General features: G+C 43.3%; 1 protein-coding gene across 1 annotated transcript; it reads left to right on the forward strand.

Moving 5' to 3' along the window:
* Positions 1 to 1,247: 1,247 nt before the first annotated feature.
* MINDY4 (MINDY lysine 48 deubiquitinase 4) lies at positions 1,248 to 59,147 on the forward strand (the record flags this gene model as incomplete). The annotated part of the gene is made up of 8 exons (XM_081970679.1): positions 1,248 to 1,433; positions 1,526 to 1,591; positions 5,334 to 5,401; positions 23,633 to 23,696; positions 28,211 to 28,372; positions 37,270 to 37,450; positions 43,275 to 43,347; positions 57,515 to 59,147. The coding sequence occupies 8 exons, from the start codon at positions 1,248 to 1,250 to the stop codon at positions 57,561 to 57,563; spliced, it is 849 nt and encodes a 282-aa protein (XP_081826805.1). The 3' UTR covers positions 57,564 to 59,147.
* Positions 59,148 to 71,611: the final 12,464 nt, after the last annotated feature.

The following is a 71,611-nucleotide window of genomic DNA, read 5'->3' on the forward strand; positions in this document are numbered from 1 at the left end:
GAGGGAGAGAGAAAGAGAGAAATGGGGAGAGGAAGAGAGGGAGAAAGAGGGGGGGAAGAAGAGAGAGAAAGAGAGAGAGGGGGAGAGGGAGAGAAAGAAGCGGAGGGGAGAGAAAGAGAAATAGGGAGAGGAAGAGAGGGGGAGAGAGAAAGAGGAAGGGAAAGAGAGGGGGGAGGAGAGGGAAAGAGAAATAGGAAGAGAAAGAGGGAGAAGGAGAGAGAGAAAGAGAGAGGAGGGGGAGAGAGAGAGACGGAAGGGGAGGGGAGAGAGAAAGAGAGAAATAGAGAGAGGAAGAGAGGGGGAGAGAGAAAGAGGAAGGGAAAGAGAGGGGGGAGGAGAGGGAAAGAGAAATAGGGAAAGAAAAAGAGGGAGAAGGAGAGAGAAAGAGATAGGAGGGGGAGAGAGAGACGGAAGGGGAGGGGAGAGAGAAAGAGAGAAATGGGGAGAGGAAGAGAGGGAGAAAGAGGGGGGGAAGAAGAGAGAGAAAGAGAGAGGAGGGGGAGAGGGAGAGAAAGAAGCGGAGGGGGGAGAGAAAGAGAAATAGGGAGAGGAAGAGAGGGGGAGAGAGAAAGAGGAAGGGAGAGAGAAACTAAATGAAAAAAATAATGTCCAATGTCTGGAAGTCAGTGAGAATCCAGAGAAGCATAAATAAATCTTTAGGCTTATCCTCTTAGTAACTTAAACCCTTTGGGACTGGCGGTTTGGAGTTGGTACGTGTGTGTGAGAAACGCTCCCTGTTTCCCTTCATCCCCCCAGTTTTCCGGGGGGGGGGAGGGGGAGACCCTTTCAGATGCTCTGAATTTTTCCTTCTCTTTACTCCTGGATGTTAAGTCCAGATGCCCTGACAGACGGGTAACCTAAAGAAGCAGACACGGCCAGTGCAATGTGGCTGTTTCACTTATTTTAAAGAGAAAAACAAATTATATATCTGAACACTAGTGAGAAAGGAAAAAGCCACTGCCCTCCTGGATTCAGAAACCTGGTTTGCAGTACATGCCTCTGTAATCCAGTGTGTATGCCAGTTTTGGCCACTTTAAGATAGGTCTGTGATGGAGAACCTATCTCCACATGTGCTGGAAGTGGCACACAGAGCCAGCTCTCAGGGCACGCCAGCCCTGCTGCTCTTCCTGGTTCTGGAGCACATATGCGTGCTGCCCAGCTGATCTTTGCATGTGCAAGTGCATCAAAAACCAGAAGACGAGGTATGTGGCTGCTAGAAACCAGAAGCTCAGCTTCCCAGTGCGCGCATGAGTTCCAACGAGCTGCCCTTCCAGCTTCTGTTGTTCCCCCGCATGTGCGCTCTCCCTTTTTGGCACTCAGTGCTGGAAAGGTTCACCAAGACTAAGAGAGGTGGACTTCAACTCCCAGAATTCCCAAGCCAGCCCCATATTTCTCTTCCAACCCAGCAGAATTTGGGACTTGCTGCTTCAAAAGTCTGTCATTTGGCTGATTTGTCGCCTAGATATCAACATCTTCTATTTGCTTGCCGGATCTCATTTTTCCTCCCTTTCTTGCTTTGCTGCAGCTCCTGTTGCACACAATCACACACTACGAAGACCTGCTGATCTTCCTACAACAGAATATCCATCAGGTAACGAGGCTGGGAAGGGAGCGGTCACTTCTGGGCAGGGCCCTCCAATTATACTTCCCTTCTTATCGCCGTTTTTGCTTGTGCATTTAAAAGCACTCCTGCCATGTTGTGTAGGAAAGACACAACAGGGAGGGGATGTGTGGATTAGATGTGGCTCTTAACTGCCCTCCGTCTTGCTTTATTTTATTTAGATTTTTTTTAAAAAACAACAACCCTGCCTTTATTACAGTTAAGATTTAACATTAGGTAATATAATGGAAAGGTAACTCAGTGGCTAAGATCCTGAGCTTGTTGATCAGAAAGGTTGGCAGTTTGGCGGTTCAAATCCCTAGTACCGCATAACGGAGTGAGCTCCCGTGACTTGTCCCAGCTTCTGCCAACTTAGCAGTTCGAAAGCACGTAAAAAATGCAAGTAGAAAAATAGGAACCACCTTTGGTGGGAAGGGAACAGCGCTCCATGCGCCTTCGGTGTTTAGTCATGCTGGCCACATGACCACGGAGACGTCTTTGGACAGCGCTGGCTCTTCGGCTTTGAAACAAAGATGAGCACCGCCCCCTAGAGTCGGGAATGACTAGCACACACGTGCGAGGGAGAATATTTATTTAAAATAATAAAGAAAAACTAAGGCAAACGAAGAAGTCAGGAAAGTGGAAAAAAAGTGGAAAAAAGAAGGAAAGCAGAAAATTATGCCTTCCTCCCTTCATTCTGCTAAATAATGGAATAACAGAACCGAACACTTGACATCTCATTTTTTCCATTTCCCCCAGAAATTGTTTTTTTTTAAAAATTCCAAATGCATAAATCACCAAAACAATCTTTTTCTTCATCAAAAAAAAAGTCCATCTAAGGTTTCTATAACCTTTTTTTTTTGGTAAGTCTTTTTTTCTCCCTAACTGAGAATTTGTTTCGAGTGGTTCTTAAAGAATGATGTTTGTTAAACAGGATGAATGAGTTTCTAATGGCTTTTCCTGATCTGAACGGCATTCGCCGACCTTATTTTGATTTGAAAATTAAGGAAGGGCAGGCTAATTAGGACTGAGGGTGGGTGGGAAGGGGGAAGATTTCCCGGTTGGCTCCCGATGTAGGTCAGAAAGAGGCTGGACCGTTGCGATTGCAATCTCTTTTGAGGCCAACCTGCTTATTTGCTTTTAAAAAGTGGAGAGCAAAGTTGGACAGACTTCGTCTCCAGCACAAAAACACACACAAGTTGCAGTGCAAAGAAACAAGTTGTCCTCAAAAAATACAGTCACAATGGAGCCCAAAATTTAAATTTATAAACTTGGTAAATGTGGTAGAGATTATTAACAATGTTAGCGTAAACTGGATCGATATAAATGAAACTTAGTTAAATTTGTTTACATATAATAGAGAAATGTTTAGATAGAACAAAAAAGATATTGATGAAGGTAGAGATAAAGATGAGGAGATAGGCATTTTTTGAATATACGTATATGTTTGAACAATATAATAAGGATTACTTATATTTTAGAAATATGGTAGAGATTACTAATATTGTTATTGTGAATTGGATTAATATGAATGATACCCAGAACCAACTCTGTTCACACACAATATAAATGTGTAACTTAAAAATAATAATAATAATAAATATATTTTAAAAAATATACAATCACAATGGAGCCCAAAATTTATTATCTGTCTAAGTAAAGACAGTTGTTAAAAGTGAGTTTTACCAAGTGAATCCCTCCAGTTGTTAAATTAGTAACATGGTTATTAAGTGAATCCGGCTGGACTTTGCTAGTCAGAAGTCACAAAAAGGGACATAGCAACCATCATAAATATGAACCAGTTGCAAAGCACCTGAATTTTGATCACATGACCCCGGGAAAGCTGCAACAGTCGTAAGTGTGAAAAATAGTCGTAAGTCCCTTTTTTCCAGGGATGTTATAACTTTGAACGGTCACTAAATGAACTGCAGTAAGTCAAGAGTTACCTGTAAATGAACAGCAATCATCTATTACCGTATTTTTCAGAGTATAAGACGCACCTTTCTTTTCCTAAAAAAAGAGGCTGAAAATCTGGCTGCGTCTTATACACCGAATACAGCATTTTTTGCCTCCCGAAGCCCCACCCCTTCACCAAAATGGCCCTACATAGCCTTATGGAGGTTTTCAAAGTATTCCTGGGGGCTGAGGAGTGCAGAAATGAGCAAAAATGGGCTATTTTGTTGACCCCCCCAGCCCTCAGCAGCTCTCTATAAGCCTCCATAAAGCTATGCGTGCAATTTTTTTGACAAAAAAATGGGCCAGTTTTCGTAAAAAACGGGCTGTTTTTGCTTGTTTCCCCCCCCCAGCACTCTGCAAGCCCCCCCATGGTTTTTCGTGCCTCTTTAAAAAAATGGCCCGTTTTTGTGAAAAACGGCATTTTTGGGAGGTTTGCAGAGTGCAAAAACTTTTTTTCCCCCTTTGGGAAAGCTTTTTAGTTAGAGTTATTGATGAGAATTAGATTGATCAAGTGCTGTGCCAGCAGAAACAAAGTCTTAGGTGCAGCAGATTGTCAGCGATTTCCTTCTCCAGCATATGGATAAATACACCTGGAAGCATCTACCTACCTACCTACTCTCTCTCCTTATCTACCTACTGTATTTATCTCTCTCTCCCTCTATCTACTTACGTATCTACCTACCTACCTACTCTCTCTCTCTCTCCCTACCTATCTACTGTATTTTTTTCTCTCTCTCCCTCTCTCTCTCCCCCCCCTCTCTCCATCTACCTACCTACCTACTCTCTCTCCCTACCTACCTACTGTATTTCTCTCTCTCTATTCCTCTACCTATCTACCTACTCTATTTCTCTCTCTCTCCCTCCCTCCCTACTATATTTCTCCCTCTCTCCCTCTCCCTCTCTCTATCTACCTATCTACTTTTTTTAAAATTTGCCTCTTCAAAACCTTGGTACGTCTTATACTCCAAAAAATACGCTAATTTCTGAACAGTGTCTAAGAATTAAGAATAAAACCACAGCATTCTCATTAAATGCGTTGAACAGGTAATTCTTGACTTAAGACCGGTTGCTTAGCAACTGTTCAAAGTTGCGGCCGACTTTCCTGCAGACACTTAGGACCTGGATTCAAAGTTCTGATAATCACACACACACAATTGCAGTTGTGCGATCACAACTCGGGAACTCAACAACCAGGCAACACTTGTGGCTGTTTGTAGCATCCTGCAATCAACATGACCTCATTTTTACGACACATTTGCCTGAAAACCAGCAACTGTATCTGTAATGAACTATTGGTTTGCTTAAAAACCGTGGCCTTCTATTAATAGGTGCTGAAAAAAAGATTGTAAAATCAGTCTGGTCCCAAAATGACCCAATTTAGTCATAAGGGCCTAAACTGTCATAAATTACAACCATGCCTAAGGTGGGATTAGAATTCAGTGCCTCCTGGTGATTGGTCCAAAGTCTCCCAGCCTGCTTTCATGCCAAGGGCAGGACTAGAACTCACTGTCTCCTGGTGACTGGCCGAAAGTCTTCCACCTGGCTTTCATGCCTAAGGTGGGACTAGAACTCACTGTCTCCTGCCTTAACCACTAGACCAAACTGCCTCTCTAAATAGCTGAAACATCTAAAATATTCCAGAAATGATGAACAACCAAAGCACACACATTTTTTTTTTTGTTCAACCAAAAACTTTTGGGGGAAACTTGGGGAAGTCCCTATTTTAGTTATGACTCCATTATTTTTTTTCCACCTTTCCCCTTGTCCTGCCTTCCAGTTTGAGGCTGGTCCCCATGGGTGCATTCTTCTGACTTTGTCAGTGATCTTGTCAAGATCCACCCACCGGTGAGTATGTTTGTATTTCTCTCAGAACGTTGTAAATTAGCGCTTAAGCCCACCCCCCACCCCCGGTTATACATTTGAAAGAAGGACCTGGAGGCCAAAGCTTCAAAGAATGTTTCTGCTTACGATAGATGGAATTCTTTGGGTTTCTCAGGAAAATATCCAGACTGATTCTTCGCCCTAAACACGTATGCATTCACGATGAGAGGAATGGATCTTCAGCAAAATTTCCATGCTGTGGAGCATGGGATCATACCAGGGGTGGGTTCTGGAGTCCCCGGAGTTACCCACATGCATGCTTGTGGCGCGTGCATGCATTCTAGCGTCAAATGACACTTCTGCCAGCCTCCGCAACGCTCCAGCTGCTCCGCAGAGCATCGCACAGGTGCTGTACGAGCGCCAACAGCATAAAGCACCGAAAAGGAGTGCGGGTGGAGCACCATACCAGGACGGTATCCGGTGCTCCAGGCAGGATCTGGTATGCGCGTACCGGGGCGTACCTCCTGCAACCCACCACTGGAGCATACTCTGTAAACCAGCGGTCACCAACTGGGGGACCTTGAGAAAATTCTGGTGTTCAGCAGAAAAATTATCTGCATTTTTTATATTGCACTAAATCAGGGGTCTTCAAACTATGCCCCCTGGGACAGATACGTGCAATGAACGCTTGTGTTGCTGCAGGGGGGTCTCCCCCTTTGGGGTCTTTCTGTGTGAGTCAGAGGGGAGCAGAAATTCCGACTTGGGGTCTGCTTCAGCCTCCTGGTGGGGGGCTTTGGGCAAAGACTGGAGGGAAGAAGTGCCGCTGGTGGTGAAGAGCCGGAGGGCCTCGTTCCAGTGGGACTGCACCATGGCCTGGAACTGGCTGACCATCTCAGTCCACTGAGCCTCCAGGTGCCGGTCCCTGGCCTTGCACTCCTGCAGGTCTTCCCTCTGCTTGGAAAGCCTATGCTCCTAGTCCTCAGTGAGGTGCTTCTGCTGAGCCTCCTTCTCGGCCAGATCCAATTTGAACTGAGCTGTTTTGCCAACTCTTTCTCTTGGTGGCAGCTTAGCTCCAGCAACGATTCCTCTTGGGGCCCTAAGGAACCTGGGTGGGCAGGCAAGGAGTGGCTGGGAGGGGAGGGGCAATAGAGTCCTGCAAGGCACCCCTTGATGTGAGTGACATCGAGTTGGCCACACCCACACAGTCACATGACCACCTAGGCACACACACACAGCTGGTCCTTAGGCAGATCATATTAGTGGTCCGCGGGATTTAAAATTATGAATTCAGTGGTCTCTGAGGTTCGAAAGGTTGGTGACCCCTGCTCTGGAAGCTGAGCTGATGACAAGAAGTTTTAGCATATTTTGTAATGTACTGTAGATAGGTGTTTTGGTGAATCCACACATCTTAAACTTGTTAAGGTTGAGAAAAACAGCTTGAATTCCAAGATTGTTGAGTGCCAATGGGGTACTTGTAGCCATTGTGATATCCTTTTGTGAAGAAAATTATGCAGATGGCATCTTGGCAAACATTGACATTATTCCAGTGTCTTCTGGTACCTGATTCTGGAGCATGTAAACTCCGAGACATCAAGCAAAAATCCATGGAGCTAAACCTTGAAGCCCATTTCATGTGCTGTTTTAAGGGTAGTCTGTCCCCAGATCTGCGCCCCACATTTTACAGCCTTCCTTGCCACGGTTGTTAAGTGAACCACTGCAGTTGCTAATAACACGGCTGCCAAAGTGAATTTGCTGGTCAGAAGGTCACAAAAGGGGATCATGTGACCCTCCCAGGACATTCAACCGTCGTAAATATGAGTCAGTTGCCAAGCGTCTGAATTTTAATCACATGACCATGAGGGATGCAAATCATAACTGTGAAAAAGGGTCATAAATCACTTTTTTAAAATGCCTCTGCAACTTTTAGGTAAAGGTTCCCTTCGCACATGCTTCCTAATCGTTCCTGACTCTAGGGGGCAGTGCTCATTTCCGTTCCAAAGCCAAAGAGCCAGCCCTGTCCAAAGATGTCTCCATGATCATGTGGCCGGCATGACTAAATGCCGAAGGCGCACAGAACGCTGTTGCCTTCCCACCAAAGTTGGTCCCTATTTTTCTACTTGCATTTCTACGTCCTTTCGAACTGCTAAGTTGGCAGAAGTTGGGAGAAGTAACAGGAGCTCACCCTGTTATGCGGCGCTAGGGATTCGAACCGCTGAACTGCCGTCCTTTCCGATCGACAAGCTCAGCGTCTTAGCCCCTGAGCCACTGCGTCCCTCTGTTGTAACTTTTAATGGTTGCTAAACAGACTGTTGTAAGTCAAGGATTACCTTCACTCCTGCTTTACTGGAATTACGACTAAAGGGACCAAGGAACCATATGCCAAGTGGATTATTATTATTTTGTTAGAGTAGCAAATTAAAAATAAAAAAAACCTGAACCTGTTAGCTCAAAACCCCGAGCCCTCAATAAGAGGGAACAAACACCGGAACTAATTTGGCCCCGTCCTTATCTTCTGTTTATGTTCAGCAGCAGCTTTGAATGTCTGTCTTATCGCTCAGGAGAAGGAAACGTCAGCAGAGGCACGGGAGAATAGGCTGTCCTTCCTTAAAGCCTCCAAGTTCCAAGTGTCAGGCTAACCTAACCTTTCCCGTCAGTCAAAAAAGGCCAAAAAAGGATGGATGGATTCCGCCATCTGCTCTGGGTGGGAAAATATTCCTGAAAGGCAAGTTGGAAACAACTCATCCTGGGTGAGAAAGTCTCTGGGTGCGATTTGCTAAAAAAAAACCAACACCAGATTGATGGCACATTAGTCAAGTCAGTTGCGGGAAGACTCAAAATAGTGGAGGGATCACACAGTACAGGTAGTCCTCGACTTACAACTGTTTGTTTAGTGTCATCTGGTCATTCGTAGCCTCTCTAAGAGTCGTTGAGGCCACTGTTACCCTCCACCCTTCCGTCAGAACCGAAGAAGCTTCTTGGGTAAGAAGCGAAACCTCTTCAAGGAAAAACAAGGAAAGTGCAATTGCCTCTTGAAAAAAATACCTGCAAGAAAGTTTCTATTGTACAAAGGTGCTTTCCCCCCCAAAAAGGAAACTGGATTTTGCTTTTCTTTGAAGACGTTTCGCTTCTCACCCAAGAAGCTTCTTAAGTTCTGATTGGATGATGGGGGACGGAAGGATTTATACTCCTTGCAGGCATCTTGGTCATTTGCCTCCTTTTAGAGAGTCATTGAGGCCACTTGGAAGCTTATTTGTGTCCTCAGACCCACATGGTGGAGGATGGAAGGACTTATATTCCTTGCAGTCATCTAGTCATTCGTAGTCTCTCTTGAGAGTTGTTGAAGCCACTGTCACCCTCCACCATTCCATTAGAACTGGAGAAGCTCCTTGGGTGAGAAGCGAAACCTCTTCAAGGAAAAACAAAGAAAGTTTAGTTGCCTCTTGAAAAAACCACCTTTGGGACAAATACAACCTGGACGACTGAGAATCTAACCATAGACATAGATACAGGGGTCCTTGACTTACAACCTTTAGTTTAGTGACTGTTCTAAGTAACAACGGTGCTGAAAAAAGTGACTTATGACCATTTCCCATAGTTACAACCTTTGAAGCATCCCCATGGTTATGGGATCAAAATTGCTGTCTCTTGGGGTCACACGATCCCCTTCTGCGACCTTCAGACAAGCAAAGTCAATGGGGAAGGGGGTTTCACAGAACAACTGAATTGGCAACTTATTAGCTGCAGTGATTCGCTTAACAACTGTGGCCAAAAAAAGGGTCTTAAGACGGGGCAAAGCTTGCTTAACAAATGTCTCTCTTAACAACAGGACTTTTGGGCTCAGTTGTGGCCTTGGGCCAAGGTTTGCTTGTAACTCTTTCCTGAGTAGCAGTGGTGGGTTGCTCCCAGTTTGGAACTGGTTCGGCTGAATTGGTGGTAGCGGTGGTGGGAGGCCCCGCCCAGATGCTTCTGCACACGCGCAGAAATGTTGCACGTCTGTGCAAGAGCGCGCCCAAGCCGGTAGTAAAAATATTTGCAACCCACCACTGCTGAGTAGGTATTTTGATATGACCTTGGAATGGAAAGAGCTGTAGGCAGCCCTTGAGTAATGGCTATTCACTCGCCTGAAAAATGCTTTTTCCAGAAAGGCAGATGGACTTGTTTTTTTCTTTTTCTTCGAAAACCTTTCGCTCCTCATCCAAGCCACTTCTTCAGTTCTAACTGAAGAATTTGGGAAATGAAGAATTGAGATTAGAACTGAGGAAGCTTCCTGGAGGAGAAGCGAAACGTTTTCAAAAGACAACCCAAGAAAGTCCAGTTGCCTCCAAAAGCATCTTTCAGGAAACCTTGACCTGGGCGATTGAGCATCTCCCCAAACACTCCGCCATTCGTTCAGCGACAAAGGGGCTATTCGACAAGAGACATCTTGGCTAAGGAATTCTGGGAGTTGAAGTCCACAATTCTAAAAGTTGCACGGTTGGGAAAACATTCTAAAACATTCTGTTCACCGTCCAAAAGGGACCACCACCAGCTAGTTGCACCTAGGTGTAGGATCCTAAACTCTAACCACCCTGGAGCAACCCAAAAGTATTTCTGGAGCAAAAAGTGCTCAGTATATAACAGCGAAGGTGACAATAATTTTCAGCTAGAAAATTGGCCGCCAGCAACCTCGGTGAATGTTTTAAATAAAGATATAGATCTCCGTTCAGTGTCTCAAAAACTCTCGAAGTTTTTAAACTTGTGGGGTTTTTTTGTTAATAGTTGAAGGAAACTGTGGGTTTTTTTAAAAAAAAAATTAAAAATCCCATTCCCCTCCTTCCCCCCCTTTTTTTTTGGAAAAGGGAAAAAAACAATAGTGCTGCAAAAACAGCCTACTAGTCTAGGGAACACCGAAGGTCAAAGAGGAGGCTGTTTGCGCCATTAAAATCAATCTATTCTAATTTATGGAAAAAGCGATTCAGCCTAATCAACCTCATTACCTTTAAGTCAAACGGCCCATCAGTCTCACTCAGCTGAAGAACAAACTTCAGCTTTGTCCCTCTTGCAAAGTCTTGTGGTGTCTTGTCCTTCCTTCTCTAACCAGGCATCGATTCTAGCCGAGCCCCATCCAACAAAATTCAATTCAGTGGTAAGAAAAGATGCAGTCCTAGGCTGCATTAACAGAGGGATAGCATTAAGATCACAATAGTATTGCTTTATGTTGCACTAACAACATAACTGGAAGCTAAAACAGATGAAGAATGGTTGCTGGAACTGGGTCTGTCTAGTTTAATGAAAAGAAGGACTAGGGGAGACATGGTAGTAGTCTTCCAATATCTCAGGGGTTGCCACAAAGAAGAGGGAGTCAAACTATTCTCCAAGGCACCTGAGGGTAGGACAAGAAGCAACGGGTGGAAACTAATCAAGGAGAGAAACAATCTGGAACTAAGGAGAAATTTCCTGAGAGTTAGAACAATTAATCAATGGAACAATTTGCCTCCAGAAGTTGTGAATGCCCCAACACTGGAAGTTTTTAAGAAGATGTTGGATATCCATTTGTTTGAAATGGTGTAGGGTTTCCTGCCTAGGCAGGGGGTTGGACTAGAAGATCTCCAAGGTCCCTTCCAACTCTGTTATTCTGTTCTATTCCAGCAAGGCTATCTTAGAATACCCGAATGTCAACATAATACAAAAAAATAATAATGTTGAGATTTTAGAAAGAGCAGAGAAGAGCAATAATGATGATTAGGGGACTGGAAACTAAAATATATGATGAAGGGTTGAGGGAACTAGATATGTCTAACTAAGAGAAGGGCTAGGAGGGATACAATAGTGGTCTTCCAATATTTGAAGGCTTGTCACAAAAAAGAAAGAGTCTTTCTCCAAAGCACCTAAAGGCAGGAGAAGGAGCAATGTATGGAAACTAATCAAGGAGAGAAGCAACCTAGAAATAAGGACAAATTTCCTAAGTTAGAACAATGAATGAGTGGAACAACTTGCCTCCAGAGGTTGTGAATGCTCTGTCATTGGAGGCTTTTAAGAAGAGATTGAACAGCTATTTCTCTGAAATGGTGTAGGATCTCCTGCTTGAGCAGGGGGTTGGACTAGAAGACCTCCAAGGTCCCTTCCAACCTTGTTATTCTGTGCCATTTCCTTGTCATCAACACCATCCTTCTGTGACCATTTTGCTATTTCAGAAATGTTAGATCTCTTTGCTACCTTTTTCTGAGAACTTTCCTGCAAAGTGTGAGGTTTTTATTGATTTATTCAAGTTTATTATACAAATAGAAACAAAGATGTAAGGGAATAGGGAAAAGTAAAGAAAAGAGAGGAAAAATAGTGACTTCCAATTGTTTTTTGGTGCAATAGAATACAAAACATAGTTATAACCTCAAACCTTTTGCTTTTTAGACATTTAGAGAGTACTATTCATTTCTATAACAACAAAGTTAACTTAATCGTCTAAACCTAAAATCAAAGTTTCATTTTTTTTCTGCTTCAAGTTTAAAGTCCAGAAGTGGTATCCAAGTGGAAACAAAACAGGATGAATTCTTTTTGTGAATTAAAGCAGGTCATTCATCACTTTTTCCATTTAATCTTCAAATTTGTCTTTCCCAAAGGTGCTTTTTTTTCAAGAGGCAACTGGACTTCCTTTGTTTTTTCTTGAAGACATTTCACTTCTCATCCAAGAAGCTTCTTCGGTTCTGATTGAACGGTGGAGGATGGAAGGATGTGTATTCCTTACAGTCATTTGGTCGTTAGTACTCTCTCTGAGATTCGTTGAGGAGACTTCCATCCTCCATCATTCAATTTTGAAAAAGCACTTTTGGGATAACCGTGACTGAGAATCTCCACAGACGATTTGTCTTTCCATTTTTGTGCATATATGATTCTCACTGCAGTCACTATAGATTTATTTTTTCTAGTTTGTCCATTGGTCCTAAAAGAAAAATATTCTGGTTTCAGTTTTATTTTTGTTTTAAGAATCTTTGGAATTAAAACAGAAATCTGGCCTCAGTATTTCTTTGCTTTATCACAAGTCTACCAAAGATGTGGGGTTGCATCTTGCAAATTTTGCAGAAAAGTGCAGTTATCATGCAGTAAAAATTTGGTGATAAAATAAACAGTGCCAGATCCAATTAAGCCTTGATTAAGTTCTTTAATCAATACTTAATGCAAATAGAAAACCAGCACAGGAAAGCATTATGTATTGGAATACAATTCCAACTCTCCTGAATAACTTGTTGATTTAAATAAAACTTTTAGAAAACTATTTTAACGGAGTTGTTTTTTTTTAAAAAAATCTTTTTTTCTCTCCCTTGAAATCTGTTCAACTTCGTCAAAGTCCTTCCCAGGTAAACCTCATGTGTTTATCAACATTATTATTATTTTTTTTGTAAAACTTCATTGCAGAACCTTTATGTAACTCAGGAGTTATATAAAGTCACACAATAACAGAAAAAAAAAATATTGAACTTTAAAAAAAAGTAACTTCTAAGCTGCCTAATAAAATAGAGGAGGAAATAGAAAGCCAGCCAGATGGACATTTGATTGCAGTCCTCCAAATAATCACACAGTAAAATTTAGAAAATTAAACTAACCCAGTAAAGAAAGGAGAATTATTGAGGATATTAAGACAGAAGTTTGAAAGGTTAAGGATCCGGAGATGGATTTTGAAAGGCTGCTCTGACCCTTTTATAAGAAGAAGGTGGGTGAAAATATATGACTAATAAGCTTTAGAATATATAGAGAGAGATGCCCAAATGCGAAGTCAGGGTCCTCCCCCCCCCCCATCTCTTCATATCCACTGTGGCTTTCTATTCAAAAAAAAAATCTTTTCTAATCAGTTGATATATTTGTTTCTTTCATTCCCAAGTTAGATTTAACTTCCGTTTCTGACTCACACTGCATTCTGCTAACATTCAGGGAAAAGTTCTATAGACTTTTCTTTTTTTGTTCATTCTTAACCCCTCTCCCTCTTCCCTCCCAAACCTTTGAGTCAGTCTGGATAAGGCCTTACCGTTTTCTCGGCAATATGTTTGGAAGTGGTTTGCTCTAGCTTTCTTCTCCCTAGGGCCGTGATGGAGAACCTATGGTATGCGTTCCACAGGTGGCACATAGAGCCATTTGTCAGGGCACATGAGGCGATGCCCTGTCGGCTGGCCAGCGCGCACCGTTTTTCGCTCTCCGGAGGCTTCCCTGAAGCCTCCAAAGCACAAAAAAAATGGCCCTATGGGCAAACCGTAACAAACTTCTGGTTTGCTCGTAGGACTGCTTATTTGCCCTCTGGAGCGTTCAGGGAAGCCTCCTGAAGGCCCCGGAAGGTTCCGGAGGTTGAAAATCGGCCCTACGGACAAACTGGAAGTCTCTTCCGGTTTGCTCATAGGGCCAGTTTTTGCCCTCCAGAGCCTTCAGGGAAGCCTCCTGAAGGCCCCCGAATGCTCCGGAGGTCAAAAATTCGCCCTACGGGGAACCTGGAAGTTCAGGAATGATGACTTCCAGTTTGTCCGTAGGGCCAATTTTTGACTTCCAGAGCCTTCAGGGAAGCCTCCTGAAGACCATGGAGGTCGAAAATCGGCCCTACGGACAAGCCGGAAGTCACCCTCCTCAGGTTCCTAGAAAGTCTCTGGAGCCTGGGCAAGGCAAAAAAAAATGCGGCAAAAGCAGGGGAGGGGTTGTTGCTGATCATGCGGATGCGCGCACACTGGGGGGGCACACATACATAGCATTATGGGTTTGGCACGCCCGCACACGACCCCCCCTGTGCTTCCCCCGCTATTGGCAAGGCAGCCAAAAAAGGTTTGCCATCGGTGCCCTAGGGGCTAAGAGAGAAGGACTGGCCCCAAGTCGATTTTGTGTGTAAGGCAGGACTAGAACTCACCATCTCCTGCTGATTGGCACAAAGTTAGTCAGCCAGTTTTCATGCCTAAGTTGGGACTAGAACTCATTGTCTCCCGGTGACTGGCCCAGAGTCACACAATCGTCTTTCATACCTAAGCTAGGACTAGAACTCACTGTCTTCTGGTGATTGGCCAAAAGTTACACAGTCAGCTTTCATGGCCAAGGTGGGACTAGAACTCACCATCTCCTGGTGATTGGCCCAAAGTCATCCAGCTGGCTTTCATGCCTGAGTCAGGACTAGAACTCACCGTCTCCTGGTGATTGGTCCAAAGTCACTCAGTTGGTTTTTATGCTTAAGGCGGGACTATCAGTGGAACTTTTCAAGAACACAGTAGATTAGAACCCTTTGACCTTGAGCAGGGGGCTGGACTAAAAGATCTCTGAGTTCCCCTCCTGCTTACGAATCTATGTTCTACGTCTCCTGGTAATTTGCCCAAGGTCAAATCCAGCAAGCTTTTGTGGCAAGGCAGGACTACAACTCACAGGTTCTTGGCTTCCCCTGGTGCCTTAACCACTGCACCCAGCTACCTCTTCGGCTGCAAAGGAGAGGCTGGCCCTAAGTCACTCCCACGGAGCTATCATTGTTGAGGAGAGACTAAAATCCAGATCTCCCAATTCCTGGTCAACTCTTGAGCCAGCAGATCATCACCTCTGGAACATCTGTGTCCTAAGGATGAAGGAGAACTCATGCTTTCCTGGCTTCTTACTCACCATCTCTAACCACTACGTTGCCTAGTTAAAGGCTAAGAGGAGGGACAAGTCCAAAGTCATCCAGCTGACATCCATGCTTAAGTTAGTACTAGAATTCAAAGGTCTCTTGGTCTCTGTGTCAGGGTTCCTACGGATGTCCTAATTAAATCATGAGCCTGGAGCCAAGCTTCAAAGGAAATCAAGTTATTTATTTGGAGCAACATGCCGGCAGGTACCCAAGTGAAGCTACCTCTGCCCCTAAGTAATTTATGGCCCAACTATGACCCTGTTTCCCCCCTCCTCCCATGGTGTGTCATAAATCACATTCTCCAATGGAGCACTTTCATGGTATGTAGAGATTACGCCCCTCTGACTATTGCAGGTATCCTGGGAGACAGCCTTGAGAAAGATATGCGTGGAATAATAATAATAATAATAATAATAATAATAATAATAATAATAATAATAATAATAATAATAATAATAAAAAAATATTTATTTCTTAGCCGCACCCTCTCCCGAAGGACTCGGGGCGGCGTATAACAAAACATATGAAATAAATATATAGACAAGACATACATATTACAAAAACATATACCAAGACATGTACAAGGAGGAGGTAGGCTAATGAATAAAAACAATAAAATACAATGTTTAGAAACCCCTAAGTAATTGAATGCAATTAAAATACCCAAATAAAAACCCGTCAGGAGCGATATAGTTAGATCAAAGTTGAGCCAGGCCAGCTACTTGGAATAGGTGGGTCTTGAGCTTTATACGAAAAGAGCGGAGGTCAGAGGTATTCCTAATATCCGGAGGGAGGTCATTCCACAGGGCTGGGCCCGCCACAGAGAAGGCTCTACTCCTAGGCGCCGCCCCTCGACACTGTCTGGTGGACGGCACCTGGAGGAGGCCCTCTCTGTGCGAGCGGATTGGTCGCAGGGATGTATGGGGCAGAATACGATCCCGCAAGTAACTAGGTCCTGAGCCATGGAGCGCTTTAAAGATTGTTATCAAAACCTTGAAACGCACCCGATAGACCACAGGAAGCCAGTGCAGCTCGCGCAGGAACGGTGTCACATGGGAGTACCTAGTACTCCCCATAATTACCCGCGCGGCTGCGTTCTGGACCAACTGTAGCCTCCGGGTGCATTTCAAGGGAAGCCCCATGTAGAGAGCGTTACAGTAGTCCAAGCGAGACGTCACCAGCGCATGAGTGACTGTGCGCAAGGCGTCCCGGTCCAGTAGGGGGCGCAATTGGCGCACCAGGCGAACCTGGTGGAACGCCCCCCTTGCCACGGCTGTCACATGGTCATCCATGGACAGCCGGGCATCCAGGAGGACGCCCAAATTGCGCGCCCGCTCCACGGGGGCAAGTTGAATGCCCCCGATGGCCAATGATGGAATTAATTGGCTGAACCGGGGAGCCGGTGCCCACAGCCACTCCGTCTTGGAGGGGTTGAGTTTGAGTCGGTTGTCATCCATCCAGATCCGTACGGCTTCCACACACCGGGACATCACTTCGATGGCCTCGTTGGGGTGGTTCGGGGTGGAAAAGTACAGCTGAGTATCATCAGCGTACAGATGGTATCCCACCCCGAAACCACGGATGATCTCACCCAGCAGCTTCATATATGTGTTGAACAGGATTGGCGAGAGGACCGACCCCTGTGGTACCCCACAAGTAAGGGGGCGTAGGGTCGACCTCTCCTCCCCTGCCAACACACGCTGCGTCCGGCCAGAAAGGTAGGAGCCGAACCACCGCAAAACGGTGCCCCGGACCCCCAACCCCTCCAGCCGGCGCAGCAGGATACCATGGTCGATGGTATCAAAAGCTGCCGAGAGGTCTAATAGGACCAGAATAGAGGAACAACCTCTATCTCTGGCCCTCCAGAGATCCCTCCAGAGATCATCCACCAACGCGACCAAGGCCGTCTCCGCGCTGTGACCGGGGCGGAAGCCGGACTGGCGCGGGTCTAGATAATCATTTTCCTCCAGATGCCGTGGAAACTGGTAGGCCACCACACTCTCTACAACCTTCGCCAAAAAGGGAAGGTTGGAGACAGGACGATAATTGGCCAGCTCCAAAGGATCCAGGGAAGGTTTCTTGAGCAAGGGTCTCACCACCGCCTCTTTCAAGGCGGCCGGGAGAGACCCCTCGCTCAGCGAAGCGTTCACTAGGTCCAGGAGCCAGTTTCGTGTAACCTTCCAGGATGCCAGTACAAGCCAGGAGGGGCACGGGTCCAATAAACATGTGGTGGGTCGCAGTCGTCCACGCATTCTGTCCAAATCCTCGATGGCAACCGAGTCAAACTCCTCCCAGGTCGATTCCTCAAGACTCGCCACGGACGTCTCCATTGGACCACTAACAGGGACCCAATCCTTCCGGATTTGAGCGATTTTATCCTGCAGATATTTCCCAAATTCCTCTGCTCTGCCCTGTAGAGGGGCCTCCCGCGGCCTCTGAAACAAGAGGGAGCGGCACACCCGAAACAGGGCGGCAGGGCAGTTCTCTGCGGATGCAATGAGAGTGGCACAATATTGGCGTTTGGCCACTCTCAATGCCACAAGGTACGTCCTTAAATGGGCTCGTGCCTGTGTTCGATCAAGTTCGGAACGAGAGGATCTCCAACGACTCTCTAGACGTCTCTTGCGGCATTTCATCACCCTCAGCTCCTCGGTAAACCAAGGGGCCAGGGTGGATCGTTGCCGCCGGAGAGGCCGCAAAGGCGCCACCCGGTTCAAGGCCCCGGTAGTCGCATTATTCCACGCGACCACCAGGTCCTCTACCCGGGGGCGTGTCAAGGTTACAGGAGGTGGCCCAAGCTCTGTCTGGAACCTGTCTGGTTCCATCAGGCGCCTGGGGCGGAACCATCTAGTGCTTTCCGGTTCCGCCTCCCCGCAGCGGGAGGTAGCACCAGGGAAGTCAAGACGAAGGAGTGAGTGATCTGACCATGACAGGGGAGTGATGGTTAAGTCCCCTCCTCCCAGATCACTCAACCACTGGCCAGAGACAAAAACGAGGTCCAGAGTGTGTCCTCCCTCGTGTGTCGGGCCCTGAATCATTTGAGTCAGGTCCATGGCTGTCATGGAAGCCATGAACTCCCGAACCCCCTCTGATGCTTCTCCCATCGATGGCAGGTTAAAATCCCCCATCACTAAAAGTTTGGGGGTCTCGACCGCCACCGATGCGATCAGCTCGAGGAGTTCAGGCAGGGCCGCTGATGTATAGCGAGGAGCCAGGTATACTATCAGCAGGCCCAACTGTCTCCCAGGGCCCCATTTCACAACAAGGGATTCACATCCGGACGTCTGTGGCACAGTAGACTCCCTCGGCTCTAAGTCCTCCCGAATAATTGCTGCCACCCCACCGCCCCTTCCCTGGGCCCGGGGCTGGTGAAATGCTCGGTAGCCTGGTGGGCACATTTCCACGAGGGGAAGACCTCCCTCGTGGCCCAACCAGGTCTCCGTTATTCCCGCGAGGTCCGGCTCCCCCTCTAAAATTAGATCGTGAATGAGGGGATCGTGAATGTGCTTCCTTGTTGTGGCTTCCCTGCTGCTCCGTCAGTTTTCCTCCCTCCTGCCTATTGTAACTCGAGAGCAGACCAGGGATGCTTTGTGAGTTGACACTCTGCCCCCTTGAACCGTGATACCAAATTGGCTGCTACTTTACAAATTGATTAATTAATTAGATTTGTTTGCTGCCCATCTCACTGCAAGGCAGTTCTGGGTGGCTTGCAACACCAACATCATTTATATCATAGCCTCAGATATTTATGGCTTCACCACAAATGAAAAAGCCACCTTCTCTAATACATTCCCCTGCTCCCCTTTTTAATCAGGGCTGAATAGATTTGGGGTTGGGTTTGAACTATAGGTGATGATAAGAAAAGGAACTTCCTGCCACAAGTGGTCATCCAGATTTTAAGAGGCCTCTTTGGTGAAGAGCCTGAGGTTCTCCTGTGAAGGTGGTGGCCAGCGTTTCAAGCAGCTCAAGAGACAGACGTAGTTCTCAGCCAGCTCCAAAATTTGTTTCTTTGGGAGAGTAATAATGTCTGGTTAAATCTCTCCACAGCTGGTGGCTTGAAAGTAGAACCATCTTGGATGAAAGACAAACCTGGAAATACGGCATCCAGTTTTGGTCACCACGTTAGGAAAAAAAAAAAAGGCATTGAGACTTTGGAAAAAGGGCAGAGAAGAGCAACTAAGATGATCAAAGGCCTGGAGACGAAAATATAGGAAGAGCAGTCGCAGTATTTGGGGGGCTGCCACAAAGAAGAGGAGGGTCAATCTGTTCTCCAAAGCAACACAAGGCAGGACACAAAACAATGGATGGAAATTAATCAAGGAGAGAAGCAACCTGAAATGAAGGAGAAATTTCTTAACAGTGGGGACAATTAACCAGTGGAACAACCTGTCTTCAGAAATTGGGGGTGCTCCATCTATGGGTTTTTTTTAGTAGAGTTGAGTAGGGTAGAATAGAATAGAATAGAATAGAATAGAATAGAATAGAATAGAATAGAATAGAATAGAATAGAATAGAATAGAATTCTTTATTGGCCAAGTGTGATTGGACACACAAGGAATTTGTCTTTGGTGCATAGGCTCTCGGTGTACATAAAAAGACAAAATACATTAGTCAAGAATCATAAGGTACAACATAGTCGTAGGGTACAAATAAGCAATCAGAAAACAATATCAATATAAACCGTAAGGATACAAGCAGAGTCACAGACCTGCAGTCATAAGTGGGAGGAGATGGATGATAGGAACAATGCGTCTTTAAGTAGAGACAGGACAGTCATTTGTCTGAAATGGTATAGGGCCTCCTGCTTGAGCTGGGGGTTGGACTAGAAGACCTCCAATGTCCCTTCCTGCTCTATTCTAATCAATCGATCGATTAGATAGTCACACCGAGCTTCTGCCAAGTTTCTGTAGCTCATGTGTTCCTCCATTTTCTCTACGTCTCTACGTCTTCTAACAACAATTCCCATTGGCCCCGCTCTGGTGAAAAACTCTTGAGGTCCTCTTCATTCAAATGCCCTGAGATGTTGGTTGACCTCCTTTGGAAAGAGGCTTTCTAACCTCTAGAAATGCAGGTTATTTCCTCTCTAGGAAAAATGATGGGAAACACAGATGTTGCTTCTCCTCCAATATCTTAGCCTCAACTCGGCGTTCCCAGAACGTTTTCAACCATGGATGGAATTAGAACTTCCTTCTATTGTCCACAGTGGATGTCCCTGAGCTCCTGTCTGACGTCTATTTCATCCGTGATTTGGCTTCAAGCAAAGCCATGGGAATTCCACAGTGCCGGTCATTTAGTGAAAAAAATGGCCAGTGGCCCACCGATACTCAATATTATCTCACTAACTTTCCATTTTCTTCTTCTTCCGGTTATGTTCGGGACTTGACATTCTTTGAAAGAGTCCCTAATATAAACCAACTTTTAGAATTGTTCTTTGATGATGGCAGTTTATTAATATAAAACCCTTTTTAGTGAGATCAACTTGCTTTTCACGGCCGCAGTTAAAAAGCTTTTTTTAGTCCAAATACTTCCTTGATATGCCGTTAAGCATTCCAGGGAACAATCACAATTATTCCTTGCTTTTATTTTTAGAATCAATTTTTTTTTTAAAGCAAGCAAATTATATATATATATATATATATATATATATATATATATTAGTATTTGACTTTATGGTGTTATTTTTCTCTCTCTCTCTTTTAGTTCAAATACTACTTAAACTCCTCCGATTTTAGGGGGAAACCGATATGGCCACTGAAAATGTATCCTGTGGTTTGGATTCATTTTTTCTTTTTCAGTTAAAAGGTTTAAATATTTAATTTCTTTTTTAAAAAAAAAATAACAAAAGGACTTGCAGCATGCAGAGGATCAAAATGTACTGGAAGCTTTCCGTAACGTTATTACAAGTAGTTCTTAGAACAGTTTGTTTAGGGATCATTCGAAGTTACAATGGGAATTGAAAAAACATATCGTTCTTTGCATTTTCAACCATTGCAGTATCAAATACCCCCCCCTCCCCATGTGGTCACATGATCAAAATTCAGACACTTGGCCACTGACTCATATTTATGACAATGCAGTGTCCCGGGTTATGTGATTCCTTTTTCTAACCTTCTGATGAGCAAAGTCAGTGGGGAAGCCAAATTCACTTAACAACTGTGTTATTAACTTAACAGTTCCAGTGATTCACTTAACAACTGTGGCAAGACAGGCCGTAAAATGGGGCAAACAACAAATGTCTCAATTAGCAACAGAAATCTTGGGCTCAATCGTGGTCCTAAGTTGAAGGCTATTTCATTTTGTGAACATGAGCTGTAGCGGGCCGAGGTCAAAATAATTGGATAAGATTTCACTGCATTGTGAGAATTATTCAGAAATTTGATGGGATTTGATGTGGGACTTGTGTGTATCAGGGATGCGTTGCTGCTGGCATTACTGCTGTTTCGGCGCGCAAAAAAATTTGGGTGCGTGCACACTTGCAATTAAAAAGGTTAGAAGAAGAGAAAAATTACATTTCTGTAGTGAAAATTGTTCTGTGAATGTGCAGAACCGAAAATCAAGATGCCGCCGCCGTAGGAGAACTGGTTGGGGGGGCGTGGCAGGTCTGCCAGGGTCGCTTCCGGTTCCATTGATCCAAGCCGCCAAGTTACTACCGGTTCGGCTGAACCGGTCCAAACCAGTAGGAACCTACCTCTGGTGTGTATGCGCACTCAACGCTGGTTGGAAATACTTTTATGCGATGTTTCCCAATCTTGGCAATTTTAAGACAGGTAGACTTCAACTCCCAGAATTCCCCAACCAGCAGTTGGAATGCATCCATTTTAAAGTTGCCAAATTTGAACAAAACTGCAGTCTACTCTGTTAGCCTCAAAGCTGCTTTTCAAAAGTTCAGCTGGACATTCTTGTTTTTATTTCTTGAAGACGTTTCACTGCTCATCCAAGAGGATTCTTCAGTTCTTGACTGAATGGTGGAGGGTGGGGGGGGAATTTATACTCCTTGCAGTCATCTGGTCATTAGCGCTCCCTCTGAGAGTTGTTGTGGCTTCAACTTCCACCATTCAGTCAGAACTGAAGAAGCTTCTCGGATGAGAAGAGAAATGTCTTCAGGGAAGAAAAAAAAACTTCCAGGAAGTCCAGTTGACTTTTGAAAATGGATCCTGTGGTTTGGGCTCATTTTTCTTTTTGAGTGAAAAGGTTTAAATATTTAATTTCTTTTTTTTAAAAAAAAGATAACAAAAGGGATTGCCGCATGGGGCAATCATAACTACAATAGTTGCTTACCATTAGAACATTCTTCCTGACATCCAAGCCAAAAAAACAAAATACTTCCTTGCAATTTAAGCAAGAATTGATTGTTTGATGTGATGGCAGAACTAACAAGATGCTGTTAACAGGAATCTGCCCTCTCACAAGTAAAACCCAAATCCCTAGGATTAAATATGTATATATCTCTAGCTCTACATCTGTCTGTCTGTCTGTCTGTCTGTCTGTCTGTCTGTCTGTCTGTCTGTCTGTCTGTCTGTCTGTCTGTCTGTCTGTCTGTCTGTCTGTCTATCTATCTATCTATCTATCTATCTATCTATCTATCTATCTATCTATCTATCTATCTAAATGGTTGTCTCTCTCTCTCTCCCTCCCTCCCCCTCCCCCCTCCCTTTCTGTGCGTGTGTTGTTCCAGCATAACTCTAGAACACCTGGAGCAATTTCAACCAAACTTGGTACACAGATGACTTACTCTCTGGAAAAAAAAATACTGTGGGGGTAAGACACCCCTAACATCCCTCGGGGTGTTTGTTCTGTTAAGATACAGCCTGTTGTGCCTTAAAATGGCTTCTACTGCACTGCCATAAAATGGCTTCTACTATGCAGCTCAGTGGAGTTGCCATGGTAACGGCTTCACAGTACTCCACCAGGGGGCTCTCTCTGGTAAGGGGGAAAATCCAACATTAGAAATTATGTTTGGTTCGGACATTTCTCCCCCTATAAATAAATATCCGAAGCAACCCTGGGTTATCGGCTGGTAATTTATAATAATCTGTTTCATTGCAAGGCTGCATTAACAAAATCTTGCAGGTCTGATAGTGCAAACTTCCCTCCTCCATTTTAACTGCTTGGGCTAAGATCTTCCAAGTTTTTTCCTCTCACGGTTTAGTGACTGCAGGCTCTTTATCTGATTGTTTTCTCTGCAGTATCTCCTTCCCACATCCCTCAAGGTCATCCATCATTACAGGTAGTCCTCGACTTACAACCATTCATTTATTGACCATTCGAAGTTACAATGGCACTGAAGAAAAGGGACTTAGGACTGTTTTCCCACTTACGACTGTTGCAGCATTTCCCGTGGTCAAGTTATAAAAATCTGATTGCTTGGTCGTGAAACAGGACAAAACTCACTTATCAGCTGGCTCGGTTATCAACAGAAATGTTGGACTCAATTGCGGTCATAAGTCGAGGACTCTCTATATTGATAAAGCATCTTTCTCCTTCTATCCTTCCCCTGTTTCGTTTTCACTGTTTCATTGTTCTGTGCTCTGTCCTGTACATTGTCCTGTGCTCTGTTCACCTTCCGAGGGAGATAACCAGATTTCAAGCAAGGAAAGGAGAAAGGCACACCAGTTTCGTAAATGTAATTTTGATGAGAATCTTGTTTTTCTCCCCAACAGAGTCCGTGGAGATGTGGACGTCACCACAAACACACTGATCGGGGCGCACGGATACTGCACGCAGGTACACAGCGGAGCAGGGACCATGAGTTGGAAGGTGCAACTAAAGAACTTGTCACTCCGGAGTTGTTACCCTGTTTCCCTGAAAATAAGACCTCCCCGAATAATAAGCCCAATCGAGCTTTTGAGCGCATGCGCTAAAATAATCCCCTCCCCCCCAAAAAATAAGCCCTCCCTGAAAATATTGCAACATAGCAGCCGCCATGAGGCGACCACATTCGCTGCCTCCTGCACCTCAAAAATAATAAGACCTCCCACAAAATAAGGCAAAAGCGCTTATTGTGGGGGGGGGGGGTCAAAAGAAAATAAGACCCTGTCTTATTTTTGGGGAAACACGATAGTTACCAAGGGGTCAAGTCAAGGTCCCAGGTCCCACATGAGGGTAAATTACCTTATCAGTCTTACTCTGGAAGGGTCATCAACTCGCTGAGCTCCTGTCCTAGAAGCGATTGAGCCCATAGGGGCCCATAATGCAGCCTTCTCGGTGGTGGCCCTTTTCTGTGGAACATCTCAGTCAGCTGCTTTTCAGTCAGCCAAAGTTTCAAATATGGCTTGTTTGTGGCACATTTTTAGGAAGTTAAGGTCTGACCTAGCTTTTATTTTATTTTACATTTTTTAAATTATTTTTATTATTTAAATTTTATTTTAATATTTAATATTTCCTTTTATAATTTATTTTATTTTTATTTATTTTGCATTTTACTTTATCTTCTCATTTTATTTTTTATTTTATTTTCCTCATTTAATATTTTATTTCATTTTGTTAGTTCATTTAATATTTTACATTATTTTCCATTTTGTTTTATTTTATTATTTTTCACATTAAACATTTTATATTCCACTTTAGCATTTTAGGAATAGTTTAAGGTGACAAACTTATCCAACACACTTTCCTCTTAATTTCCCCCACAACAACCAACCTTTAAGGTGGGTTAGGCTAAGGGAGAGTGATTGGCTTAAAGTCAGCTTTTCCCGTCCGGCAGTACAGATTGTTTTGTGACTTACAACGGTGACCGTTCAGAGTAAGAATGGCACTGAAAAAAAGTGGCTTATGGCTATTTTTCAGAGTTACATCCATTGCAGCACCCCTTGGTCACATGGTCAAAATTCAGCAGCTTGGCAGCTGACTCACTTTTGTGACAGTTGCAATGTCCTGAAATCATGTGATCCCCTTTTGCGACCCTCTGACAAGCCAAGTCAATGGGGAAGCCAGATTCAGATAGTAACCGGGTTATTTATTAATCAACCGCAGGGATTCACTCAGCAGCTGTGGCAAGAAAGGTCATAAAATGGGGCAAAATTCACTTAATAAATGTTTCACTTAGTAACAGAAATTTTGAAGGTCAATTGTGATCGTAAGTCAAGGACTACCTGTTATTCCACCTTCATTTTAATTTCTTCTATGCTTTTCTTCCATTTTATCAACCAAGATCTGGTCTTTTGTGTGTGTGTGTGTGCGTGTGTGTGTGCGTGTGTGTGTGTGTGTATAAACAAACAAGCACAGACAAACATAAAACATAAAACCATCTTCCAGTTACATACAGTGTGTCAATTGGTTACAAAACTTTTGTGCTTCCTCACCATAGTCTTCACTTACAATTTATATAGAATCTCATATTATCAATCTGATATATATTTATACAATTATTATCGTTGTTAAACATTTATTTGACTATAACTATTATTACTTCCTTTTATGTGAGATATTCTAAATTTGGAATAAATTTATATTATGGCATTTCATTACATCATCCTAAAACCATTCAGTAGTAGTACATCTTTATATTCTGTATAAAATTGTTTATCTTTGGTTACAAAACTTTTGTGCATCTTTTCCATAGTCCTCACAATTTATATAAAATCTCATATTATCAATCTAGTATATCTGTATACATTATTATCATTGTTAATCATTTATTTGACTATAACTATTATTATTTCATTTTATGCGTAATATTCTAAGTTTTAAGTAAATTTAAATAATTTTTTTATTATAGCATTTCATTACATCATCCTGTATCCATCCAGGAGTAGTACAATCTTTTATCTCTTGCCATTTGTAGTATTTGTGTTCTAATTGCTTTCTTGGGAGATACCCAAAATCTGGTCTTGATGCATCCACCCCCTGCAATCAGCCAATCAATCAATCAATTTTTCGCAGATTTGTAACTTTTCAGCACTCTTTTGTCTTTCGCTAATACCTTCTGTCTTTCACTCACCAACAATTACATCAATCATGCCTTTTGATGTATTTTATTTGTCACATGAATAGAAGCAGACATAACTTTTTTTTCTTTCAAAAGAATAATTCAATTGAATTAAAAACATTTTAAAAATACAACATGAAGTTAATTAAGAAGGAAAAGGGAGGTAGGGAGGAGGGAAAGGGAAAAAAAGAAAGAAAGAAAAGGGGAAGAGAAAAATAAAAAATGAGAAAGAGGAAAAGAAAAAATGTGTGGATTTTGATGTGGGGTGGATTATGGGAAGAAGGTGCTTGTAGCTTTTAGGAATATAGGATCACTAAGGGTTGGGTTTTTTTTTGTGTGTGTGTATCTGCTGTGATGAAAGTTGGATGTCACTATTTTTAATACTTCTTTTCTGAAGCAGAACCAGAGGTGAGCTTCAAAAATTTCAGCAACTCTTTCAGTTCTCTGCCCGGTGTTCAGGGTTCCAAATAGCATCCAAAAGTGAATCAGAGTCCAAGGCAAAATATTGCTCAAAGTTCCAATTTATTAAGAGAGCCATGTTGGCACATCTGGGAGAACCCGAATCTGAAAGCTTACTGGTCTTATGGTCCATCCCATGGTCCAATCTCCACGCTGGCAGTTCCACCCACCCAATTCCGGTCAACTGCAGAGGTTCAGAGACAAAGGATGACCTTGGCTTTCTAGAAAGGATTTTGTTATGGCTACATATCATCTAACTCCATACAATCCCCCCTCCCATTTTCCCACCATAGAAAATGCATAGCAGTGTGGCAGGCCAAATACCCCAAAGAAAAGATGGCTGCAGGCCTGACACCTGGTTGCTGGGTGGGCGTGGCCATGGTGGGCGTGGCCTAGTGTGACTCCTGCACCACGGCAGGGGAGGACGACAACAGTTTCACTCTCCCCAGGCTCCGGAGGCTTTCCTTGCATCTCTGGGAGGGCAAAACAGTCTCCCCTGGGCTCCAGAGGCTTGAAATGGGCCTATTTCCAGTCTTTTGGGACTTCCAGGAGACCCGTTTTTCCCCTCCCCCAGCAGGCCCTGCCCTTACCGGACATCCAAAATGGGGTCCATAGAGTCTCCTAGGAGGGGCAGGGTGTGGTGGGTGGGGCCAGCCATGGGTGGGATTTGGTGGGTCTCAGAATAGACCATAACTTTAGAAATACTCAACTTCAGACATATTCACCAAACATTCCCTGTTCATTTACCACGGGGCAAAAACTCACTTAACAACTGTCTCACTTAGCAATCAGAAATTTGGGGCCTAAATGTGATCATACGTCACAAGGACTACCTGTGTTGTCATCTATACAGATAGTCCTCGACTTACAGCCACAACTGAGCTCAACATTTCCGTTGCTAAACAGGAGAGGCGTGAGATGTCCCCAATTTTACGGCCTTCCTTGCCACCGTGATTAAGTGAATCACTGCAGGTAACGTGGTCGTTAAGTGAATCTGGCTTCCCCATTGACTTGGCTTGTCAGAAGGTCGCAAAAGGGGATCACGTGACCCCGGGACACTGCCGCCGTCATAAATACGAGTCAGTTACCAAGCGTCTGGATTTTGATCCCTTCCCATGGGGATGCTGCAATGGTTGTAAGTGTGGGGGGGAAAAAAATATCCTAAGTCACATTTTTCTCTGCCGTTGTAACTTTGAACGGTCATGAAACAAACAGTTGTAACTCGAGGATTACCTGTGATTAAGCTTCCCTATACCAAAAACTGGAAGAATGTTCCTCCTTTTCCTTAAAGCCATTTCAGGGAAAGGCTGATTTGGAGTTAAGTGAGCCTAACTCAGTCCGCCTAGTGCCTCACCCTGGGATGGTGAACCTATGACATACATGCCACAGGTGGCACATGGAGCCCTCTCTGTGGGTACGTGAGCTGCCACCCAGCTCAGCTCCGCCCTGCATGCACGTGCGTCCCGCCACCCAGCTGATTTTCGTGTCTCTGCCGTGCATGCAGGAGACACATGCGCTTGCGTGGGGGGGCCCGGGGAGCATGGCGGTGTGGCGCCCCCATGCCCATTTTTGGTTTCAGGAGACTTCAGGGAGGCCTGTTGGCCCAAAACGAAGCACCGGGGGGGGGGGGAATCACGAACATGCATGGGGGAACGAAGAGGTGGCATGCACATGCGCAGGGCGGGGGGGACATGGGGGGTCATGCACGCATATGCAGGGGCAGCACAAATTGCATTATGAGTGTGGGCACGTATGTGCTAGCCCATGTGCGTGCGTGATTTCAGCATGCGAGGACAAAAATGTTCGCCATCACTGACCTAACCCATCCATCCTTTTGTTCTCCTGAAACTAGGAACTGGTCAACTTGCTACTGACCGGCAAGGCCGCTTCCAACGTCTTCAACGATGTGATGGAGCTGGACTCAGGAAATGGCAACATCACCATCCTGAAAGGCATTGCTGGCCGCAGCGACCTGGGCTTGCTGTCACTCTTTGAGCATTATGACGTCTGCCAGGTACGGAGAAGGCTTGGGGAAAAAGTTGGTATTAACGCCCCTTTGTCAGCAATCTTGTGAAGGAATGGTACAGCTCTACAAGGCCTTGGTAACACCAAACCTGGGACACGGCAAGCAGTTTTGGTCGCCATGACATTAAAAAAAAAAGACTCTAGAAAGAGTGCAGGGAAGAGCAACAAAGATGATCAGGAGTTAAAGAACGGTTTCAGGAACTGGGTATGTCTAGTTTATAGGGATCTTGGAGTCCTAGTGGACAACCATTTAAATAGGAGCCAGCCGTGTGCAGCAGCTGCCAAAAAAGCCAACATAGTTCTAGGCTGCATCAACAGAGGGATAGAATCAAGATCACGTGAAATGTTAATACCACTTTATAATGCCTTGGTAATAATGCCACACTTGGAATACTGCATTCAGTTTTGGTCGCCACGATGTAAAAAAGATGTGGAGACTCTAGAAAGAGTGCAGAGAAGAGCAACAAAGATGATTAGGGGACTGGAGACTAAAACATATGAAGAACGGTTGCAGGAACTGGGTATGTCTAGTTTAATAGAAAGAAGGACTAGGAGAGACATGATAGCAGTGTTCCAATATCTCAGGGGCTGCCACGAAGAAGAGGGAGTCGAGCTATTATCTAAGGGTACGAAAAGAAAGGAGGACAAGAAGCAATGCATGGAAACTAATCAAGGAGAGAAGCAACCTAGAACCAAGGAGAAATTTCCTGACAGTTAGAACAATTAATCAGGGGAACAGAAGTTGCCTCCAGAAGTTGTGAATGCCCCAACACTGGAAGATTTTGAGAAGGAATTGGACTGCCATTTGTCTGGTATTGAATAAGGTCGTGATGGTGAACCTATAGCAGGCCAAAAAATAGGCATGTCCACACTGGCCAGTTCGTATTTGACTTTCTGGTGCTCCACAAGGACGAGCTGCCAGCGCACAAGTCCATGCCAGAAACTTGAAGACCAGTTGGCCCAGTGCGCACATGCACTCTGCCTGAGCAATGGGGTTGGACTAGAAGATCTCCAGGGTTCCTTCCAGCTCTGTTATTCTGTTATCCCAAGCTAATCAATCCATCAGGGAATTCAAAAGGAGGACTTTATTTGAGTTGAGCGAACAAGATTTCGGTTGCCGCTGAAGTCAACACAAACATCGATTCTTTCGGCCAACATTTCTCTCTGTCGTTTTACCTTGTTCTGTATGCCAGTTTTCCCCTTAATTCCATTTCAACTGACTTCCTATTTTCTAATACAGCTAATCCTCACTTTAACAACCATAACTGAGCCCAAAATTTATGTTGCTAAACAAGACACTTGTAAATGAGTTTTGCCTCATTTTACAACCTTCCTTGCCGCAGTTGCTAAGGAAATCACTGCAGTTATTAAGTTAGTAACACGGTTGTTAACTGAATCTGGCTTCCCCCATTGACTTTGCTTGCCAGAAAGTCGCAAAAGAGGATCACGTGACAAACTCCCCCCCCCCAAGACACTACAACCATCATAAATATGAGCCGAATGGTTAGCATTTGGATTTTGACCACGTGACCATGGAGATGGTGCAGCGGTCGTAAGTGTGAAAAAATGGTCATAAATCACTTTTTTTAGTGCTGTCATAGTTTCGAACAATCAAACGAATTGTTGGAAGTCGAAAACTACTTATAAATTGCAAATCAATCTGTATCTGACGGCAACGATTCCCAGCCTTTTTACCTTGGAGGTGTGTGGACTTCAATTCCCAGAATTCTCCAGCCAGCTTTACTGGGAATTCTGGGAATTGAAGTCCACACATCTTCCAGATATTTATTTATAAGGGGGAAATGTAATTTCTAATGTTGGATTTTCTTCCTTACCAGAGGGAGCCCCCTGGTGGAGTACTGTGAAGCCATTACCTTGGCAACTCCACTGCACTTGTACGGTAGAAGCCATTTTACGGCGGTACGGTAGAAGTCATTTTAAGGTACAACAGGCTGTATCTTAATAGAACACACACACCAAGGGGTGTCTTAGCCCCACAGTGTTTTTCTCCGCAGAGTAAGTCATCTGTGTACCAAGTTTGGTTGAAATTGCTTGAGGCATTCCAGAGTTATGCTGAGACAGACAGACAGACAGACAGACAGACAGACAGACAGACAGACAGACAGACAGACAGACAGACACACACACACACACACACACACACACATACACACACACAATGTAACTGAAAGAATACCAGTATTTCTAATAGGACTTAGTTTGAAATGTACCTCTGTACACAGAAGAGATAACAAAATAAAAAAAAATAAAAAAACTAAGGGCTTTGCCTGTATTTTGATGGGTTTGAGGGAGGGCAACTTTATTTGCTGGAGGAGCATGAAAAAAAATAATCTCAGAAATACCCTTTTTGAGCTGTTTTGTGTTGATGTTGGCCCGGCCAGAAGCCAAGGTGGAATCCAATCCCTCGCAATTATCCACCCAGAAATTCAGACATTCCTCTTGTCCAAAGCTAAAAGAGATTAAATCCCCAGAGAAATACTGCAGGTTCTAGAAAGTGAAAACTCCTGAGGTCGAAGAGGTGAATATTTTCTTCTCCACTTCGTGTGTTTCTTACTTCGTGCAACAATAGGCGGCCTCCGTAATGCTCCTCTTTTACTTTACTCTTTACTCTTTACTTTACATTACTTTACTCTTTACTTTTCTCTTTACTTTATGCTTTACATTACTTTAATCTTTGCTCCTTGCTTTACTCTTTACTCTTTATTTTACTTTATACTTTGCTTTTTACTTTATCTTACTCTTTGCTTTACTCTTTACTTCTTAATTTACTTTGCTTTTTTACTTTATTCTTTCCTCTATTCTTTACTTTTACTTTATACTTTGCTTTTTATTTTATTCTTTATTTCTTACTTTGCTTTTTTACTTTACTTTTACTTTATACTTTCTTTTTTACTTTACTGTTTATATTACTCTTTATTTTACTTTACTTTTTACCCTTTGCATTACTTTCCTTCACTGTTTATATTATTCTTTACCCTTTGCTGAGTTTTTACTTTTTACTTTAATTTATACTTTACAATTTACTTTACTCTAGTTTATATCTTAGTGTACATTTTGTCCTGCCATGATCTGATTTTCATCCGTATCCTATTTTTTCCCTCTTCTCGGCACCTGACACGTCCTTTGCTCTCTGGATCTTCTCTCCTAGAATTGTAACCTTCTGGGGATCAAAATGAAGGTTGGTTTTAGGGCCGTTTTCTCTAAAAAACAACAACAACAGCCTAAAGCTCAAGAAGCCCGCTGGGGAATACTAAGAGTTGAAGTCCACACATCTTAAAGTAACTGAGGTTGAGAAACACGATTATAAACCAATACCGCTATGGAAAACACCCCTGTTCTTACAATGATCAGTTTCTCTGAAAAACTCATACTGGGTTTGGGCTCCTTCCATCATCTTTTACTAGGGGAGACATGATAGCAGTGTTCCAATATCTCAGGGGTTGCCCCACAGAAGAGGGAGTCAAGCTATTCTCCAAAGCACCTGGCGGCAGGACAAGAAGCAATGGGTGGAAACTAAACAAGGAGAGAAGCAACCTAGAACTAAGGAGGAATTTCCTGACAGTTACAGCAATTAATCAATGGAACAACTTGCCTCCAGAAGTTGTGAATGCTACAACACTGGAAGTTTTTAAGAAGATGTTGGATAGCCATTTGTCTGAAGTGTTATATGGTTTCCTGCCTAAGCAGGGGGTTGGACTAGAAGACCTCCAAGGTCCCTTCCAACTCTGTTATTCTATTCTATTCAATTCTCTGGCAAAAGCAGATAATGGGATGTCTTTGTTGACCAAAGGAAACCCATATCAAGTTTTGTTGGCTTTCCCCCTGGCTCCATTACAACTGTCACAACTGCTGCTATTTTTTATAAAGTGACACACAAAGGCGAAAATCCAGCTCAACATTACTGTTTTGGATGGCAAAGTCATCACATCACGTGCGCTCACATTGCTACTGAACCGTTGGCAAAGATAAGTGGATTTCGCCCCCGGTGTATTTATGATAGTTTCAGGCGTCCCCAATGCCCTGAGAATGAATGCCATCTGCAAGTTTTCTAGGCTGCTTCTGACAAGCAAAGTCACAGTGGAAAAGCCAGATCCGCTTAACAACCACCTGATTCATTTAATGACTCACTTAACTACTAAAAGGATCGTGAAATGGGATAATACAACTCGCTTAATAACTGCTTTGCTTAGCATTGGAAACATTCGGCTCAGTTGTGGACGTAAGTTGAAGACTCACCTGTAAACACTTCCTGGAGGAAGATTTAGATGTTTGCAAGTGGTCCATATGTAACATACCATATTTTTCAGACTATAAGACGCACCGGATTATAAGACGCACCAAGATTTTGAAGAGGTAAATAAAATAAGAAAAGTTTTTGCACTCTGCAGCCTCCCAAACTCTCTGCATGTCCCTTTTTGTGAAGGGAGAGGGGTTTCGGGAAGCCAAAAATGCTGTATTCAATGTATAATGGTTATTGAATGTATATTCAATAACCCAAATTTTCACCCTCTTTTTTGGGGGGGGGGGTGTAGGTGCGTCTTATACTCTGAAAAATACGGTAAGTGGTTTTCGCCCCTGATGTATTTATGATTGTTTTCAGGCGTCCCGATGTCCTGAGAATGAATATCATTTGCAAGTCATTTGACAAGCAAAGTCCCTGTGGAAAGCCAGATCCGCTTAACAACCACCTGATTCATTTAATGACTTGCTTAACTACTATGGCAAAAAGGGATCGTGAAATGGGATAATGCAACTTGCTTAATAACTGCCTTGCTTAGCAATGGATACGTTCGGCTCAACTGTGGACATAAGTTGAGGACCCACCAGAAAAGACTTCCTGGAGGAAGATTTAGATGCTTGCAAGTGGCCCGTACGTAACATAATTTTCTAACTTACTTGGACAGAGCCACTGGTTGATGGGTTTCACTATTCAAGCCGTGTTTGGCATGATCTCACTGTGCAACCTCAGTCCTTTCCCAAAATCCTTTTAAACCCCCTGCAAAACTCATACAGAATAACAGAATAGCAGAGTTGGAAGGAACCATGGAGGTCTTCTAAACCACCCCCCCTGCTCACGCAGGAGACCCTACACCCGCGATGGTGAACCTATGGCATGCGTGCCTGAAGTGGCATACGGAGCCATGTCGCCTGGCACGCACGGTGTCACCGGTTCCTCTTCCGGGTTCCTGGCGCGCAAGCGCACACGACAATCAGCTGGCCTTTGTGCCAGAAAGTGGAAGAGCTGTTCTTCCATTTTCCAGCATGAGCATGTCTGCCGGCCAGCTGATCAGTGCGTGCAGTAACTGGAAGACTTGCTGGCGCGCCAGGAATCAGTAATTCATTTTCCGGTGCACGCATGTCCCCTGGGCACCTTCTCTTCCTGGTTGTGTCCAAGACGAGTGTGTGCAAAGTGCCGCATGCCATCACTGCTGTATACAATTTCAGACAAATGACTGTCCAACATCTTCTTAAAGACTTCCAGTGGCATTCACAATTTCTGGAGGCAACTTCTGTTCCACTGATTTATTGTTCTAACTGTCAGGAAATTTCTCCTCAGTTCTAAGTTGCTTCTCTCCTTGATTAGTTTCCACCCATTGCTTCTTGTTCTACCCTCAGGTGCCTCGGAGAATAGTTTGACTCCCTCTTCTTTGTGGCAACCCCTGAGATATTGGAAGACTGCTATCATGTCTCCCCTAGTCCTTCTTTCTCTTAAGCTAGACATAGCCAGTTCCTGCAACCGTTCTTCACATGTTTTAGCCTCCAGTCCCCTAATCCTCTTTGTTGCTCTTCTCTGCACTCTTTCTAGAGTCTCCACATCTTTTCTACATCGTGGTGACCAGAACTGAATGCGGTATTCCAAGTGACTCTCTCTTATTTGTGGCAACCCCTGAGATATCGGAAGACTGCTATCATGTTTCCCCTAGTCCTTCTTTCTATTAGACATGCCCAATTCTTGCAATCTTTCATCATATATTTCATGGGAAACCTTCTGTGAAGTTAGAAACTTCTTTAAAATGTTCGGCAGCATCAGTGGCTTCGCTCCAAAGAAATGCCGCAGTGTGTTTCTAATTGGACATCAAACGAGAATCTGAGGTTGGGGCACAAGGGAGCCAGAAGGCCACCTTCGTTTTGCAAAGTGCTACCACATTAGAAAAGAAATCCGTCCAATTTTATCTTCCCTAGCTGAACAGGCCCTTTTGTTCCCCTTTGGAGTGCATCACTCTAAACTGGGATCTCTTTCACAGTTCAAGAATTTATGCAACCCAGGAAACAAATTAGAATAATTGGGGAGAGTCGAACAATGGCTTTTAAATACCGTTTTTTGGAGTATAAGACGCACCGGAGTATAAGACCCACCAAGGTTTTGAAGAGGCAATTTTTTTAAAAAGTAGGTAGGTAGATAGAGGGATAGAGAAGGAGAGAAAGAGAGAGAAATACAGTAGGTAGGTCAGGAGAGAGAGAGAGTAGTTAGGTAGGTAGGTGCATAGCAGTGGTGGGTTTCAAATTTTTTTAGAACCTCTTCTGTAGGTGTGGCCTGCTTTGTGAGAGTGACTTGTTGGCCATGTGACCAGGTTGGAGTGGCTTGCCAGCCATGTGAATGGGTGGGCGTGGCCAACTTGTAAAATGTGGTGAAACTCACTTAACAACGCTCTTGCTTAGCAACCAAAATGTTGGCTCAGAAATTCTGGCATTTGAAGCATGCAAGTCTTAAAGTTGTCAAGTTACAAGACCCTTGCACCCCTAACCCTTTAGAAAAAAAAACCCAGGGGTGTTCAAAGTTGACAGCTTTAAGACTTGTGGACTTCAACTCCCAGAATTCCTCCTCTCGCTCTTCATTTTGATGATGTGTGGACGGGCGAGGGGACAGAGCTGGAACCGGTTCTAAACAGCACTGTAGATTTGTGGAACCTCTTCTATAGAAGAGTTTAGGAGTGGCAGGAACCCACCCCTGGTACATAGGTAGATAGAGGGGGAGAAAGAAATATAGTAGGTTGTTAGGGAGAGAGAGAGTAGGTAGGTAGATAGAGGGATAGAGAGAGAGAGAGAGAAAGAGAGAGAAATGCAGTAGATAGGTAGGGAAAGAGAGAGAGTAGGTAGGTAGATAGATGTTTCCAGGTGTATTTATCCATGTGCTGGAGAAGGAAATCGCTGACAATCTGCAGCACCTAAGACTTTGTTTCTGCTGGCACAGCACTTGGTCAATCTAATTATCTTCCATCAGTTAAAGAACTTTCTGAATGAAAGAAAAGTTTTTGCACTCTGCAAACCTCCCAAAAATGGCCCGTTTTTTGCAAAAATGGGCCCGTTTCCCCCCCCCAAAAAGGCATGAAAAGCCTTGGGGGGCTTGCAGAGTGCTCCTGGGGAGGGCAAAAAAGACCAAACACAGCCCCTTTTTCACGAAAACTGACCCTTTTTTTGTCAAAAAAATTGCATGCATAGCCTTAAGGAGGTTTAGAGTGCTGCTGGGGACTGGGGGCGGGGAGGAACCGGCCGTTTTCTGCTCATTTCTGCCCTCCCCAGCCCCCAGGAGCTCTCTGAAAGCCTCCATAAGGCTATGCACGGCCATTTTGGTGAAGGGTGGCGGGGCTTCAGGAGGCAAAAAATGCTGTATTCAGTGTATAAGATGCACCCAGATTTTCAGCCTCTTTTTTGAGGAAAAAAGATGTGTCTTATACTCCGAAAAATATAGTAGTTATCTGAGGATATATTTCTCAACTTCGGGGACTTTTAAGATCTGTGGACTTTTCTGTGGAGATTCTCAGTCATTCAGGGCACGGTTGTCCGAAAGGTGATTTTTTTTTTTTCTTCCTTCCAAGAGGCAACTGGGCTTTTTTTGTTTTTCCTTGAAGTCATATCACTACTCATCCAAGAAGCTTCTTCAGCTCTGACTGGATGGAGGGGAAGGGAAGGATTGACACTCCTTGCAGACAGCTGGACATTTGCATCCTTTTAGGCCACTTGGAGGTTTATCTGTGTCTTCAGGGTCACCTGAGTAGTGCAAATGGGTGTGGAGACTTGTTGGAACTGCGGAAAGGACTGTGTTGTAGAGAGGAGACAGGGGATCTCGTATCCCTCCCCTTCTGTTGAGACAGGGCTGCTCAATTTTGACACAGACGGGCGTCTTCGACTCCTCGTTCAAAGCAGATGTCCTCTCTGTCCAAAATGGGGACTTTGCTATCTTCAAAAGAATGGGCTTTGCCTTTCAAATGCAGATAGACTGCTGAATCTAATCCTGATGGGTTTGTTCTCCTATGTCTGTGATGGCGAACCTATGGCATGCGAGGCATTGCCCTCTCAGCTCCAGCGTGCATGCACGCAATGGCCAGCTGATTTCGGTCATGATTTTTGGCCATGATTTTTGGCTGCCTCCAGAGGGTAAAAAACAACCCAACATGCAAACCAGTTTGAAGTTTGAAAACGGGCCATTTCTGCCCTCCGAGGGCCTGCGGGGTGGTGGTGGGAGCAGGGGAGGCCGTTTTTGCCCTCCCCAGGCTCCTAGAAAGCCTCTGGAGCATGGGGAGGGCGAAAAACGGGTCCCCCATGCCATCGCATGTGAAAAGCAGGGGGTAGGGTGGGGGAATTGCACACGCATGTGCAGGGGTTGTTCACGCATGGCGTGGAGGGTCCTGTGCATGCGTGGGAAGGGCGCCTAGGATTATGGGTGTGGGCACGCATGCGCATGACACACCCACCCCTCTCCCCATGTCCCCCCCCCGCTTTTGGCATGCGATGGCAAAAGGGTAAAGTCCTCACTGTCCCATGGGTGCACCTATGAAACAACCCGTGACCTGGATGAGTGAGAACCTCCGCAGACAGTTAAAGAAACATACTTTTTTTCCTCCTCCTTTTTTCGTTTTTGCTCAGGTGGGCTGTTATCTGAAGACCCCCCGGTTTCCAATTTGGGTGGTGTGCAGTGAGAGCCACTTCAGCGTCCTCTTCTGCTTGCGGAAGGATTTGCTGGGAGATTGGAGGACAGAGCGGCGGTTCGACCTCTATTATTACGACGGTTTAGCCAATCAGCAAGAGGAGATTCGCCTAACCATCGGTAGGAGATCAAAAAACCTTTCAAGAAACATGGACCAGGTCCAGGGAGTGTCGAGCGTGTGTCCCTGTGTTCTTGGCAGGTCATAATCTATAATTTTCCTCAACCTTATCTTCATTAGTAGCACCACTTACAGGCTTCTCAGATTTCATCCGTGCTAGTTAGGAATTCTGGAAGTTGTGGTTTCCACAGATATTACTGATATGGATAAAACAAAATATTTGTGGTTTGGGATTGAACTGTAGGTCTCTGGGTACTTTGTAAGCTTGAGGGTTTTCTTGTAGACATTTCATTACCAAGCTAGGTAATGTCATCAGTGCTACAGGGGAGGGGGAGGAGGAGAAGAGAGGGAGAAGGAGATGAAAGAAGAGGAGGAAAAGGAGAAAGAGAGGGAGAAGGAGGAGAAGAAAGAGGAGAAGAAAAAGGAGAGGGAAGGAGGAAGAGGAGAAGAGAGGGAGGAGGAGGAAGACAAGAAAGAAAGGGAGAAGGAGAAGAAAGGGAGGAAGAGAAGGAAGAGGAGAAGAAAGAGAAGAAGAAGGAGAAGCAACAGGAGGAAGAGGAGAAGAAAGAAGGAGGAGAAGAAAGGAGGAGGAAGACAAGAAGAAAGAAAGGAAAAGGAGAAGAAAGGGAAAAGGAGAAGAAAGGGGGAGAAGGAGGAAGAGGAGAAGAAAGAGAGGGAGGAGGAGAAGAAAGAGAGGGAGAAGAAGTAGAAAGAGGAGAAGAAAGAGAGGGAGAAGAAAGAGGGAGAAGGAGGAGAAGGAAGAGGAGGAGAAAGAGAGGGATAAGGAGGAGGAGAAGAAAAAGTTGGAGAGGAGAGGAGGAGGATTGTGAGATCCTTGGTGTTGGTTTTCTTGCGGACAATGATCCAACTAGGGGTAATAGAACAATCTAGAGATTAATATTGGCCAACAAGCAAAAAGTAAACAATACCCCAATAAAGAAACTACCAATTCAGATAAACAAACTAACAGTAAACAATAGCCTAATCAAGGATCACCAAGAATGAAATATTCCCACCAACACTGAGGGGCAACTCACTGGTATATAAACATAGAGCAAATGCCACCCCCTTCTAGCACTGATGATGTTATCTAGTTGGTTTCTGAAATGTCTACAGGAAAGCAAACGAGAACACCAAGGACTCCACAGTCCTCCTCCTCCTCCTCCTCCTCCTCCTCCTCCTCTCTGCAAACCTTCCTCCCTTCCAGCATTGATAATGTTACCTAGTTGGGTCATGAATTGTCTGCAAGAAAACCGCTGAACTCACAAAGCACCAAGGACCTCACACTTCTACTGATAGGAAGGCATTTAATTAGCTTCCAGAGTCTTTAGACAGAGAAATGATTTTACTTACTTTCTTTCTCTTCCCCTTAGCCAGTTTATTTCTGCACTAACTTTTTAAGTGTAAGCCACCCAGAGTTGTTTAGAGTACCCTCTACATTTCATTAATCATAATAATACATCTTCACTCCCTGGGACGGTTATGAAAACAAAACTGCAGGTCACCAGAATTACAGGTCATTCCAGGTAAAATATTATGGGGGAGGGCAAAATCCAGCTATGCTGCGATCTGCATTTTTATCTAGAACACTCAGCTTTTGAATGAAATGCCAGGGGCATTTTTCTAAAGAAAATGAAGACAATGGAGCGAGCAGGGGGAAAAAAATAACAATAATAACACCCCAACAAGCCTAATTTCATTTCATCCTTTTACTTCAGTCAAATCAATACACACCTACCTAAATTTTACCCCATTTTGCAATGTTTCCTGCCACAATTGTTAAGTGAATCTCTCTCTCTCTCTCTCTCTCTCTCTCTCTCTCTCTCTCTCTCTCTCTCTCTTTTCCCTCTGTATCTATCTTTTGTTTCTTTCTGTCTGTCTGTCTCTCTCTATCATTTCTCTATCTTCTCTTTGTTCTGTCTATCTATCTTCTATTTCTCTCTGTCTCTCTCTGTCTTTATCCTCTTCTTTCTTTCTTTCTTTCTCTCTCTCTCTCTCTCTCTCTCTCTCTCTCTCTCTCTCTCTCTCTCATCTCCCTCTGTATCTATTCTTCTTTCTCTCTCTCTGTCTCTCGATCTCTCTCTCTGTATCTTTCTCTTCTTTCTGTCTCTCTCTGTCTCTGTCTCTCTCTCATCTCTGTCAGTATTCTGTCTGTCTGTCTGTCTGTCTGTCTGTCTGTCTGTCTATCTATCTATCTATCTATCTATCTATCTATCTATCTATCTATCTATCTATCTATCATCTATTCTCTGTTTCTTTCTGTCTCTTTCTCTCTCTCTCTCTCTCCTGTTTATGTATAATAATCAAGTATGAGTGTCAACAGGTACAAGTTATCAATATAACTATTCCTCAATTTAGAACTATTTGTATAGCAACTATTTGAAATTACAATACTGAAAAAAGGACTTATGACTGTTTTTCACACCTACGACCATTGCAGCATTCCTGTTATCACATGATCAAAATTTGGATGCTTGACAACCTTTTCATACCTATGACAATTTTAGTGTCCCAGGGTCACACGATCCCTTTTTACGACCTTCTAACAAGCAAAGTCCGTGAGAGAATCCAGATTTGCTTAACAACCGTGTTATCAATTTAACAACTGCAATGGTTCACTTTAACAGCTGAGGCAAGGAAGGTCGTAAAATGGGGCAAAACTCGCTTAACAAGAGAAATGTTTGGCTCAGCTGTGGGTCATAAGTCAAGGAGTACAGTTGGGACCAAAATTTTATAATTATGTGGTAATTAAGTGAGCTGTCACACAGTTTTACCAGCTTCTTTTTAACCACAATTGTTAAGTGAGCCACCAGAGTCATTAAGCAAGACACTACATGATCGCAACGGGTGAATTTCCTCCTGATTTCCTCACCGACTTGTGAGAAATCAGCTGGGTTAGGGTCGCAAACGCTACTCTCACAATTCCGCCACACAACTTTGCGACCCCGTCGTAAATGTAAATTTGTTGCCAAGAACAACAGACGGAAATCACGTAACTGCGGGAACTTAAGAAAATCAACCGGGTGTGGGGGTGGGTGAGAGCTGGCTTCAGTTAAAGACCAGGCAATTAATTCACTTAACGACTGCAGTGGCTTGCTTAACCACCGTGGCAAAAAAAAAAGGTCATAAAATGGAGCCCCGTAGTCTCCTTACAGCAGAGGCGGGTGGGGCCCTCATAAACATTTAATAAATAAATAGAACGAAATTGGACAGGACCAATTGCTTTGTGGAAGTTCTCCTCCCAATTCTCAAGCCACAGTCGCTAACTCGAGAACTTACGGAAATTACAGGAAAATGGCATGCTATTAAATTTTCAAAAGAAATGTCCATTGTAGTAAATTTCGGGCCGTTTTATTTTTATTTCTTTAACCTCCGCTGCCCATTAGCTCGCAATTCCAAAGAGGCAGGAGCACTGTTTGAAAGACCTTTTATCAAAAACAGCCACATTTACAATGCGGGACGCCATCAAGTCTTTCTTGTCTGTTTTTCCTCTTATTTTTCTCCCTGGCCCTCCTGTTTATTTCTCACCCTCCGCGGTGTAATTTCAGAGCTGCAGAGAGGCCTGACATTTTCGTCTTCACCCCACACTTGGTTAGCCTGTTGTCATCCGTGGCAGCTTAAAAATTTTGTTTTCCCAAGATATCCACAGACCTAACCATGCCGTATGTCCCCTTCCCCTCCCCACAACTTCTTGGTACAGAGGTGTGTGTGTGTGTGTGTGTGTGTGGCATAATTTGTTTTGAAAGAAATGGGGTGGAATTTGATGTTTTGCTGTTGCAGTTGGCTCTCCTTCTCCCTGGATTTGGGGCAACCTTTGGGCCAGAAGTTGTGTAATCCACCTTCTCCCGGCATCTCCTGATCCTCAAAAGTTAGCAATAGCAATAACACTTAGACTTATATACCGCTTCACAGTGCTTTTACAGCTCTCTCTAAGCGGTTTACAGAGTCAGGCTATTTGCCCCCAACAATCTGGCTCCTCATTTTACCCAACTCGGAAGAATGGAAGGCTGAGTCAACCTTGAGCCTGGTAAGAATCGAACTGCCAAACTGATCAGCAGATGTAGCCTGCAGTACTGCACTCTGACCACTGCGACACCGCGGCTCTTAAAAGATGCTTTCTTGGCCAAACTCGCCTGGTTATGCACAACGCGAGGATTGTACGGAGGGCGGGGGGATACAGAGCGGCTAAAGAAATGAAAAGTACAGGAAGTCCTCACTTAATAACCCCTGAGTGACGGTCAAAAGTTACGACAGACTACAGGTAATCCTCAACGTGCAACAGTTGGTTTGGTGACCAGTCAAAGTTACAAACGACACCGAAAAAGTGTCTTATGAAAAAGGTGACCATTTTTTCCATGCCAGGACACGCCAGTGTCCTCCACTGTCTCTCAGACTCTGCACAAATTTGTGTTCCTTGCTTCGATGACACTTATCTAACCATCTCATCCTCTGCCAGCCCCTTCTCCTTTCGCCTTACATCTTTCCCAACCTCAGGGTCTTCTCCAAGGAATCATCTTTTTCATTTGGTGACCAAAATATTTGAGCTTCAACTTCAGGATCCGTCCTACAATGATCAATAACTGTCAGGAAAGTTCTCTTAATTCTAAGTTGCTTCTCTCCTTGATTAGTTTCCACCCATTGCTTCTTGTTCTACCCTCAGGTGCTTTGGAGAATAGTTTGACTCCCTCTTCTTTGTGGCAGCCCCTGAGATATTGGAAGACTGCTATCATGTCTCCCCTAGTCCTTCTTTTCATTGAACTAGACCAGGGGTCAGCAAACTGCGGCTCTGGAGCCGCATGTGGCTCTTTCCTCCCTCTGCTGCGGCTCCGTCACCGGTCGGTGCCACAATTTTGAGAGGAGCTTCCGGTGGGGTGAGGGGGGGAGAGAAGCAGAGTGCTCCAGGAGAAGACTCTATGGCAAGGGGAGGATTTTCCAGTTGTCTCCACCATTGATAGGGCTTTCGGTTATGACAGGTAGAGGAAAAAGTACGCCGCGCTAGGAGGAGACTCTATGGTGGGGGAAGTGAACTTCCGGTCAGCTCCAGAATTGAATGGGGGGCTTCCGGTTAGGACTTTTGTGGCTCCCGGTCTTTTCTTTTCTGTGGGAAACGGGTCCAAATGGCTCTTTGAGTGTTTAAGTTTGCCGACCCCTGGACTAAACATACTCAGTCCCTGCAACCGTTCTTCATATGTTTTAGCCTCCAGTCCCCTAATCCTCTTTGTTGCTCTTCTCTGTTTCTAGAGTCTTGACTTGTGACCACGATTGAGCTCAACATTTGTGCTCTAAGTGAGACGTTTGTTAAGTGAGTTTTGCCCCCATTTTAAGACATTTCTCCACACATGTGTTAATTGAACCCTGCAGTTGTGAAGTCAGCCACACGGTCGTTGAAACGGATCTGGCTTCCCCCATTGACTTTGCGTGTCAGAAAGTCGCAAAGGGGGATTGTGTGAAATCGACACACACACACACACACCCCAGGACACTTGCAACCGCCATAAATATGAGTCAGTCGCCAAGCATTCCTGAATTTCAATCGCGTGTCCATGGGGATGCTGCAACGGTCGTAAGTGTGAAAAACGGTCATAAGTGACTCTTTTTTCAGTGCTGTAACTTTGAACGTTCACTAGATGAGCTGTTGTTAAGTCAAGGACGACCTGTATATCTATCCGGGTTTATAACCGCTGACATTCCAATCGTCGTCCCAGTTTCCTTTTAAATTACCATGAGGTAAATTCCGTCCTCCATCTCCATGTCGTTGTCGGCAGCTGGGCCAAAATAGGATCATTAATTGATGGCAACGAATGCTGACCTTCCTTGTCTCCGCAGACACCTCACAGCTGTATGTGGAAAACCCAGAGAATGACCTCGTTTCTCCTTTGGAGCATTGCATTCGGACGAAGTAAGTGCCAATCCCCCCCCCTGGTTTAGCTTAACAGAACAACAGAGTTGGAAGGTACATTAGAGGTCTTCTAGTCCAACCTTCAGCTCCACTGTGTGCCTCCCACCAGCCAGCTGATCTTTGGGTCTCTGGTGTGCATGTGGGAGATGTGCGTGCATGCGCGGGGTTGGGTGGTCATGCGTGCATGCGCGGGAGGGTGCCAACGCATATGCGGGTGGGTGCACCTCCCGCACCCCGTTTTTTGTCCCAGGAGGCTGCAGGGAGCCTGCTAGGCCCAAATTGGGGGGGGGTGGAGGCATCATGCGTGCAGGCACGGGGGAGGGGGGAGCATGGGTGTGTGTGTCATTGGCGCATTGCATTATGGGCATGGTCGCGCACACACAGACTTTAGTCCTGCCAGGACAAAAATGTTAGCCATCACTGCCCTCTACCATTTTAGGTAAATGGCAGCCCAGTCTCTTCTTAAAAACCTCCAGCACCCACAACTTCTGGAGACAACTTCTGTTTCCCTGGTTAATTGTTCTCAGTGTCGGGAAATTCTTAGTTCTAGATTGCTTCTCTCCTTGATTAGTTCCCATCCGTTGGTTTTTCTCCTGCCTTCAGGGGCTTTGGAGAATAATTTGACCCCTTCTTTTTTTGTGACCAGCCTTCAAATATTGGAAGACTGCTCCTAGTCCTTCTCCTAGTTAGAGTAGACATATCTAGTCCCCTCAACCGTTCATCGTATGTTTTAGCCTCCAGTCCCCTAATCACCTTCGTTGCTCTTCTCTGTCCCTCTTCTTTCTTCTTTGCTTGAATAATTTCTCTCTCCCTCTCTCTCTCTCTCTCTCTCTCTCTCTCTCTCTCTCTCTCTCTCTCTCTCTCTCTCTTTGTGTGTGTGTGTGTGTGTGTGTGTTCCTATGTGTGTGTTTTTGTGTATCTTTGTGTAGATTCCAGTGTGGATTCCATGCCCTTATGCAGAATTTCTCTTCTGTTCTGTAGTCTACTATAGGTAGTCCTTGACTTACAACCGTTTGCTTATTAAGGTCATAAAATGGGTCAAAATCCATAGAACAAATGTCTCATTTAGCAACAGAAATTTTAGGCTAAATTGTGGTTGTAAGTCGGGGGCATATATTTTTGTTTTCCTTTTTTTTTTTTAAATCAAAAGGGCCCTTATGCAGAATATCTATTCTGTTCTGCTCTGCAGTCTACTACTATACAATTACTACACTGTTGCATCTATTCAGTTAAAACCCTGTCCCTTTGTGCCAGCGCGCAGCATCAATGTAGGTCACACAATCACAAGTCCCCTTCCTGCTTTCCAGGCCACCACCACACACACACCCTTGCAAACGTGGGTGCAGATAAATAGATCTTTTTCCTTCACTGTAAATCCCCATATACATTAAAGATATATACATCAGACCCTTTAGCTACCATTAAAAAAAAAATGGCTTCTATGACAACTGCATGGCTCCAAATCACCTCTATTACCAATTGTTTCCTGACTGTTTTTTATTCACTTAAAATCCTACAAGGGGAAGAGGGAGGGGTGGAAATTGCTGGGGCGTTTAGCAGTCGCGGCTGGGTTTTTTTTGTGTGTGTGTGTGTGTGTGTGGGGGAATATCATAAATTTCCTAAGGGTCTCCAGAGCTTACAGATTGCAGAAGGGATTTTTATTTTTTTTAAAACAGGTATGTTTTTCTTTCACAACACTACTTGGAATGTCTGCGCACCTTGCCTGGAGGAACTTTAATTTTGGTTCTCCTTATGATGGATAACCTTTTAGAAATATTTCCCCCGGACTCCTTGTCTCACCATTAGCCCCTTCACGTTCCTTTAAGGCTGCTTGGCTTAAGGTTCTTGGCTGCCCCTCTTAATTCAAGCCTCCAAAATATGCTTAAGAAGTTGAATTAAGATCGAAGAGTAAATGGGATGTGGGCTTCCTTGATCTTTTTTTCTTTTTTCTTTTTGGTCGGGCGAATACATTTAGTTGCCTGAAGGAAGATTCATCTTGCTCTCTTAATCCTTTCTTGTTTTCTGTCTCCGGTGGAGGAAATAACTTGCGTTAACTCTACCCTATCCAGACAGAGCTACTTATGTTTTTTTGTTTATTTTTCTCAATCTTGCATTCAAAAAGCGCCAGCCCTCCCCCCCCCCCCCCAAAATGAAGACCTGTCTCTGTTAGCATTTATCTTGCCTTGAATTCAAGGTGGATTTGATTTAAATCAAGTCGATTTAAATCACGATTTAAATCACTAGTAAAAAGGCTTGATTTAAATTGATTTAACAAAACGCACAGGTACAGTATAGGTGGCACCTTGCTCAATAGTAGTAACTGTGAAAGGGATCTTGGAGTCCTAGTGGACAACCGTTTAAATAGGAGCCAGCAGTGTGCAGCAGCTGCCAAAAAAGCCAACACAGTCCTAGGCTGCATCAACAGAGGGATAGAATCAAGATCACGTGAAGTGTTAAGACCACTTTATAATGCCTTGGTAAGGCCACACTTGGAATATTTGCATTCAGTTCTGGTCGCCACGATGTAAAAAAGATGTGGAGACTCTAGAAAGAGAGCAGAGAAAAGCAACAAAGAGGATGAGGGGACTGGAGACTAAAACATAAGAAGAACGGTTGCAGGAACTGGGTATGTCTAGCTTAAGAGAAAGAAGGACTAGAGGAGACATGATAGCAGTCTTCCAATATCTCAGGGGTTGCCACAAAGAAGATGGAGTCAAGCTATTCTCCAAGGCACCTGAGGGTAGAACAAGAAGCAATGGGTGGAAACTAATCAAGGAGAGAAGCAACTTAGAACTGAGGAGAAACTTCCTGACAGTTAGAACAATTAATCAGTGGAACAGAAGTTGCCTCCAGAAGTTTTGAATGCTCCAACACTGGAAGTCTTTAAGAAGATGTTGGACAGCCATTTGTCTGAAACGGTATAGGGTTTCCTGCCTAGGCAGGGGGTTGGACTAGAAGACCTCCAAGGTCCCTTCCAACTCTGCTATTGTATTGTATTGTATTAAATCATAATTTTTAAAGAGCAGCTGTTATCTCTGTCCCGCAGTGGCTCCTCCTTTGATCTGCTGTTGACTCACCGACAGGCCCTTTCACTTTGAAGGGACAGCTGGTGATGTGGCAGTGACACCACACGGTGTGGGATGTAGCAGCAGGAGTAGGCTGCTACGGGTTGCACGGGTTCAGGAGAACCCGTAGCTAACATTATGCCAGATTCAGAGAACCTCCAAATCCCATCCTACCCCGTCCGCCCCACCTCTCCCAGGGAAAAACGGGCCTCCCGGAAGGCCTCCAAAGCCTGGGAGAGGCAGTTTTCGCTCTCCCAGGGGCTCGAGGAAAGCCTCTGGAGCCTGGGGAAGGTGAAAATTCCCCCCCACGGTGTAGGCAGCCAACTAGGCCACGCCCACCATGGCCACGCCCACCTAGCAACCGGGCAGAGAACCCGTTGCTGAAATTTTTGAAGCCCACCCCTGCGTGGCGGGCAGCAGGTGAGTGGATGTCCGCTAACAGGCGCTGCCATGATGGATCTGAAATGACAGGCGCTCTTTGATATTTATATTTATAAGCTGTTTAGGTGGTTTCACTTTCATTTTCACTGCTTGCCCTTCCTCCTCACGCTTAGCGCCTCTGGTGGTGGTACAGATGCATTTCTCTTCAAACAATGACAGAGTTTGTAGTATGCACAGATTTGCAAAGCAATGGGATGAAGGAATATTCCTGAACTTTGTTTTATGATTTATCTCATGGTCACTGTGAAATCGTGTCAATGCGTCACTGCAGGGCATGTTACAGTATCTCAGTTTGCAGAGCTTGGAGTCATTGAATGGGTTCACCAAAAATGTAAAAATATTGCAGAATGCACAGCCTCATGCTACATAACTAAGCTCCATTTCATGCCCAATAAACTAAATTATTAATATATCTATAATAGAAAACTATCTTTAGATAGATTTTTTTTTATTCCAAAAGCATTTTATTAAAATAAATTTGATTTTAAAAAATCCGATTTAAAATTTAAAAATCCAATTTTTATCCACTCTGCTTGAATTCAAATCTGTGCAATAGAAAGATTTGTTTTCAGGGACAATAAATGTTATCTTCCGTAAAAAAAATTCCAACCAAAGTTCACAGACCTAAAGGGAGAAATAAAATAAAGATAAAATGAAATAAAAATATATTTGATGGCTGATGCTTCCTAGCAGTGTTTAATAAAACCAGATAAATTACACTTCGTGTATTTTTATTTTCTCCCTTCGGGTAACTTTTGGGGAATTCTTGGAATCGAAGTTAAAACATGCTAGCTAGGGAATTTCTAGAACACTGGGGAATTCTGGGTGTTGAAGTCCTCATTTGCTGCCCAGGGAATTTAGGGAGTTAAAAGGATCAGTTTTGGGATTGATGCCCACATATTCTGGCTGGGGAATTCTGGGAATTTTTGCATGCTCACTTACTGATCTTTTTGCACAAAATAGAAAAAAATGAAATTATGGTTTTCATGATTAGAAAAAAAAAAGAGATTGTAGAAAAGAGTTAAACAATGTTGTAACCACAGAGTTAGATTTGTATGAATTTATATTTATACTTAATGGCTGCTGTAAAAGATCAGATGAGATTAACAGAGTTGGAAGGGACCTTGTAGGTCATCTAATCCAACCCCTCCACCCAAGCAGGAGATCCTAAACCGTTTCTGACAGATGGCAGTCCAGAGTTTGTTGCAGAAAAATCAAATCCAGAAAGTACACACAGATAACTGATTCAACTGGAATAGATGAATAAATATACAATATCAGCAAGTGGTTCTTCCAAGTAAACACAAGGAGAGTTACTGGCAAACACAAGCAGTTAGCTTCATATCAGCAGACAAGCCCAGACAAACTGCTAGTTTACTTCTCAGAGCAGCAGACTGCTTAAGTTTCTGTTTCAATTCTCTGCACAGACTCAGATCTGCTTAAGCTCCCATTGGCTGACTTAGCTGCTATGCCTATTCATTGGCTGACCTTGTTCCCATGTCTCTCCCAATCATGAATATTTCAACACAGTCTAGAAGCTTCCAGTAATGAAGCTCCCACAACCTTTATAGGCAAATTCTCTTCCATTGGTTTCTCCAAAAGAAAACCAGACGTCATTTTTTAATTTTCCCTTTCTCTTTGATTTCTGAACTTTTGTTCTTTTGTTCTTTTCTTTTTCATTCTCAGCATTTGTTAGTTTTTACCTTTTGCTTTAAATTTTTATTATTATTATTATTATTATTATTATTATTATTATTATTATTATTATTATTATTATTATTATTATTATTATTATTATTATTATTATTATTATTATTATTATTATTATTATTATGTTAATCTTTGATGAGATTCACAGCCTTTGGGGCTGGTTGGTAGCTCAACAGCTCGAGTCCTAACCAAGGACCTAGGAACTGTTAAGGTAACGTCAGAGGATATAAGTTGTTCCAAGTAGGGTTGTTTTTTGTAGAGTCAGAATGTTCAAGTCAGGTAAATTTAGAATTTCCAAATAGCCAGGTAGCCCTTTAGGTATTGCTCCAAGGGCTCCAATTACAATTGGGACAACACATGATTTCTTTTTCCACAGTCGCTCAACCTCAATTTGCAAGTCCTGGTATTTTGTGATTTTTTCTTGCTGTTTATCTTCAATTCGTGCATCACCAGGCATTGCAATGTCAATGAACCATACTTTTTTCTTTTCAATTATTGTTATGTCAGGTGTGTTGTAGGCCAAGTGCCTGTCAGTCTGGATTCTGAAGTCCCACAAGATCTTGACTTTCTCATTCTCTAAAACCTTCTCAACCTGATGGTCCCAGTGGTTTTTGCTGTACTCAAATCCAAACTTTTGGCACGATTTCCAGTGAATAATCTTAGCAACGCCGTCATGGCGTTGTAGGTAGTCAGTTTGTGAAATTTTGCTGCACCCGCTGATCAAGTGGTCGACTGTCTCATCTTTCTCATTACAGAGGCGACATTTGCTGTTGGTGGTAACATGTTGAATTTTTACCTTCATGGAATTTGTGGCTAAGGCTTGTTCTTGAGCTGCCAAAATAAAGCCTTCTGTTTCTTTTTTCAGTACTCCTGATCTTAACCAGTTCCAAGTTAGTTTTTGGTCAGCTTTGCCTTCAATACTTTTCAAGTATTGGCCATGCATAGCTTTGCTTTTCCAATTTTCAGCTCGCTTCTCAATTACTTCTTTCTTATATTCAGCTTTTAACTTAGTTTTCTTCAAAAAGCCTTCTTTATTTACTTCCTTAATCATTGGTTCTTCACTTTTCTGAATGTAATCATTCAAGCTGTGTCTTTCTTCTTCCACAGTCTGCTTTACTTGTAGGAGGCCTCAACCACCTTCTGCTCTTGGTAGATACAATCGGTCAACATCACTTTTAGGGTGCAAAGCATGATTCATTGTCATAAGCTTCATTGTTTTTCTGTCCAAATTGTCCAACTCTATCAATTATTCCTGCAGAGTATCAATTTACAGGTATAGCCCAGGTATTTATGGCTTTTATGATGTTTCCTCCACTCAGTTTGGATTTTAATATCTTGTGAATTCGTCGAATGTACTTGGCTGAGGTTAATCCCTTGACATTATTATGCATTAAGTCAGAGGCCTCTAAAATCCCCAAGTACTTGTAGCCTTCTTCTGGTTTTACCGCCTTTATCATTTCTTCATTCTCAAGTTGTATTCCATCATCTTCTAGGACCTTGCCTGCCTTGGTTACCATTCTTGCACATTTGTCAATTCCAAACTGCATACCAATGTCTTGGCTAAATTCTTTTGTGCTTTCAATTAATAAATTAAAGTCCAGCTTTTGTTTTACCAAACAGCTTCAAATCATCCATGTACACCAAGTGTGAAATTTTCAGTCCTTTCTTTGCAAGTTCGTATCCACAATTCACCTTCTTCAAAATGGTTGTCAGTGGTAGAATTGAGAGTACAAAAAGTAGGGGTGAAAGGGAGAATCGCATCCTCCCACACACATCCCTGCGGCCAATTCGCTCTCACAGGGAGGGGCTTCTCCTGGTGCCGTCCACTAGGCAATGCCAACGGGCGACACCAAGGAGTAGGGCCTTCTCTGTGATGGGCCCAACCCTCTGGAATGACCTCCCCCCCGACATTAGAACCACCACTGACTTCCGCTCCTTCCGGCAGAAACTGAAGACACACCTGTTCCGACTGGCTGGCCTGGCATAATTTTTAACGTCTACCTCCTGGCATATATATTTCTTACTGGTTTTTTAGGGGGCTTAATTTTATAGGACATTGGGGTTTTAAATTCTGTATATTTTAAATTATTTACTTAGCAATACAGTTCTGTATATCTTTTTATCCTCCTCTTATTTATGTATCTATCCACTTAATAATTTTAATTGTTTAAATTTTATAGTTATTTATGATGTTTTTGATATGGACTGTACACCGCCCTGAGTCCCTTTTGGGAGAGGGGGCGGTCTATAAGCGCTAAGAAATAAATAAATAAATAAAGGAAATCACCCTGGAAAACGCCTCATTTAATTTAAACTTCACCCAGTTCTTCTCCATTAACCATAAGCTTCATTTTCCAGAGGTTCATTCAAGTTTCCATGAATTTTGGTCTGTTGCTGCTGATGCCAAAGATTTTCAGGCATTTCTTGATCCAGCTGTGGGGAACTGAATCAAACGCTTTCTTATAGCCTATCCAAGCCATGAACAGCTTGGTTCATCTTTTCTCTGAATTCTTTAGGATTAGCTTGTCAATCAGCAGTTGGTCCTTGGTTCCTCTTGAATTTTTGCAGCATCCTTTCTGTTCTACGGGAAGCGAGTGATTTCTTTCCAAGTATCCGTAAATTTGGTTTGCAATGATACCAGTAAGGAGCTTGTATGTTGTTGGCAAACAAGTGATTGGCCTGTAGTTTCCAGGGTCCTTTCCTTTTTCTTTATCTTTTTGGATCAAAAATATCATTCCAGTTGTCATCCATTCATCATTGTCAGGTGTTTTTAAGATCTGGTTCATTTGGGCTGCCAATCTTTCGTGCATACTTGTAAGTGCCTTTAGCCAGAAACCATGTAGCTCATCTGGTCCAGGTGCACTCCAATTCTTCACTTTTCTTGACTGCCTTTGCACCATTCTTGTTATTTGTAAGCTTTTACCTTTCGCTTTAAAATTCTATTATTGTTATTATTGTTGTTGTTGTTGTTATTGTTGTTGTTGTTGTTGTTTGGTTAATCTTTGGTGAATTTCACTGTCTTTGGGGCTGGTTGGTAGCTCAAAAGCTTGAGTCCTAACCAAGGACCTAGGAACTGGAACAATTTATTATATGTGTGTGTGTGTGTGGTACACAGATGATGACATTGTGGAGGTAAGACACCCCTAAAACCCGTCAGGGTGCATGTTCTGTTAATATACAGCCTGTTGTGCCTTAAAACGGTTTCTACCTTACTGCCATAAAATGGCTTCTACTGTACAGTGCAGTGGAGTTGCCATGGTAATGGCTTCACAGTACTCCACAAGGGGGCTCCCTCTGGTAAAGGGGAAAATCCAACAGTAGAAATTAGATTTGGTCCGGATATTTTCCCCCTATAAATAAATACCCGGGCAAAGCTAGGTTATCGGCTAGGTTTTTTTTTTTAAAGAAAAACCAAGAATGGCATGGTTTATAAGGCTGATATGTTTGGCTTTAGTTTAAAAAAGAAAAAAGGAAACCATCTGTGCCAGGGAACTGGATTATTTCTGCATTCCTTCTAAACTCCTATTTTTCCAGGAGAAATAAATCACCTTCCGATACAAACACTATCATCGTGAGGGTTCAGGAACAGGCCTGAACTTTTCGTGGCTTTCTTTGACTCTTTAAAATTAGAAGTGACCAAGTGGGGGGGGGGGGAATTCGCCACTGCTGACTGTACCTTCAGAGGGGTCTGTAGAGTTCAGTTAAGGTGGCGAGCAATATTGTTCCAGAGAACTGAGTTCTCCTGCCCCACTTTCTTTCTCTTTTCTCTGCTTCCCAAGAAAGATTTCAATAGCGCTCGTCAATTTGGCTCTGCTTGAAGCTGGGGCCATAAATAAGCATGAATGGTGGGCTTGTTAAGAGAACAGCCAGTCGGGGCTGTTAGGAGCCTCCATCCTGCAGGCGAAGGGCGCCAATTAGGAGATGCCGACTAAGCCCTATTGTCCTGGCCGAGACACAGAAGCTGGGCTGTTAAACGGCTGCTAGTTGTTCCTTCCAGAGGCCTGGTTGCCTTACAAAATCATAAAAAACAGGCTTGCTGAGAGGTGCAGACGCCATCATGGATTCTGCAGAGGCCAACCGTGAGTTTTCACTCCCAGTCCAATGGAAGAGAGGAATGGCCAGCCAGGAACACAGTGTGCAAGATTTATATCGCGTCTTTTTCGTCCAAAGAACAAGCCTTGTGAGGATCTTTCCTTACTCAGAAGAAACATCTATGGGGGGGGGGTGTCCGTGGAGGGTTTCCATTTTTTTTTTACTTCGGGTTCGCTCTCTCTCACACAACGCTTCTGCACATGCGCAGAAGCATTCGGGCGGATGGGCGGAGCCTCCTGCCACCGCTACGACCTGTTCGGCCGATCCGGGAGCAACCCACCGTGTGTGTATGTGTGTGTGTGTGTTGAAAATTACAGATAGTCCTCAATTTATGACTGTAACGGAAACTTGCCCATCAGGGTCGTAAGAACAACTAGACACAAGGGCAGTTTTTCCCCGAATGCCATCAGCCTGCTTAACAACTAATTCCCAGAGCACTGTCATATTACGTACTAAGACTGTATTACTATTATTATTCTCATTCTTCCTATTACCCATCTCCTCCCGCTCATGACTATAACTATGTTGCTTGTATCTTTACAATTTATATTTGTTTCCTATAATACAATACAATACAATACAATACAATACAATACAATAGTAGAGTTGGAAGGGACCTTGGAGGTCTTCTAGTCCAACCCCCTGCCTAGGCAGGAAACCCTATACCGTTTCAGACAAATAGCTATCCAACATCTTCTTAAAGACTTCCAGTGTTGGGGCATTCACAACTTCTGGAGGCAAGCTGTTCCACTGATTAATTGTTCTCACTGTCAGGAAATTCCTCCTCAGTTCTAAATTGCTTCTCTCCTTGATTAGTTTCCACCCATTGCTTCTTGTTCTACCCTCAGGTGCTTTGGAGAATAGTTTGACTCCCTCTTCTTTGTGGCAACCTCTGAGATATTGGAATAATGCTATCATGTCTCCCCTAGTCCTTCTTTCTCTTAAGCTAAACATACCCAGTTCCTGCAACCGTTCTTCATATGTTTTAGACTCCAGGCCCCTAATCATCTTTGTTGCTCTTCTCTGCACTCTTTCTAGAGTCTCCACATCTTTTTTACATCGTGGCGACCAGAACTGAATGCAGTATTCCAAGTGTGGCCTTACCAAGGCATTATAAAGTGGTATTAACACTTCACGTGATCTTGATTCTATCCCTCTGTTGATGCAGCCTAGAACTGTGTTGGCTTTTTTGGCAGCTGCTGCACACTGCTGGCTCATATTTAAATGGTTGTCCACTAGGACTCCAAGATCCCTTTCACAGTTACTACTACTGAGTATGGTATCACCTATACTGTACCTGTGCATTCCGTTTTTGTTGCCTAAATGTAGAACCTTACTCTTTTCACCATTGAATTTCATTTTATTAGATAGTGCCCAATGTTCAAGTTTGTCAAGATCCTTCTGTATCTTAAGCCTATCTTCTGGAGTGTTGGCTATTCCTGCCAGCTTGGTATCATCTGCAAATTTGATGAGTTCCCCATTTATTCCCTCATCCAAATCATTGATGAAGATGTTGTACTGGGCCTAAAACAGAGCCTTGGGGTACTCCACTGCATACTTCCCTCCATGTAGATGCAGTTCCATTGAGAACTACACGTTGAGTGCGGTTGGTCAGCCAGTTACCAATCCATCTGGTGGTGATGCTGTCTAACCCACATTCTTCTACTTTATCTAGTAGTAGGTTATGGTCTACCTTATCAAAAGCCTTACTGAAGTCCAAGTAAACTATATCAACGGCATTCCTCTGGTCCACTAATTTTGTCACATTATCAAAGAATGCAATAAGATTAGTCTGGCATGATCTGTTTTTGACAAATCCATGTTGGCTTTTGGCTATTACTTTGTTTGCTTCTAGGTGTTCGCAAATTCGTTGCTTGATTATTTTTTCCAGAATCTTTCCTGGTATTGAGGTTAGGCTGATAGTATCATTTGATTGCTTATTACCAGTGACGTGCGGTGAGAGTTACAGCTGGTGAGGCTGGTGACGTCATCAGGAAGGCGGGGAATGGGACCACGTGTGCAGGAGGCTGAGGCAGCCCCCACCTTCCTGAGTGAACATTAAGGGGACCGCGGAGTGCACTGATCCGCGTAGCCTTGCTTCCTCCACCGGCGCCAGTTCCTTCCCCCCCACTCCTTCAAGGTCTTCCACCAACCCAAAGCCCAATCCCCAGAGGCCTCCCTCGGGCCTTCTGCATCCCCCTAACTCTTCCTGCATGGCTTCTTCAGCGTTGTCACCTCAGCGAAGCCCTGCCTTGGCAGCCAGCAAAAGACCCGTTGGCTCCCGGGAATGGCCCCACATCAAACGAGAGACTCACCTACAGGGCGGGCCTTTCCCGAGCCACCGACTCCGAGAAAAAAATCGGGGTGAGAGAGGGAGACGCACAAAATGGGGGCAGGAGCTTCCCAGGGGTGTGAGAGAGGAGGAGGAAGAAGAAGAGCCTGTCCAAGGCTTGCAGCCGCCGGCGCCCACAAACGTGGGCCCGTGGCGGTGGGTTCCTTTGCGTTTGCTTCCTAACGACCCGAGAGGTGGTGTGCCGGCTGTGTGGTTGTCAAGCGGCTTCACGAATCGCTGCCCAGGAAAAGCAGCTCCGCGGGGCCCGGCGGCAAGGCTTGAGCGGGGTGACAGAACAGCCGCCTGAATGGGAAAGCAACGAAAGGGGCTGCGTTTTGACCTCGCTGAAGCCTTGCTGCCTGAATGGGAAAGCAACGAAAGGGGCAGCGAGGACGGCTTCCCATTCAGGCAGCAAGGCTTCAGCGCGGTGAAAGCGCAGCCCCTTTCGTTGCTTTCCCATTCAGGCGGCTGCTCTGTCACCCCGCTCAAGCCTTGCCGCCGGGCCCCGCGGAGCTGCTTTTCATCAAGCGCAGCCGCCTGAATGGGAAAGCAACGAAAGGGGCAGCGAGGTCGTTCTCCAGTCGCTTTCATGGCTTCGTCATCCGGGAGCGCCAACAACATTTCTGCCTCCGCACCTCCCGGGCGCGGCTGACGGATGTATGTAATATTATAATATTTTATATATATATATATATATATATATATATATATATATATATATATATATATATATATATATATATATATATATATATATATATATATATATATATATATATATATATATAGTATATAATATTATATACTATTATTTCATGAAGAGAGGTGAGGCTCTGCCTCCCCTGCCTCCCCTAACCGCACGTCCCTGCTTATTACTAACCTATGATTATCACTAAGGATTGTATCTTATGATTCTTGATAAATGTATTTTATTTTTCTTTATGTACACTGTGAGCTTATGCACCAAAGACAAATTCCTTGTGTGTCCAATCACACTTGGCCAATAAAGAATAAAGAATTCTATTCTATTCTATATTCTATTCTATTCTATTCTATTCTACTATTCTATTTTCTATTTATATTCTATTGTATTGTAATTCTATTCTACTCTACTATTCTATATTCTATTCTATATTCTATTCTATATTCTATTCTATTGTAATTCTATTCTATTGTAATTCTATTCTATTCTCTATTCTATTCTATTCTATTCTATTCTATTCTATTCTATTCTATTCTATTGTAATTCTATTGTAATTCTATCCTATTCTATATTCTATTCTATTCTATTGTAATTCTATTCTATTCTATATTCTATTCTATTCTATTCTATTCTATGCTATGCTATATTCTATTCTATTCTATTCTATTCTATTCTATTCTATTCTATTCTATTCTATTCTATTCTATTCTATTCTATTGTAATTCTATTGTAATTCTATCCTATTCTATATTCTATTCTATATTCTATTCTATGTCATGGTGGTCAGGAAACAGAGAGCAGCTCATTTCTATGATGTTTTTTGTAATGGTTGCTAAGTGAATAATGCAGTTATAAAGCAAATGCCACGGTTGTTAAGTGAACCATTTATTTACTTGTTTTGCCGAAAACTGGGAATAAATGCTGCTTTTTGATAAAACTGACGCGAAATGTGATTGTGGGCTGCTGCGGACGTCTCTAAGGGGCGGTCCGAGTGCTGAGTGTGCAGGGTTTGGTCATGTGACTGATTTGTCGGAGCTTCAAATCCATGTCTCTAGACTGCAGGCGGGTGCATTGGAACAGCCGCTAAGCGATCGCTGTAAGTCGAGGACTACCTGTCTAGGTAGTGATGAGGGCTCATTTAGAGGGTGCATCTCTTTTGTTGCCCTTCTTGGAGTGACTGTGGGATGACAGAGTGGAGGGGAGTCCCATAGGCAGTCCAAAAATCACTGCCCACAAGTAACAGCCTGTGGTGCACACAAAACTCCCCAACAACTGGGTGATTATCTTGTGTTTTTTTAAAAAAATGATATCACAGTATTCAGGCAGTTCTCGACCTACAACAGGCACTGAAAAAAGTGACTTATGACCGTTTTTCACACTTAACGACCATCACAGAATTCCCCATGATCATGTGATCAAAATTCAGACGCTTGGCAACTGACTCATATTTATGATGGTTGCAGTGTCTGTGAGTGGGGGGGCGACCTTCTGATGAGGAAAGTCAAGGGGGAAACCTCCGTGCTTCTAACTTAACAATTGCAATGATTCACTTAACCACTGTGGCAAGAAAGGTGGTGAAACAGGGCAAAGCTCACTTAACAACTGCCTCGCTTAGCGGCATACATTTTGGGCCCAGTTGTGGTCAAAAATCAAGGGGCCGACTGTATCTCCCTTCTACTTTCTTGACTAAAGCTAGAAGCAGCCTCTCACAAACTCCTGCCCGCTTTAAGTATTTCTTGAGTCTAGCTTTAAAGGGATTGTTCCAGCTGAACAGCTTTTTGGGAAACCACCAAAAATGAAACTCTGCCTCTTTGGGTCTTCCAGGTGGAAGGGAGCCGTGGTCAGCTGGAATGGCACAGACCCCATCCTGTGACTGACTTCTCCCAGCAAAACCAGGCTTCACCCCCAGAGAGGAAGCCCGGGCGTTTCTCGTTCCCCCGGCCCAATTGGATGCAAGACCCACCTTCATCATGGATTCCTCACACCCTTCCTTGCGGCTTATCCGAAGACGGCTTGACTCAAAGGAGAAGTTTGAGCTTCTGACATTTGGAAATGGGAAGGTCACCCCGAACCAAGAAGGAAAAAAAAAAAAAAAGAGAATAGTAAATCTGTCGACATCCCATCAAATTCCGTTGCTGAATCCCTGCCACATCCTGTGATTATATTGGTTGAACAATACCGACGGCAGCCCCCTTTCTTGTTTAAAAAAAAAAAAAGCGATGATAACAATCCCCGAGTCCATTTTAAAGCTAGGAAGCCAAAATTAAAGCAAAACAAATCAACAACAACAACAACAACAACAAAAGAGAGCAATTAAGCTCTGTTTCCCAAGGACGTTTCTTTTGGGTAGCCCAAAATAGGTTGGAACCAAAAACATCACTGCCAATTCTTTCCTTTTTAGAAATTTTGTTTTGAATAATTGAATTGTCATCTGTTTTTAATTCAGTCCTTGGAACTCTCTGCTACCAGAGAACTGAACCGGTAGAGCTATCTCTTCTTTTAATTTCTGTAACCGAAGCTCGCCTTTTTAGACTCAAAATCTAGTTTGCCAAGACAATTCTGGACCTATAGTTCTGTGTTCTAGAAATAAAAGGCCTGCAGTCTGCTTATTATTTTATCTCTGTGGAGAAACAGTGGTTTCTATTTGAATATATCATACCGAGTTTCTCTCTGTACATGAGTTTGCACTATTTAGGCAGTGTTTCTCAATGATGTGTGGACTTCAACTCCCAGAATTCAACAGTTCAAACACTGAAGCCAACTCTTGTTGGCTGGGGAATTCTGGGAATTGTAGTCTAGTCATGCAGGCTGGGGAATTCTGGGAGCTGAAGTCCACCCATCTTAAAAATTCCCAAGATTGAGAAACACTATCCAGGATAATCCATGCCCCAGTTGTACTGAAGTGATGAAGTTGATAATGGGAATTATGCCATAAACTACCAATTTTCCTTCGTCACTATGCAAATGTCGACATATTTCACAGATCAATCAACTGATAGTCCGAAAAAAATGCCAGGAATTTTGGGCCCCATGATTGGAGACCTAATTTGATTTCAAGAACGGACAAGATAGGAAAAAACTTAATTTTATGCTCCTTTTCTGTGCCTTTAGTTTCAGAACCACAGTAAGTAGGGTTGCCTCTGCATTTCTTTTTCAGTCTGATTTTGTCTTGAACTTCTTATTTCAGTAAGATTAAAATTCTTCCCCCCCCCCCCCATCAGCTGTCATGAGTGCGTTAAAAAAGATTGCAAGACTGTTGTGTATAATGTAAGTCAGTGTTTTTCAACGTTGGCATTCGCTGGCTGGGGAATTCTGGGAGTTGAAGTCCGGACATCTTCAAGTTGCCAAGTTGAGAAACACTGATGTAAGTGGTGCTTCCTGGATCTTCCTTCCCCCCCCCCCCCCATTATTGTAGACTTAAAACGAATGTAGGGATTATTATGTGTCACGGTGTAAATAAAAAGAGAAGGCTTAATATGAAAAAAATATTTCTCTTTTTCTTTTTTTCAAACAAAACAAATCCCAAACCCGATTGGAGGTGGCTGTAGAGGGGAGCAAGGTCAAAAAAGTCAAGATGGCTGCTACATCTGCGCAACTGAAGCCCAGGGAAGAGGGGAGGGGCTTCATAAGTCTGTAGTCATGGCTGCCATCTTGACTGTTTTGACACAAAATACACCCTGGGCTCCCCCAACATTCTGAAGGCTGAGAATTTCTGAAAGTAAAATCCATCCAGCCCAGTTTTAAGAGTGCCCAGAAAAAACTTTTTCAGGCTATTCCTCGAGTTGATTCATAAAGTCCTAACAGAGAACTTTTGCCTGTTTAGGGAAATCCTGTTTGAAAAATGCTATTTGGATCACTGGTCTCAAATGCCCATAAAGTTTACAGAATAACAGAGTTGGAAGGGAACTTGGAGGTCTTCTAGTCCAACCCCCTGCTTAGGCAGGAAACCCTACGTCACTTCAGACAAATGATTATCGACTCTCTTCTAAAAAACATCCAGTGTTGGGGCATTCACAACTTCTGGAGGCAACTTCTGTTCCACTGATTAATTGTTCTAACTGTCAGGAAGTTTCTCCTCAGTTCTAAGTTACTTCTCTCCTTGATTAGTTTCCACCCATTGCTTCTTGTTCTACCCTCAGGTGCTTTGGAGAATAGTTTGACTCCCTCTTCTTTGTGGCAACCCCTGAGATATTGGAATACTGCTATCCTGTCTCCCTTAGTCCTTCTTTTCATTAAACTAGACATACCCAGTTCCTGCAACCGTTCTTCATATGTTTCAGCCTCCAGTCCCCTAATCATCTTTGTTGCTCTTCTCTGCACTCTTTCTAGAATATCAGTATCTCTTTTATATAGTGATGACCAAAATTGGAAGCCCTATTCCAAGTGTGGGCTTACCAAGGCATTACAGAGTGGTACAGATAGTCCTTGACTTACAAGAGTTCATTTAGTGACGATACAAGTTTACCGCAGCAAAGTTTTATCAAGTTTCGTCATTGAAAAAGTGATACGGCCGTTTTTCACACTTACACTATTGCAGGATTCCCATGATCCTATGATCAAAATTCAGACAGTTGGCAACGGACTCAATTAATGACCTGTTTGTGACTTTTCTGACAAGCAAAGTCAGAGGAGGACCCAGATTCACTTAACAACCGTGTTAAGTGAACTGCTGGTAGCTATAGCAGAAAACTGAACTTGTTGGAGTAAAATTGGGTTAGAGCCTTTCAAACGGAGGACTTTCCAATCTCACCGTGTGAAGTCCTCCAGACCCCAGTCCTCTTTCGTGTCATGTGGCAGTCTGTTCCACTGGCCGAGAAGCTTGCGCAATCAGAAACCTCTTGCTTTCTTGTTTGCATCTGCAACGCACAGCTGCTTTTCTCAAATGCACGTCAGCGTGAGCACGTTGACTGAATCAACTGTTGAATCAAATCTCAAAAACACCGGAGCTTTTCAAGAATTGATGGGGATGGGGTTGGGCTAAAAGACCCCCGAGCAGAGGTGGGTTCCTACTGGTTCTAACTGGTTCGGTCAAATAGGTCCTCAGCCAGACACGTGACTGTACCAGTTCTATCCTGGGCATTGCCATCTTTATTTTCTGTTCTGCACATTCGCAGAACAAACTTCATGGGAAAAATGTAATTCCCCCCCCCCTTTTTAATGGTATGTGCAGTAAACATGGTAGTCCCAGAGAGTTCCCAGAAATGGGCCGTTTTTTGCAAAAACGGAGGCGATTTTGCCTTCCCCCAGCCTCCAGCAGCACTATGCAGGCTTCAGCAGGGCTGGGGGAAGGCAAAAATGCCTCTGTTTTTGTGAAAAATGGCCCATTTTCTGCCTATTTTTTGCAAAAAAAGGGGGTGTTTTCCCCTTCCTCCAGCCCTGCTGAAGTCTGCAGAGTGTTCCTAGGGGCTGGGGAGGACAAAAACTTTTATTTTCTTACTGAGTAGTTTGCAGGCGCTCCCTTAGTTCTGGCAAGGCTGGAGGCCCCCCTCCCCCAAAAAACTTTTCGCTACTGCAGGGGTGTCCAAACTTGGCAACTTTAAGACTTGTGGACTTCAACTCCCAGAATTCTGGGAGTTGAAGTCCACAAGTCTTAAAGTTGCCAAGTTTGGACACCCCTGCGCTACTGTTTCGGTGGGCATGGCTTGGTGAGAGGGTCATGTGAGTGTGCGTGAGTGATGTCAAGTTGGCCATGCCCCCTCAGTCCCATGCCCCCCATATAGCCACGCCCACCGAACAGGTACAAAAATTTGAAACCCATCCCAAAATCCAATTATTGGCTCTTCTGCTCTCCATACACCATATTTGTACCTTATCCATCACTTTCTCCTCCCTCTCTCTCTCCTCCCCCTCCCTACCTCCTTTCTTCCCTCTGTCATCTTTCCCTTCTCTACTTTCCCTTTCTCTCTCCTTCTCCTCTCTCCCCTTTCCACTCCTCATTTCTCTCCTCCTCTCCCCCCGCCCCGCCCTCTCTCCTATCCCTCTCTTCTTCCCTTACCTCTCTCCTCTACTTCACACTCTTCATGTCATTTACTTGCATACATTTTTGCACACTTTGTGATCTCCTGTTTGGCTGCATCGTCAGGACAAACCTTTGCAAGTTTTCACACCATCAAATGATCTCTCCTCTTAGTCTGTTTTCTGAGTTAATAATGTGACTCAGTCTATATTATAATTGTTCTGTTCTATGCATTGTCCAGGCCAGGGCCAAGGCCAATTTACCCCAGGAGAACAATCATTCCCCTACTGCTAAAACACAATACTAAGTTCCTGTTTGCTATATACACTGGAAGAGGATGTTCCCATTGGCATCTGCTTAAACGGACACCCTATGTAGTAGCAGCTGTTTTTATATAACTTGTGATTAAAAAAAAAAAGATTACCAGGCAATTGGTAAACATAGAAAACAATTTACAATCCGTGCAGGAATTAGAAAGTAAACCTCAGTTTGATTTCATGGTGTTTGGTGCTCCATCACTGGAGGTTTTCAAAAAGAGATTGGACAACCACTTGTCCAGAACGGTGTAGGATTTCCTGCTTGAGTAGGGGGTTGGACTAGGTGACCTCCAAGGTCCCTTCCAACTCAGTCTACAACAGAACTCATCAATCAAGAAAAAACCAGATCCCTTAAGAAGTCCATAACTCTGGGAAAGGTAGAAAGAAAGAGAAGAAGAAGACAACCAGCAGAAGAGGACAATCAGACTCAATTACGGTGGCAGTAAGTGCATCATTGGAAGTCTTGAAGGACCAAGACAGATTGTCATGTGGAAGTTCGATCTACGTTGGACTCCTCACACATTGGATGGCAGGTAAAATCTTTCAATGCAAAAACTTAGCACTCCAAGAAGAACCACAATGGTAGAAAAGATGGAAGGACAGAGAAGAAGAGGAACAAGATAGACAGACTCAGTTACAGTGGTGATGCATCCATGATTGGAAAGTCTGAAGGACCAGAATGGGGACAGGTCAGCTTGGAGAAGGTCGATCTGGGCTATCCAAGACTTGACACCAAGATGATGGCCAATAATCAATCAATTGGCCAGATTTCTTGAAAAGTCCATAATGACGGGAAAGACGTAAGGAACGAGAAGAATAGGAGAAGAACAGAAACTAGATGGATGGACTCAGCTACAGTGGCAACGGAAACACTGTTGGAAGTGCTGAAGAACCAGCTTCAGATACCTCATCCTTTTAAGTACAGATCTTTGGTTTATGACGATCATGGGGCCTGCCTATTATGATCCTAAGTCATGAAGTGAGTCATTATGTAACTTTAAGACTTGTAGACTTCAACTCCCAGATCAGAGGTCTTCAAACTTGGCAACTTTAAGACTTATGGACTTCAACTCCCAGAATTCTCCAGCCAGCTGGGTGGAGAATTCTGGGAGTTGAAGTCCATAAATCTTAAAGTTGCCATTTTGGGGATTATGATCCTAAGTCATGAAGTGAGTCATTATGTGACAGACCTGGAGATATGACTTTGGCTGGTTCTCTTTTTTTGGCTTTGGTTATTAAGCGAACAAATATTGGTAAGTATCTGTTGAGAGACCAGAAAGAGCAAGATAGGAGTAGATCAGAGGTCTTCAAACTTGGCAACTTTAAGACTTATGGACTTCAACTCCCAGAATTCTCCAGCCAGCTGGCTGGAGAATTCTGGGAGTTGAAGTCCATAAGTCTTAAAGTTGCCAAGTTTGGGGATCCCTGGAGTAGATCATCATGGGGGGAAATAAATTTATGGGACTGCTAGGAGTTGAAAACAACTGGATGGCTCATAATCAATTAATCTGGTCACCCCCAATTTATACATACAAGTAGTCCCTGGTTTACCACCATAACGTGGCCTGCACATTATGCTCATAAGTCACGACAGTCATAAGTCTGTCACTAGATAACTGGACCTGTATTTATGGCCTTTTTTTTACAGCAGGATGTTAAGTGAATGCAGTTCATTGTTAAATGAATCCATGGTCATTAAGCAAAACACACCCTCCCCCCCAAAATACCCCATCATTCACTATGGGCTGTTTTTGTTGGGAACCAGAAGTGCCATTTTTTAAAGCAAAAATATAAATCACAGACATCCAGACCAGTTTCTGGGTGCCCCAAAATACAATCACATGACCAATAGGGGTGAATTTTGGAACTGGGAAATAGGTACCTTTCAGGGTGTCCATTGGAAGTTCAAATAGTCACTAAGCAGCAGTCGTAAGTTGAGGACTACCTACCCTGTTTTTCCGAAAATAAGCCCTCCTCAGATAATAAGCCCAATCGGACTTTTGAGTGCATGCGCCAAAATAAGCCCTCCCCTGAAAACATTGCAACACAGCATCAGCCATGAGGTGACCACGCTCGCCGCCTCCTGCACCTCAAAAATAACAAGGCCTCCCCGAAAATAAGACCAAGCACTTATTTCGGGGATCAAAAGAAAAAAGGACCCTGTCTTATTTTCGGGTAAACACGGTAGATATGCTACCTCTAGATATGCAGATTTCATTGCTGATATAATTTAGAATTCTCCACTGCAACAGCATTGTGGACTAGAACCTTGTCATGGCTGCCTCCAGATCTCATTTGGTCCTCGTTCTTCAACTCCAAATATGGAGCCTAGCAAAAAAACAATCTGTTGTTGTTGTTTTTCCTTTCACTGTCTTCAATCTTTTATCAAAACTTCCCGGAGAAGATGCATTGGCTTAAACGAAAACTCTCCACAATTTTTTCTAGTCAAGCAGGGACCACAAGAACTTGTCTCTTCAGAGGAGAGATGAAGCAGTGGATAATTTATTAACGTCCGAGACCAGGTCAAAAAAATTAAAACCACCCAACACTGCCTGAAAAAGAACAAGCATCTGGCTAAAAATGATAACCTTTGACAAACAGTCTGCAAGCGGAGTCCTGCTTTTGTGCCAAAAAGCTGCTTCTTGCAATGTTTGAAGGCGAGGCTCTTTTTCACCCCCAAAACTTTAAAACACGGGAGCGTGTTCGTCTGTCTTTGTGTGGATGTAGGCTCCATTCCAAATTTTGAAAAACCTTCCTGGCACAAGATCCCTTGATCATTAGTAGGAAAACACGCTGAATTTCGCTGCCCTGCTTTTAAAGAAGCCGCGAGGAATTCATAAAATGCATGGGAGAACATACAGGATAAGCTTGTCCTGTCCCCACCTAAACTTGTACCCATCCGAGCGCATGAAACATGTATTTGGTCCTGGTTATTTGGGTTTGAATAACAGCTAAAGATTCCAAAGCTGAGATGTTGACAGGCATAATAAAACCACATTTCTTTGGAACTTGAGAAAAGGCACTACAAGCAGTCCTGTCGCATCATCCACTGTGAAAACACGTAAAGAATGCATCGACCTTCTCCTTAAAATTTCCTTATCCTTCCTACACACATTTTAAACAATCCTCTTATCTTAAAAGTCCAACCAACGCCCGTCTGCCCTTATTACTCTCGGTATGTTTAAATAATGTTTTAATTGTTAGTCTTCCTATTCTTTGTCCTAGGCTTAAAGCTCTTCCTCTGCTTTCTTTGGGGGTTTTTGTGGGGTTTTTTGGGTCAAAAGTTTTTTTGTTTTTTTATGATACATATAATATAATCCAAAGTATACCAATACATCTTAAAAAGCATTTTTCGAGTATTCAATAGTATATCAATTCCTTTTACCATTAAGCCTCTTCAATTTTTATTTGCTCTTCTGCTTTCTATACACCATATTATAGTCTACTTCATCTTCAGCTCTCCTCCTCTCCTTCTCTTCTCCTCCCTACCTCCTTTCTTCCCTCTACCCTCTCTTTCTTCTCTACTTCCCCTTGCTCTCTCCCTCTCCTCTCCTCTCTTTCCACACCCTCCCTCTCTCCTGCTCTTTCCCTCTCTTCAATTCCCCCTCCTGTCTCCTTTCTCTCTCTTTCCCTCTCTTTATCGCCCTTCCATTCTCTATTTTACATGGTGTATTTTCGCCTTTTAGCAAACGCCATTTAGTATCAATGGCATTAATAATTGTATTCGCAAAGAAAAAAGAGGAAAAAAAATATTTTCCATATTGCTAGTTTTTCTTTTAGAGGTATACCTTTGTATGAATTCCATTTGTCCCCGTCCCCCCCCCGTAACAACCTCTTTTTTGGACGCAGTGCAAGACGGATTCAAATTTCCCGCTGTCTTCATAATGCTGTTACATATTTTTACATCATTAAGCGCTCCTATTTCATCTCATCTTATGTTTTTAACTATATATTATTAGACGTATTTCCACCTTTTCCCTCCATTTTCCCCCTCCTCTAATAACTTTCTGAACTAATGTTTTTTTTGTTTGCAACCGGCATAATCATTTCACCTTCCGTTATTAATACATATCAGCTAACCTACTATCTGTATTCACCTTAATTAGTTTACTTTTGATTCTTTTTTGCTTGCAATCCTTTCTATACCATACACACATATTACATTTCAGTATTACAGTTAATTAAAGTTCACAATAGTATTTGCTTTACAAACATTCCTCTGCTTTCTTTGCTGCGTGCCTCAATTTCTTTTGTTAATATCTCGTGGATGATAAAATCGTAAGTTGGTGAAAGTCTGTAGATATTCTCAGTCATTCCAGTCACAGTTGTCCCAAAGGTGCTTTTTTCCAGGAGGCAACTCCTGGGGCTGAAGAAGCTTCTTGGATGAGAAGCAAAATGTCTTCAAAAGAAAAAAAAACAAGAAAGTCCAGTTTCCTCCTGAAAAAAAAACATCTACAGGACATAGGATGATGCAATAGGAGGGGGTATGCAGAGCTTATCTAGCTTATCCCTTTGCATCCTGCAGGAAAACCAATTATACCATCTTCAAGATTGTGCGATTATTCACAGCTTCATCCCTTCCCTGAAGAGACAAATTCTTGAGGTTCCTGCTTGATTAGAAAACTCTGTGGAGAGCTTTGGTTCATCCAAAGATAGTTTGGATAAAGCTTGAAGACAGGGAAAAACTTCTTAAATACCTCCAGAATTGGAAAACCTACAAATTTCTGTACAAAGATTCTTCCATTGCTTTATGAATCTCAAAACTGCCTCAAAAATGTATTTTTGAGGTTTGATGGCTAATAACATCACTTTGTGTTTGAGTAATACCATAAAATTATATATCAATGGAAATATAATTTAATCAAGAATGTAATGCAACAAGGTTTGTTCAATTTTCTGTATTCTATGAAAATATATAGCCAAATATAGCCAGCAATAAAATCCAGTTAATAGAAGCAATCTTGGTTTCACATTATAACAGCTGCAGAATTAAAAGACTTGGTTCACTCCATGGGAAGATGTTGTAAGGCTAAAGGTTACCCAACTAAGTATTAACTGACATGATGATAATTTTTGTATATCTCGTTTTTGCTATGGTGATAATTTTTGTATATCTCATTTTTTCTACATGTTTCACTTTTCTTCTTTATAACTGCTATTCTAATAGCAAATCCATCATAAAAGTTACTGCATTACATTACTGATTAAATTATCTTTCCATTGATATACAATTTCATGGTACTACTCTAAAAAAAGTTGTGTTATTAGCCATCAAACCTCAAAAATACTGTACACTTTTCCCAAAAGGTTTCCACAATTTTTGCCACTACTGTAAGAGGATCACCGTCAATGTTTTTCCCCCAGCATAGTTTTCCTTTGCCAAATCAAATCACAGATGGTTAAACGTAATCGTGGTTAGACCTTCCTGTGGCTAGAGTTGTCCAAAAAGACCATACGGAGACAGCCATCTTTGGATGATTTCAAAAGAAGAAATCCTGATGGGCACGTCAGGTATCTTTCAAACATGGCCACACATAATGATGTTTAACTTTAATTTGCATATAGAATAAAATAACAGGAGTTGAAAGAAACCTCAAAGGTCTTCTAGTCCAGCCCCTGCTTAGGCAGGAAATGCTAGGTATACCCTTTCATATAGTCTTATTAGATAAAATGGCACTGCAATTGGGGAAGGTGTTTTAATAATTTTAATGATATACCAAGAATCAGTCTGGTGTAATGGTTAGAGCCATTGGCTGGCAAGTTCTAATCTTCCATTAGGTCTCCTCCTCCTCCCCCTTAGTTCTTCTCAACTAACCTGAGCCATTGTAGTGTTGCAGGATCCAATCTGGATCGATCACAGGACCAGAAAATCTTTGTTGCTAAATGAGACATTTTTAAAAAGTGAATTTTGCTCCGTTTTACTACCTTTCTGGTCGCAGTTGTTAAGCGAATCACTGCAGTTGTTAAGTTAGTGACATGATTGTTAAGTGAATATGGCTTCCTGTTGACTTTGCTGATCATATAATGGGACTCCCATGACCCCGAAGCACTGCAACCGTCATAAATAGGAATCAGCTGCCAAGTATCTGAATTTTGATCACATGACCCTTGAAACGTTGAAACGGTCATAAGTGTGAAAAACGTGTCATAGGTCATTTTTGTACCGTTTTGTACAAAAAAAAAAAAAAAGCTTACGATCATATGTGATCTGCTTTCACTTCCTTGGGATCTGCGCCTGGGTAAATATTGCAGGATTACAATAGGAATTAAATTTCATATTTGGCTTTACTGCAGGTCCAGGAAAGTCTTGCCTGGCTGTTGGGAATTTCAGAGTGCATAAAAAAAGAGAAAAATATTGAAAGAAATAAAATGGTTGTTTGGGCACAGGGCTTCTTACGCGTCATATATGGCAAGGGAGCCCATTATGGAGACGTATTTATTATCAGTGGATAATCTGATTTTACAAAGGCAGGCCACCGAGTCCCCGAAACAGAAAGGAAACAGATTGTTAAAATGACAAAAAGGTATTTAATGCTTTATAAACAAAGACTAGTCGTGTTTATGGTTTCACAAAAAAAAAAAAAAAAAAGAGGACACAATGACAAAAAGAAAAAGAAATGCCAGCCAATCCACAGTTCAGGGAGATGAAGAGAATCTATTCTAACTTTTTTTTTTCAGTGTTCCAGGCTAAACTGCCTGGGGATAGATTTCAGAGACCTTGGCAAACTTTAGGGAAAGACCATTAAAAATACATCAATGCTTTATGATTTCAGTTTCCTGAATCAAAGCTTCCTGGCATGACATGAAGTGAGTAAGGGCTATAAAATTAAGGAAGTCCATGATGCCTTTGTGGGTTTTTTTTTTTCATTGCATCCAACTCCTGCTCGGACAGGCACAGGCGTGGGTCATGCATGAATCGAAATGGTCAAGAATTGTTCTTTCTCCTAAATTTAATTCCTGGCGTTGGGGAAAAGTGAACTGACCCACTGAAAGAAAAATCTGAAATGAGACAATCTTTGATTCCTCTGAAGCTACAAGTGAAAGGAAGCCCCACGATCTACAGAGATAGTCCTCGACTTACATCAGTTTAGTGACCGTTCAACATTACAACAGCAGCAAAAAAAAGTCACTTTTGACCGGTTTTCGCAGCTATGACCATTTCAGCATCCCTAGAGTCACATCCTTATAGTCACAGTTTGGCGGTTCGAATCCCTAGCGCTGCGTAACGGAGTGAGCTCCCGTGACTTGTCCCAGCTTCTGCCAACCTAACAGTTCAAAAGCACGTAAAAAATGCAACACCCAGAAAGGAGGAACTGGTAAGGCCACACTTGGAATACTGCATTCAGTTCTGGTCGCCACGATGTAAAAAAGATGTGGAGACTCTAGAAAGAGTGCAGAGAAGAGCAACAAGGATGATTAGGGGACTGGAGGTTAAAACATATGAAGAACGGTTGCAGGAACTGGGTATGTTTAGCTTAAGAGAAAGAAGGACTAGGGGAGACATGATAGCAGTGTTCCAATATCTCAGGGGTTGCCACAAAGAAGAGGGAGTCAAACTATTCTCCAAGGCACCTGAGGGTAGAACAAGAAGCAATGGGTGGAAACTAATCAAGGAGAGAAGCAACTTAGAACTGAGGAGAAACTTCCTGACACATTAGAACAATTAATCAGTGGAACAGAAGTTGCCTCCAGAAGTTGTGAATGCCCCAACACTGGAAGTCTTTAAGAAGATGTTGGATAGCCATTTGTCTGAAGTGGTGTAGAGTTTCCTGCCTAAGCAGGGGGTTGGACTAGAAGACCTCCAAGGTCCCTTCCAACTCTGCTATTGTATTGTATTGTTGGGGAAGATAACAATTAGCAGAGAAGAAGAAGAAAAAAAGGTTTGTGATTAGAGAAAAGACAATAACTATATCAGTGAGTGGAAACCTTTAATGAATTTTTTGCTGAAAATGAGGGAGGGGGGAAATGAGCTTGTGATTTATGGGTTTGATGATTAGAAAGGAGAGAACATGGAAAGAAGAGAGCCACTATAAAGGATTAAATACCAAAGCATGTGTAACTAAAACAAAGCAGATCAGAAGCCACTTCCTGAATATATTTCTCTTTCATTTCTTTGTTATTTGCTTCATAACTTATCACCTTTATTTTTATTCTGTAAAACTTTCGTTCAATTAAAATTAAATTTAAAAAAAGATCAATGAAGTACAGAGGAAGCAGCTTTTCAAAGGCTCATAATTAAGGGCTCTTCTTTGCTTTACGAATCGATTTTAAGAACAAAATTTGGTTTTGAGAGGCTTCACCCATCAGCCATGCTAATACATCGACCGGCAGATAAGAGATGTCTGGTGCTACAGTGAATCCTCTACTTACAACCACAATTGAGCCCAATATTTCTGTTGCTAAGTGAAACAGTTATTAAATGAGATTCCCCCCCCCCATTTTAGGACCTTTCTTGCCATAATTGTTAAGTGAATCACTGCAGTTCATAATTTGGATTATATTAGGGTGCCCTTAACTTTCTGGTAAATGTCCCTTTGCTAAGCTGTCACTTTGGGCATGACCAGGGGTGAAATTTAGCCAGTTCTGACCAGTTCTGGAGAATCGGTAGTGGAAATTTTGAGTAGTTTGCAGAACCGGCAAATGCTACCTCTGGCTGGCCCCAGAGTGGGGAGTGAATGGGGATTTTGCAGTATCCTTCCCCTGCCATGCCCATCAAGCCACGTTCACAGAACCGGTAGTAAAAAATCAATAAATTTCACCACTGCGCATTACCCACAATCATAGCAAGTCTGTAAACACCAGCCACACTTCACACACACACACACACACACACACACACACACACACACACGAAATTTATTTTTTTGGCAGTGCTGAAGTCCTTGGGGCCAGTTACGGTAAAATTGCTCCGCTTTCGAGGAAAAATAATACCTTTTATATCCCAAAAATTGCCAACACAATGAGAAATGAGTTTCTGAGACATTTCCCCTGATGCTCCTGCAGCTGTTTATGACCAATGATGGGAACAATTTAGCACTTTTCAGTTTAACTGGCTGGGAATTCAAAAGGGAATTGTCACTTTTTATATCGGTCTATCCGGTCCTCCTCTGCTGATTTTTTTCTTCTTCTGCTGGAAAGGATGTTTTCCATTCCTTTCTATATTTTCTGCCACAATTTTCTCCCCCCTCTGAGGAGTAGGTGACTTTATGAAACGGATCACTGTTTTTCAAACTCGGCTGTTTTAAGAGGGGTAGACTACCAGAATCACCCAATTGGCATTCCTGGGTTCAAGTCTTTCTTGGTTGTAACTTTGAATGGTCATTAAATGAACTGCTGTAAACTGAACTTGTCGATCAGAAAGGTCGGCAGTTCAGCGGTTTGAATCCCTAGTGCCGCGTAACGGAGTGAGCTCCCGTTCCTTGTCCCAGCTTCTGCCAACCTAGCAGTTCGAAAGCACGTAAAAAATGCAAGAAGAAAAATAGGAATCACCTTTGGCGGGAAGGTAATAGCGTTCTGTGCTCCTTCGGTGTTTAGTCCTGCCGGCCACATGACCATGGAGACGTTTTTGGACAGCTCTGACTCTTCAGCTTTGAAATGGAGATGAGCACCGCCCCCTAGAGTCGGGAACGAATAGCACATATGTGTGAG

The sequence above is a fragment of the Natrix helvetica genome (genome assembly GCF_964273705.1).
Source record: "Natrix helvetica genome assembly, chromosome: Z".
Taxonomy (NCBI): Eukaryota; Metazoa; Chordata; class Lepidosauria; order Squamata; family Natricidae; genus Natrix; species Natrix helvetica.